The sequence below is a fragment of the Cibotium barometz genome, chromosome 32 (genome assembly GCF_041138505.1).
Source record: "Cibotium barometz isolate CiBa-2024 chromosome 32, ASM4113850v1, whole genome shotgun sequence".
Taxonomy (NCBI): domain Eukaryota; kingdom Viridiplantae; phylum Streptophyta; class Polypodiopsida; order Cyatheales; family Cibotiaceae; genus Cibotium; species Cibotium barometz.
The window spans coordinates 36,481,741-36,553,829 of NC_141077.1; the positions used below are offsets into that span (position 1 = coordinate 36,481,741).

The 72,089-nt window shown below is 40.6% G+C and overlaps 1 protein-coding gene across 3 annotated transcripts; it reads left to right on the top strand.

The window, feature by feature from the left end:
* Positions 1–18,228: 18,228 nt before the first annotated feature.
* On the top strand, positions 18,229–44,410 carry LOC147620144 (soluble starch synthase 1, chloroplastic/amyloplastic-like). 3 transcript variants are annotated; one of them, XR_015261748.1, is made up of 15 exons: positions 18,229–19,165; positions 19,900–20,255; positions 20,423–20,500; positions 20,757–20,881; positions 20,990–21,071; positions 21,165–21,338; positions 21,444–21,525; positions 21,616–21,707; positions 21,785–21,847; positions 21,932–22,021; positions 43,002–43,126; positions 43,260–43,453; positions 43,539–43,594; positions 43,845–43,884; positions 43,971–44,410. XR_015261748.1 is itself a non-coding variant. In XM_086772338.1 (15 exons), the coding sequence occupies exons 1-15, from the start codon at positions 18,814–18,816 to the stop codon at positions 44,124–44,126; spliced, it is 1,980 nt and encodes a 659-aa protein (XP_086628464.1). In that variant the 5' UTR covers positions 18,229–18,813; the 3' UTR covers positions 44,127–44,410. The 3 variants fall into 3 exon arrangements, 2 of the variants coding, with proteins under 2 accessions (XP_086628464.1, XP_086628465.1); XM_086772338.1 differs by having other exon boundaries at positions 43,345–43,453; XM_086772339.1 differs by lacking the exon at positions 18,229–19,165 and having other exon boundaries at positions 20,190–20,244; positions 43,345–43,453.
* Positions 44,411–72,089: the final 27,679 nt, after the last annotated feature.

Genomic DNA, 72,089 nt, shown 5'->3' on the forward strand with positions numbered 1-72,089 from the left:
TGTGGAAAGAATTTTTCGAGCCACTGCTTCAACTCCTTAGACTTTGAAGATGCATTTAGTGGTGCCACTCTTGCTCATGCCAGCTCTTCATGAAGACTCTTTATTTCTTTAGCAAGCTAATCTCTTTGACAAAAAACAAAACTTGCGGTGGGCTTATTCTTGCCTCTTCTACCTCTCTAGCTCCATATGTGCCCTTGTATGAGCCTCTTTGGCTTGTCCATACATACATGTTGGCTAGCTCACTTTGTAGGAGCTTCTTCACTTTCTTGTACTCTTTAAACTCTTGGGCTCTTTCCTCTCTCGGTCCTTCTTGGCCTTTCCTTCCATCGCTTGTGCTCTTTCAAATTCACTCTCTAGCCCCTTGCCTTTGACTTCATCTTCAGTAGTCCATTATTTGGCCTTGATCAACTTCTATTAGTGGATCTTCTCTTGGCATTTTAGTTGCTTTACTAGTATGTAAGTATGGACCTTGTCCCCTCATTGCTTGATCTAAGACCCTCCCCATTGTTTCTTCTAAGGTTTGGTCAGCAAAAGTCTTGACATGAGGGTGGGGTGACTTACTCGAGGCCTCACCTTGATGATGTCTTTGCAAATGGCTAATCTACGTGGCTCTCCATAGCGATGTGGGTTGATTCCACTAGTCAAGAAAGGCATGTGATTCCATTGGTTGGGTTTATGAAGTTCTAGTTGTGAGGTCTCGCTACTCTTTTTCTAGCTTTTTTGGGTTCCTTAAAACCGAGCCTAGTCCCATCCAATCTCCTTGGGTCTAGCCAACCACTTAGCTTTCAGAATCCGTCCATCCACAATCTCCTTGGGTCTAGCCAACTATTGACCCACTGGCCATAGCTTTGGGAATCCGATCAATACTCACCCACCCTTAATTGAAATTCCTTATCTTTCATGCACACAAGCACATCCCACACAAGGGATTATGAACACACACTCTTTTTGAAAACGGTCCTTAAATCCAAACATTCCTTAAATCCAAATAGTCCTTCATAAGAATCAAATTCACCATTCTTCTGAAACCAGCATCATGTCCTCGGAACATCCTTAAATCCAAATAGTCCTTCATAAGAATCAAATTCACCATTCTTCTGAAACCAGCATCATGTCCTCGGAACATCATCTAGGTCTACATCCGTATTCCAGTCCAGAATCATAGTTATATCCACTTCTTATGCACCTCTATAACCCTATATTATGGATGTTAGCTTCCTCAGGTGCCTCCAATGGCCTCCCTGAGAATAGCATCACCTAGGATCATCGGGTTCTCTAACCCTCTATCCAAGTGTTCTGGGAACAAACCCTTTTGAATGATTACCAAGGGATTACAACCTCATGAGCCACCATTAGGGGTGACACTCAATGATGACATGTCCCATGTGACTTCCAAGGGTCTTAGGACCCAGTAACGGTCCCCATGGCCAAACCACTCAGGTGCACACAGTGGCGATATAACCCTTTAGATGGTCCCCATGGCCAACACCACTTAGGTGCACACATTTGGCGACATAACCCTTGTTGCGACATACCTAGAAAGGGTTCTGACCTTGGTAGATAGTTCCTATGAGGATGCAATCATGGATGATGATTCCATTTCCTTGTGGAGGATCCTTCTTTATGGTCACTCTTAAAATTTCAATATAACAACAAAATTTCAAACATTAAGTAAAGCAATCTTTTCAAAATTGTATATAACAATTTTTACTTTTGCAAAAATCATTACGACTGAGAAACCCATACTTACTTTCATAGCCAGGTGCATTACTTCTTTTAGGACTTTCAAGTCTATCCTATGTTTTAATTATTAGAAATCCAGTTCTCTTTATGGAGGTGTTGGAGTGTAGCCCATGATCGGAGAGATCACCGATCCCAACCCAGTAACCAATCATGTATATAAGTTTGGCTAATGGACATTAATCCACGAACTTGGTCAACTTATTTGACTATCCTTTATGAATGTGGTTTGGATATTTTTTGTTCCAAAAAGATTTAGTTAATGAAACATTTCGTTACTAATGTGGTTTGGATATTTTTATTCCAAAAACATTTAGTTAATGAAAAATAGAAGCCAACCTAGATATCTCTTTCAGACGGGAGACTTTCTGGATGCTTGAAGAGTCTGCTCCAGTGTTGCTTCATAGCTTCAAGAATAACTCATAAATTAGATTAATCAAGTAAGATGATCCTTCATTTAATTCAAGCAAAAGCAACTCAAATCATACTAAAAAATACCCTTTTTAAGGAATCTCTGGGGATCAATTGTGAATAGTAGGCTTTTATACAAGCTTTACTTTGTGATAAAGCAGCATGGGCTTTCCTCCTTTATAGTCTTTAACAGGACCATATAATCCTTGCACTTTAGTACATAATAATATTGATTTAGCTAGTCCGTATAATGTTTTATTTTGTGATAAAGCAGCATGGGCTTTCCTCCTTTATAGTCTTTAATAACAGGACCATATAATCCTTGCACTTTAGTACATAATAATATTGATTTAGCTAGTCCGTATAATGTTTTATTTTGCATAAGTAGAGGGGAATTTGTTAAGGTTCTCTACGTAACCTTTCATTAATCGGCATGAATGCTTTCTAATCTAGAGGAACTTAGGAAGTGCCTTGGTCAATGTAAAGACTCGTCACCTGAGTGAACTATTGTAAGATAGTTTGTTATACACAAATGTTCTCCTATAAGTAAAGCTTTCACAATTATTGTATCCTTTTATCAGTGCCCCTTATATTATTTCTAATATAAGAAAGCCCTCATTCTATATGTAAGATGGATCACGAATTGAATCCATTGCACATGGTGCATTCAAGGCACAACCGGTTGTTAGCTAAGAAGTGCTATAATTCATCAGAATACTGAGCACCAAAGCAACTTGTAGAGTGACCTTGTCTTTTCATTATGAAACTTGTTACTCAAATGCGTTCCTTATAAAGCATGATTCTTTCTTAACTTTTCATTCTAATCCTTAAATGATTCTTAATCTGTTAGTGTTTGTCGATTCAAAATCACTAGACTTCCTTATGAAATAAGATTGATATGAGAAATGAAACCTTATTAGTCATGAACTCTACTTAATCATAAGCCTTAATCACTAAACAACCTAATCGTAAGCATATGAATGACTGAATTTAGCTTAAACATAACCATTAGTCATTATACTAGCCTAGCCATGATTTAAGTTTAGTAACATGGGGGTTTAGCTTAACCATTGGTTCCTAAACTAGCTATCAAACTTAAACTTCCTTACACATGGGATTAGTCTAACCATTTATCCTTAAACTATCTTATGCATAGGATTAAACTTCTCAACCTTAGATTACCTTAATCACAAATATGCTTTATCCATCATCTTCTTCTAAAAAGAGATTAACCTTCTAACCACTGATCCTTAAACCTTCTTAAGCATAGGATTAGACTTCTCAGCCTTAGATTACCTTAATCACAAATATGCTTTATCTAAATCATATCATCTTCTTCTAAAAAAAGATTAACCTTCTAACAAGATTAGTCAATGCTTAATCATAACATAGACCAACCTTAATCTAAACATAACATAGACTAAACTTAATGTAAACATGATTAGAAAAAGTCCTTAATCTTAGCATAAACCATCTTTCCTCTAAACTTGAGTCCAATTGATTATTGTATGTAACTAACATGTTGGCATTGTTGAGTAATAGGTGATGAGCACTATAATATGAAGTTGATTAAGACATCAAATGGGTGCAAGATTGTGCATAGCACATATTTATCTTTTGTCATTATGCAGAGTTACTTCCTTTATTTGGCCAAGTGTTGACATTTTACTATTATTTTCATCGCACATTTTATATAGTTGGGGCATGCATATGTTCGTCGCACATTAATATAGCTGGGGCATGCATATGTTCGTCACACATTTAATATAGTTGGGGCATGCATGTATTATTTTGGGTTCATATATGAGTGCAATAATTTACAGTTACAATCTTAGTTTTGCAAGACATGGTTATTTTTGTAAAAGACAAGCCCAAATTTATAAGGAAAGCTAATTATGGCTCCTTGGGCTATTTTAGAAGAATATCGAAAATACTCATGTGTGGAAAGTCGAGCCACTCACATCTCGGGGGGGATTGTACCCAATGCTATAGATTATGTTAATTATTTTCATGCTTTTATATCTAAGTTCAAGGATTGTTTCTAAGAGGAATTACATCAAGAACTACCACATTCTAGACCTTAATACCACAAGATTGAAATTCTCCCAGGTAATACACCACCTTGCAAAGCACCTTATAGAGCCAAATATACTAGAATAAAAAGAAATCCAATGTCAAATAGAAGAACTCTTAGAGAGGGGTTTGATTAGACCTAATAGCACACCTTATAGTGCTCCCATACTTTTGGTCAAGAAAAAGAATGGCATTTACCATATGTGTATAGAGTTTAGAGATCTAAATAAGAATAAGTACCCCATCCCTAGAGTTGATGACTTATTAGATAAATTGAGAGCAGCTAGGATATTTAGCAAAATTGACCTTAAGTATGTTTATCATCAAGTAAGAATGAATGAGGTGCATGTGCTTAGGACTCAGTCTAATTATAAGTTTTTGGTAATTCCCTTTGGACTTACCATTACTCCAGTGACTTTAGTCGTATGATGAACCACATATTCCTCAAACATCAAGACTTTGAGGTTGTATTCTTTTACGATATACTAGTCTTCATCAACAATTATGAAGATCATAAGAAACATCTGGTATTATCTCTTTTGAAAGAAAACCAACTTTATTTGAACCTTGAGAAGAGTAGCCACATTCTCAACCAAGGGCATTTAAGTGGATCCAAAGAAGATCAAGTCTATTGTCACTTGGCCTAGGCCTCGTGATATACATGATTTACGATCATTCTTAGGAGCATGCAATTATTATAGGAAATTTGTCAAGAATTTTGCATACATTGCACATTCGCTCATAGATCTCTTAAAGATGGCCAAACAATTTCATTGGACCGATAGACATAGTAAATCCTTTCAAGCTTTGGAAGAACTCTTACTTGCCCCTATGTTACGACTTCCTAACTTTACTAGATCATTCTTTGTGTGACTGATATCAGTGGCTATGGGATTGGGGTAGTCCTTATGCGGGATGGTTATCCCTTAGCTTATGAGAGCTATAAGTTGAAACCAAGAGAGTGCAAATATAGTACATATGATAAAGAGTTGACTACACGGTAGTACATGCTCTTAGGATTTGGAAACACTATCTTATTGGTTCCCAATTCCTAATCAACACTATATTAGACACTTACTCTCTCAACCCTTGATTTCAGGTAGACAAATCATTTCTTTTATTCAAAGTTTTTGGTTAATGATGCAATATCAACCTAGCAAGGTGTATCATGCACCCTTTTAGATAGATTGTTTTAGAAGATTAGCCTCCATATAGAGGGGTATCCTCTACATTACATGTTATGGCTAGAGAGTTTTATTAGCCTACAATGAAAAAGGATAGAGATAGATTTGATGTCGAGTGCATGACTTGCCAAAAGATTAAGAGCCACAAAGGCAAGACTCAAGGCCTATTGATGCCATTACCCATTCCCAATGAATCATGGGAGCATATATCAATGGACTTCATTATAGGCTTTCCTACTGCAAGTCATAATGACATGATTTAGACTATAGTGAACCACTTTAGTAAACAAGCCTATTTTATCCTATGCAAACAAGACATCGATATCTCAACAAAGCACACACTTGTTTATCAAGAAAATCTTTGTACATCATGGCTTATCTTATGTCATTGTGTTTGATCATGATTCTAATTTTTGCAATCGTTTTTTGAGTACTCTTTGACAAACGTAGGCACTAAATTGGGTTTCACGATCTCATTCCATCCAGAGTCTATTGAACAAACATAAGTTAATAATGGTACATTTCTAGGCTTACTTAGAGCCTATGTTTCATCCCAGCCTAGACTTTGGGATAAATACATTCACCCCCTTTAGTTGCTTACAATAATACACCTCAGTTAGTTAAAATAATACACTTTAGTCATGCACTGTTCAAGATTATTTATGGAAAGGCTTTACCCATTTCTACTTCTCATCTTTTACATAAAGTAGAGGTTGATAAATTTACATTTCATTTCAAGAACATATTAAGTATGGAAAGGCTTTACCCATTTCTACATGTCATCTTTCGCATAAAGTAGAGGTTGTTGATGAATTTACTTTTGATTTCAAGAGAGAGAGAGAGAGAGAGAGAGATTGCACCAATTGGTTTGTCTCATGTTAATTTTCTTCGTGCTTTTATGTTCTTTCATATGCTTTTGCTATGGATGATTTATTTGCATATATTAGTCACTTGTACTTTTAAAGGTAAGTGAGTGGTGGTGAGAGATTTCTCCTTGTGCTAAGATCTTGTCACAAGAAGGTCATATTTTTGGCTAAAAATTAATGTATCACATCTTGTAGTGCATATATATCACAAGTTTATTTATTTATTTTTAGGCATCTATTAAATGCAATATCCCCAAAGGTAAAGTACCCATTAGAGCACCCATGAGAACCCTCCCTAAGAACACCTTAACCTTTTGTAGCCTCTCAACCCTAGCAGCCTTCCATCTAGAAGACCACACTTAAATTAGCCATGTCAACCTCTAACTTCTATTAAAATAAGCTCCATTATCTCTCATTTTCAAAAGATTCAGGTACAAATTACTTATTTGAGGCTTAGTGAGAGGTGTCCCACCCTTCCATTTCTAATCTTTATACCAAATATCCATCTTCGTAGATTGAGAGGTGTCCCACCTTTGCTAGTCTTTATACAAGCATCCACCCTTACATTTCGAGTCTTTATACTAAATATCCACCTTCATAGTGAGAGGCTTAGTGAGAGGTGTCCCACCCTTCCATTTCTAGTCTTTATACCATATATCCACCTTCATATAGTGAGAGGTGTCCCACATTTGCCAATCTCTTACTAGGCATCCACTTTCATAGTGGTGTTTCCTTGACCCACATCTACTAAGCTTATCCTACTTCACAAGTCCCATATCAATCTTTGCCATATTTAAAATTATGTAATCCCTCCAACCCAGTAAAGGCCCATCCCATAAGTCCATAAAGTGAGCTATCAATTTTTTATTCAATCTCCTATGTCCCTTGGGGTCCTCAAGTGCCAATGGAGGCATGCCAAAGGATGGAAAAACATGATACCACCATATATGCAAGCTCAACTAATTACTAACAGTTCTTTGAGACCCATGCCATTGAGAATTAGTAGCAGCTCTTTGAGACCCATTCCATTAAGCTAAATGAAACACGCCCTTTCAAGATTTGAAAAGGAAGTTGCAAAACGGTGTCCCTTTGCATCTTAAGGGGGGCTAGAGAAAAAATCTAATCCACCCAAGACATGCCCCTCCACACTTCTTTGAACACACTTGAGCCTAATGAGGTATTTGTTTTAGCATCTGAGCCCAAGGATGGTCTCAAAGGACAAACTTGCCAAACTGGGAGGAGGCAACTCTAGATTTTTGGGTCTTGGGAGTACAAATCTGCTTCCATGTAAACAATAGAGAGAGTAACTTATGAATTTTATTCCTCCAAAACTCTAGATTTTTGGGTCTTGGGAGTACAAATCTGCTTCTATGTAAACAGAGAGAGTAACTTATGAATTTTATTCCTCCACAACAAGAAATCTTTCATTGGGGTAAGAATCTTGAGCCAATGACTCCTTTTAAAGTCAAGAAATGGGTAGAAGAAATGCACATAAGACAACAAGATGTAGTTGATTACTATGGCCTTATCATGAAAAGGTATAATAACATTGTTCCATGTCTTGAGCTTCACCTCCACCCTGCCCATCACCCAATTCACTAGCAGTCCCAACTCTCATTGGGCATTGAAAACACACCCCTTAACCACCTAACAACCCCACCTATAGATATCAAACTATCTTCTTCTTAGTAGGACTAATAGTTATGAACTTGTGCAAGTTGCATTTAGAACCAAAGGCATCAACAAAGACTGAATGATGGCTAATGTCCTACTCATATTTTCCTCCTCAACTTAAAGGAAGGGGATGGAGTCAGCAAAACATTGTATCAGCAACTCTTTGCCTTGTTCTAGTTTGAGGCCATTGATCTGCCCCCTCCTCAAAACAAGATCCAAATATGAGATAAAGGAGGTGAGTGATCACATCACAAAGTAGAAGGGCTAAAAGGCACCCCTACCTCTCACAGATCCTGTTAATGGATAATTTTCCCACCAACAAAACAACCCATTCAAAAGTAGATTGGAGCATAGCACAAACATGAGATTGGAGATATGGGTCCCAAATCCCATCTTGGATAATATCCTACTTAAGAAGGACCAATGTACCCTGTCTCTCATAAGCTTTCTCCGAATTAAGTTGAGGCATAACACATTTCAGCTTAGTATGAATGGCAAATTCTTTACCCATAAACCCACCATAAATATTATCTAGAATAGACTTGCCTTTAATAAACTCATGCTAGTTCCTAGAAACACAAGACTATAGTAGCAAGGGGGTCATTATAATAGCAATGCCTTTTGCCAATATCTTGTAAATGACAAAGGGCATGTTGATGTGTCTCTAATGAGAGAACCTCTTGCAAATAGACCTATTTAGGAACACGTTTAAAAATCCCCTCTTTGTTTTTCTTCTCCGATACTCCTCGTCTCTGTCACGTAGGCTGTAATGCCTGTGACCGCCGACAGAGCAGACCGGATGGCCATGTCCGGGGTTCAGTGGGAGAGGACGCCCATGCGGAGTCATGGGCTCTACAAGGGTAGAATATGTGTACCAACTATTGGTGACTTTCGGGCCCAATAGTTGGTACACATATTCTACCCTTGTAGAGTAAGTACCCGTCGTCAATGGAGTAATTAGCATATTTCTCTCCCCGACGAAGTTTATCACTCCCCTTTGAAGCCGTGGCAGTCAAAGGTGGTGAAGGGCCTACGTCAGAACTCTCCGGCTCCAAACTATACCCAGAAGACCGTACTATCCCTGCCACACCACTTATTTCCTCCATGGAGCTGTGTACAGCGGTCCGTAGAGACCAGATAGCAGAGGTATATGCTTGTTACCCTCTTTTGAATTCTGTTTTCGTAGATGAAACAATAAATGATGTTTGCATAGACAAACAAGAAAAACAAAATAACCTTGGACGAGACCCACTGTTTGAAAACCCTGTTTGGCATGCATGTGATTCAAACAAGAAAAAATCCAAGGTGAATGAGACATTAAAGAAAAAGTACGTAGATACTTTAATGAATTTATTAGAGGAATTTCAGGATGTTTTTCCTGATGATTTGCCAGATGGTTTACCACCATCTAGAGAAGTAGACCATGGCATCGAAGTTATGCCAGGATCAAAACCTATAAGCAAATCTGCTTATAGATTAAGCCACTCCGAGGCATAGGAGGTGGAAAAACAATTAATGGAATATTTGAACAAAGGCTTTATTCGGCCTAGTTCAAGTCCGTGGGCATCGCCTATTCTTCTGGTAAAGAAGAAAGACGGATCTATGCGGATGTGCATAGACTATAGGGCTCTTAATCAGATAACGATTAAGAACAAGTATCCAATGCCACGCATGGATGAGTTGTTTGATCAACTCTATGGATCGAGATACTTTACAAAAATAGACCTGAGATCTGAGTATCATCAGGTTAGAATTAAACAAGAAGATGTTGCGAAGACAGCATTTAGGACCCGTTTCGGGCATTTTGAGTTTTTGGTTATGCCATTTGGGCTAACCAATGCTCCAGCGACGTTTATGACGCTAATGGACAGCATTTTATGTCCATATCTGGGAAAATTCGTAGTAGATTTCCTAGATGATATTCTTGTGTACAGTAAGACACAGAAAGAACACATAGAGCATTTGCGTCTAGTGTTCGAGTTGTTGCGAAAGCATAAACTATTTGCGAAGAAGAGCAAATGTGAATTTTTTGAAACAGAAATTCACTACCTTGGCCATATTATATCCGCCGATGGTACGCGGATGGAGCCAGAAAAAGTAGAGGCTATTCTTAAATGGCCAGCGCCGCCGAAGAATCTCGAGGAACTGCAGATTTTTCTTGGCATGTCGGGGTTCTACCGACAGTATGTGAAGGACTACGCGAAGATCGCAGTCCCGTTGACTCACCAGTTACGGTCAAAAACAAAAAACATTAGTTGGGGGGAAGCCCAACACAAAAGCTTTGATAAGCTCAAGGTGACCGTAGCAGTTGCACCTGTTTTGACTATTGTGGATCCAAATGAGCCGTTTGTTTTGGAAACAGACACTAGTAATGAGGCCATTGGGGCCGTACTAATGCAAAGGGGATGCCCAATTGCATTTGAAAGTAAAAAGTTAGATCGTGCGCAGCGTAACTACTCGGCTTACGAGCGAGAGTTACTAGCGATAGTTCATGCACTGAAAAAGTGGAGACACTATTTATATGGTGCTACTTTTGAGGTCCGGACGGACCATGAAAGTCTGAAATGGCTTTCAAGTCAAAATGAACTGAAGGGTAGAAAAGCTCAGTGGGCGGAGATTCTACAGGAGTTTGACCCTCAGATACGTTACCAGAAAGGTAAGTATAACGTGGTGGCAGATGCACTTAGTCGCATGCCACAGATTAATGAACTTAGTTTCACAGTCTTCAAGATTGGAGTCCCTACGTGGTTTATGTGAGCACGATCCATCTTTTACAGAGGTCTAGCGCGCTGTACGCGTTCGCACTTCTTCACAGAGGTCTAGCGCGCTGTACGCGTTCGCACTTCTTCACAGACGCGACCACCTCCCTCGTTGGCACGTATTGCTAGTCCGGAGAGACTAGCCGAAGGTGCAACGAGAAGGGAAGCGAGAGTTAGTCCGGAGAGACTAGCCGTGTCTTCTGGGTGGAGCACGATCCATCTTTTACAGAGGTCTAGCGCGCTGTACGCGTTCGCACTTCTTCACAGACGCGACCACCTCCCTCGTTGGCACGTATTGCTAGTCCGGAGAGACTAGCCGAAGGTGCAACGAGAAGGGAAGCGAGAGTTAGTCCGGAGAGACTAGCCGTGTCTTCTGGGTATAGTTTGGAGCCGGAGAGTTCTGACGTAGACCCTTCATCACCTTTGACTGCCACGGCTTCAAAGGGGAGTGATAAACTTCATCAGGGGGAGAAATATGCTAATTACTCCATTGACGACGGGTACTTACTCTACAAGGGTAGAATATGTGTACCAACTATTGGTGACTTTCGGGTCCAAATTCTTAAAGAAAGTCATGATAGTCCAAGTGCGGGTCATCCTGGGATTCAGAAGACCTATGCACTAGTAAAAAGACATTTTTATTGGCCTAGTTTGTTTAAGGACGTCCAGACTTATGTGCTGAAATGCAGTAAGTGCCAGGTCAATAAACATGAACGTCTTAAGGTTGGAGGACTACTCCATCCGCTGGATATTCCTCAAGGGAAATGGGAAAGCATTTCCATGGATTTCATTACCGGTTTACCCAAGACGAGTCGAGGGAATGACTCGGTGTGGGTGGTAGTGGACAGGTTAACTAAAATGGCAAAGTTTATTGCCACACGAAGAAAACTGTAAAAACGCCAGAGTTGGCAAAACTCTTTATTGAACATCTCTACAAGCTATATGGCCTGCCCGCAGATATAGTGTCGGATAGAGATAGAAAGTTCAACAGTCATTTTTGGAGGGAAGTCTTCAAAAAGTTGGATACTACTCTGAGTATGAGTACGGCAGATCATCCGGAGTCTGATGGTCAAACTGAAAGAGTTAACCAAATTCTAGAGGATATGTTGCGTTCTTATGTTAGTAAGAAGCAATGTAATTGGGAAGAATACTTGCCCTTATTGGAGTTTGCCTATAACAGCTCCAAACACTCAGCAACTGGATTTACACCATTCATGTTAATGTATGGATTCCAGCCGAGATCTCCGATGGCTGTAGGCCTAGAAAAGGAGAAGATTCAATCTATCAAGGATTTTCTTGAAGATATGAATGATATGCTCAGAGCCGCACGTGAGAGCATCCGTAGCGCTCAGGATCGCGCTAAAACTTATGCGGATAAAGGACGTAGAAAGGTGACCTTTGCAGAAGGTGACTTTGTATTCCTCAAGGTTCCTGCGTAGTCAGAAACCATGAAAACGGGAAAGTGTGATAAACTTTCTCCGAGATATTGTGGTCCTTTTAAAATCCTTAAGAAGATTGGGGACGTAGCATATAAACTTGAGTTACCGGAGAGTTCTCAAGTCCATCCTGTCTTCCATGTCAGTAAACTGAAGAAATCAGTTCACGGGTTAGAGAACGCAGTTTCTCCAGAGATTTTGGTGGACTTGATAGAGCCACCAAAGATACCACATGAACCTGAAAAGATTCTACAGTATCGTGATAGACAAACCCGACATAAAGTGTACCAGGAGGTACTTGTTAAATGGACAGATAGGGATGAGGAGGTAGCCTGGGAACGCCGTAGTGCAATTTCCAAAAGGTTTCCCCAGTTTGTTTTCGAGGATGAAAACTCTTCTCAAGGGGGGGTAATGTCACGTAGGCTGTAATGCCTATGACCGACGGCAGACCGGATGGCCATGTCCGGGGTTCAGTGGGAGAGGACGCCCATGCGGAGTCATGGGCGGCCAAGCTAGTGTAGATGGCAGGCCACACACTATATAGCCTGGGGGATGAGGGGCAATCCTCATTCTTCCTCTATGGCTGGGTGGTGAGCCAGAGGCCGTCCCCTCTCGTGGTAACGCCCGTAGTGGCGTTACGGATATCTAACAATCTCTAAAACCTTCATTGACACGTTTAAAAATCCCCTCTTTGTTTTTCTTCTCCAATACTCCTTGTCTAAAACTTTCATTAACAATAAAAGCTACACTTAATGAAGAGGCGAATATTTAGAAAAACACTCAACAGTGTGCCCATTCCAACTAGGAGATTTTTCTTTACTCATATGTCTCAAGGATTATATATAGGAAGTTGTTTTTCAAGACAAGTCAAGAATAAGAGGTTCATTTCGGTGGGTTTCGAACTCAGCACACGCTTGGTAAACACTCTATGACTAGGCTAGCTCCCCCGCCCCTTCACAACTTTTAGGTTAGAGAGATAACAATGGGATGAACCTGAAAAAATAAAAATAAAGGAATGCAGATCCTTCAAGAGACCTTCAAAATTTTAAGCATGCCACTTGCATAGTTAATAGTGAAAAATGTGTTGCTTTTTTTAAGGTTTCGCAAACAAGAATTCCTTCTAGCTTAATACTACACATAACACAACTCAGTCCCCATGTTATTATGCAATTTGCGAATGTGCCATGAAAAGGAGAAATGAAGACAAGGTGAAGTCTTGGCTGATTTAATTCCATCACATGTTTTGTTGGTGAGAAAATAAAGGAGGTGAGTGATCACATCAAAATGTAGAGGGGCTAAAAGGCACCCCTACCTCACAGATCTGTTAATGGATAATTTTCCCACCAACAAAACAACTCGTTCAAAAGTAGACTAGAGAATGGAACAACATGATATTGGAAATATGGGTTCCAAATCCCATCTAAAAGGCTCCTCTACTTCTATTCTACCTTCTTCCGAGTTTGAGGCCATTAAGGCATGCCTACCTCTTTGCCTTCTTCTAATTTGTGGCCATTGATCTCTGTCCCCTCCTCAACAACAAGCTCCAGAGCTAAAATAAAGGAGATGAGTGATCACATCAAAAAGTAGAGGGGCTAAAAGGCACCCCTACCTCATAGATCTGCTAATAACAGATAATTTTACCACCAAGACCCCATTCAAAAGTAGACTAAGCATAGCACAAACATGAGATTAGAGATGTGGGTCCCAAATCCCATCTTGGACAATATCCTACTCAAGAAGGACCAATGTACCCTATTATAAGCTTTCTCCAAATCAAAGCTGAAAAGCAAGGCACATTTCAGCTTAGTATGAATGGCAAGTTTCTTACCCATAAACCTAACATAAATATTATTTAGAATAGACTTGTGTTTAATATACCCATGCTAGTTCCTTGTTATGGGTATAAAATTTATTATATCTTGATGCTCAATATTTTAGAAAGAATATGTGCTCGAGTAATACGTGTGCACGAACCAACCCCTGAGTTGAATGTACGAGCAAATTATTTAAAGGTTACAGAAGGTGTGGTAAATATGTGCACAAGGAGCACTTTAGTTTAATTAATTTATTTAAAGGTTACACAAGGTGTAAATGGTGAGTGTGCGTGTGTGTATTTGTGCTTATCAACGTTTAATATTAGGATTAATTATTGAGGTGTAGCAATTTGTTGGAATAACTATGTTGCACGTGGAGGTTACACAAGGTGTAAATGGTGAGTGTATGTGTATATTTGTGCCTATCAACATTTAATATTGGGATTAATTAACGTTTTTATCTATTTCAAATTTCATTTTTTGTAGAAAATAACTTATCAATTCAAAGTAAGCCTCTCCTACCTTGATATATCAATAATTAGTTTACATTTTATTTTATGATGTCAAGTAACGATTCAAGGTTGAGATACATCCAAATTTTAGTTTATGCTACTTAAGACTCTTTTGTGTAGAAAAGCATGTGCCCTTAATTCAAGGACAACCTTTTTGTTTTGAATACTATATTGGTTTCTTCTCGACAAAATTACTTTTGGTGGATTAAGTTAGCATGGCAATAAGTTTTGGTCGAGAGTAATATTCCGTCAAGTTTTCAAATTACACAATACACGTAACTTCTACTCTCTCCCTAATTTATTTTTCTTACTTTCTATTCGAACTTCAGGTATGGCTAATGAGTCTTTGATCCAACAACTCCTCTTGGCTCTTAGAACACCTTGGTGCCACACATTTATAATTTGGTGGAAAAGCTTATCGACAATGAGCCTCCTCCCAGAGATTTTCTTGAGACGGATGGGAACCTTCATGCTTTGGGTTCGTGGAGTTGTTTGGGACTCGGCAAAAAAAAGTGGTGGACTTTGACATCACTTCCTTGACTCGAAATGCCTGCCCATATGCCTTATCTAGACTTCAAATTTTGTTTTTCTTCAACATGGTAACTACGACTCCATATCCCAAAGACCAAAGAAGAATTTCTGATTGTAGCCATTACCCTTTGCATGAATACTTTTCCTCGCCAACTCTTCAGACTATATTAGTGTGGCGTATGGCATCCTTGGCCACAGACAACTTCTCAATTCATTTCCCTCGTTAGAAAATCATACTACTCTATAGCTCCATTTACTTTTATATGTTTTGTACTACTTCTATTTTCAAACCAATTAATTACTACAAGTTTAACTTACTAATTTGGAATCATAATTCGATATCAATTGAGGTCAACTTAATTTTAAAAGCAAGGTTCCACTCATTTAATATTATTTCGCTTTCACAACACATAACCTTGTTAAACATTATTCCTTTACCAATTACAAACATTTATTACAGTTTGATTTACACTTGAGGTACTTTTTTTAAATCTATCTAAAGCTAAGCTTCATTTTAAACATGTCTATTTCATTTGAGTATTTATCTATCAATCTTAACAAATATTCTTTTCAAACTACCATTTTATGATAATGTTAACATTGCTGATCATTCTTTATTACTCAATTTCATGATAATGTTAACATTGCTGATCATTCTTTATTACTCAATTACTCGACACAACTAGAATCCTTGTCAACAAGAGAGTCATGGGTCATCACGATATCAACCATCTTTGAAAAATTCATATCGAGTGACCAGGGGACTTTTCCATCTTTATCTTTATAATTGTTTATAAATATTTCTATGATATTTGTTTCCTTATTTTCCTTTATATATATATATATATATATAAGGAAACAAATATAAAATAAATATTGGGTTATTAGACTTTAGTAAATTCAAATTGAGAACAATTATGATATTTTAATGACTAATATGTATTCTCTTCACCCAAAAGGAAATACATATTGAATTGTTAACTATCACGATTCCAAACAATTGAGATTAAAGATATGAATAAACAATGATCTATACATAAATCCTTCGATTATCATCGAAGAATATTCACTGTTATTTCATATTGAAACTATATAGTATCTTATTACTTTCTTAGGAAAATCTAACACATTTCAAAGCTTAACAGTTATTGAACACATTTTCATTACTTCATTTCTTCTTTCGAAGTTTTGTTAAATAACAATAACCACGTATTATTACTTCAAATTTTCTTAGTTTTAAGGAAAGAGATTTTATGCAGTAGAGTAGATTTTCTTGAGGGAACTAGCCCTTCCATCTTGAACTTTACTTTACAAAAATTTTCACTATGAATTGGTATTTGTGGTATGGGACATGAGGACTAATCCTAGGTGAGAAGTGGTATGGGACACTAGAAATTACCACACGTATAATTTCTTGATGGAATATCTCTATGCTAATTGTTAGTAATTTTTATTGTTTGTGAATGATTGCTTGTCACATAACATATTTATATGCTAATGAGTATAGGTGATGAGTACCAGAGTACTGAATGAGGTGTCGTACTCATGCAAGGATCAACGATTGAGGTGTCGCATAGACCATACGGGGGTATTGATTGAGGTGTCATATGAGTTATTTAGATTCCATGATTATATGAGCCTCTAAGCCATTCCTGATTAGCCTTTAAGCTATGCATGATCATTAGATATCTAAAGTATTCCATGTCTATATAGCCTTTATTATTGGACCTTTGAGTATACTTTGTGGAACATTTTTTTAAATATACGACTGAGGACAATTGCTCCTCAAAACGGGAGGCTTGTTTTACAGAGTTTAAATTCTTTACGCAATTGAGGTCAGTTGCTCTTCAAATGGGAGTACTGTTATGAGTATGAAATTTATTATATTTTGATGCTCAATATTTTAGAATGAATATATGCTTGAGTAATACGTGTGCAAGAACCAACCCCTAAGTCAAATGTGCCAGCAAATTATTTAAAGGTTGCACAAGGTGCAAGTGGTAAATATATACACAAGGTGCAAGTGGTAAATATATACACAAGGAGCACTTTAGTTTGATTAATTTATTTAAAGGTTATACAAGGTGCAAATGGTGAGTGTTGTGTATTTATGCCTATTAACGTTTAATATTGAGATTAATTATTGAGGTGAATCAATTTATTGGAATATGTTTATGTTTGTGAGATAGGTGATGGAGTGGTGAGAGTATGTTACATATGGAGGATCCTATTTTGTGCCATCTCGTATTATTATTTCATACGGTTATTTTATGGTAGTGCGCCATGATTTTGATGTATATATTTTATCTGCCCCTTTTGTGTACATGTATGGACACTTAATTTGTATGTACATGTTAATAAAGTTTAAGGTGGAAGGCACATAGGTGTGAATAGGATAAGTGCCTTGCCAATTTTGTAAAAGGAATGCCCAATCTTGTACGTGCACTCTATTATTGGCTCAAGGGCTAAATTTTGGAATATGATTTAAATACCCATGCCGTGGAGAGAGCCTCACGCATTTGGGGAGAGAGAGAGAGAGAGAGAGAGAGAGAGAGAGAGAGAGAGAGATTGTGTGGTGAATAATTTTTCCGTTCATGTCTTTTTCCATTCAAGTGTTTATGTGCACCTTTTCTATGCTTTATTTCTTTATCCAATTTAATCAAGCAATTAAGAGTATATGGTTTAAGTTTGTACTTGGAGAAAGATTTCTTGTTTCATTCCTAGAAACACAAGGTTGTAGCAAGGGGGTCATCATAATAGCAATGCCTTTTGCCAAGATTTGTAAATGACAAAGGGCATCTCTAATGAGAGAAGCCACCGGTTTAGGAACACCGTCTTTGATTTTCTTCTCAGATACTCCTTGTCTTGTTGGTAGAGACACTAGGCTAGCTCCCCCACCCCTTCACAATGTTAGGTTAGAGAGATTACAATTGGATGAACCTTGAAAAGAGAAAAACAAAGAAACGAGGAATGGAGAGCCTTCAGAGACCTTCAAAATTTCATAACTCATGCAAGCATGCCACTTTGCAAAATTTGATAGTGAAAAAAGGAACAAACATTTCTTCTAGCTTAATAGATACTACACGTAACACGACCCCGATGACACATGTTACGATGCGATTTGCGACGTGCCATGAAAAGGAGCAACGAGGGTGTCGGCACGACACGTGTCACGATTAGCCAATCGTGTGCTTTGATTTTAATTTTAATTCTCAAAAAGAATTTACCACTTTTACGTTTTGTGGCCAGAGCGTTGCAAGTTGCAGGCCACAGGAATCAGCGATTCCCTTAGGATTCAGAGGTGCGTATTGCTTTATACTCTGTTGGGCAAGCAATCCACAAACAGGAGTATTTGGGTCCTCACATTTACTCTGGCTCTCATTAACATCGCCCACAACCCGCAGCATACCCATCCTCCACTCCAACACGAAGAAAAAAAAAGCCCCTTCCCCTCCGATCAAACTGCCCACAACTGCTAATCTATGTAATTTAGCTCCAAACATGGTTTGCTTAAGCTCTAATTGTTTCCCACTTTTGCTACTATAGCTCTAAACATCGCCCATTTCCGCTAACCTCTATCTCCTTTAGCTCTTCTGTTTACCCTAAATGGCCCTTAATCAGCAATGCCCATCAACTTCTGCTAGCTAAGTACTGGCCGCACATGATTTTTCTTCTCATCAAACCATCATGCCCCATCTTCATTGTACTAAGCTTGGCCTTGCCCTCCTGTGATGCGTCCTCATTGTCCTCCTGTGTGAGTAAGCTCTTCTTCATTGGGCATTTTTCCCTTCAATGTGAGTAACCCTTTTCTGAATGCTTATTGGACTGCATGCAATGCAAGCTCCCACCCGATTGATGAGTTCAACACATCCAGATTGCTTTTCCTTTCTTCAAAGCTCTTTCCCTTGCTGCAGTGATTCTTCCTGCACATTGCCCACATGGGTAGGCTTTAAAAAGCAGCTCAGAACACTCAAACAAGAGAAGCTTGGACCAAGCTCACTCCCTATACCATCATCTGCCAACCACCTAGGTCCCACAAGAAGTCGTGGCTCCCTCGCCGCAGTCATTTCATCGGAACTTGAAGCGGCAGAAGCAAGCTATGCAGTGGTGGAGCTACCCTATAAAGACAAGAATACCTCTAAAGAACAAGTCCTCTCCCAGCCAGGTACTTCACTCCGTCAAATTTTTGCCACTTTCATTTTCTGATGTTTGTAAGGAATGCTTGGCATGTTGGACATGCATTTTGCATGTGCTCGATGCTATTTACATTGCATGAAATTAGAACCTTTCTTCCAACTGTACATGACATTTGTAGAGTTCATGATTGGGATTTTGTCCATTTATGTTAGTGGGCCCATCCAAGCTGCCCCCACAGGGATGGATGGAAAATCTTACTGCATTCAGGGATTTTTTCTGCGGTCTAGATACCAGCACTGCATGGAAGGGGAACATTTTGTGTAATCAGACTAAAACTTTGTGGTATCATGCATGTATGTGCTATAAGCTGTGTCGAATTAGAAACTGGGGTTTTGTGAGCCAGACTGTCATGTTGACATTGCCATTAACTTTGAAAGCATTCTATACCTTTGACTGCATGATGTATTATCGAAGTATCCGATTGGTGCATCGTTTTGGTAAATGGGTGTCAGAGAATCCAGAATCTATACACCTGGGAGGCTGAACCAAACAGTATCCTGAACTTGGGTACTGCATGCAGTATGTGTTGGTGATCACCCAAGTTGTTGTACACATGGATTGATGTTGCTGACTTTTCAAAGTGTGAATAATGCAAGGTCCAGTTAAGATATCATAGTGCCTCGAGTGTCTTCTGTCTCTTACATGTGGTTAAATTGTGGTACAGGTTCTATTAACTAACCACTATAGCTTGCCTTGTAGCAGGGGAGATGGGTAGCCATGCTTTAGACCACAGCAGTCTTCAAAATACAGAGCTTGCCCGCACTGACTTGGAAGACAGCAATAAGCTCACAAAGAATCCTCTCAACATTGTATTTGTCTCTGCGGAAGTCGCCCCTTATTCAAAGACTGGAGGACTCGGTGACGTGTGTGGGTCTTTGCCCATTGCTCTTGCTTCTCGTGGTCATAGGGTGATGGTCATTGCTCCACGCTACATGAATGGGGTCGATGATGCCAAGTATAGTGCAGCTTTCGATGCACAATGCCGCATTAAGATTGGTTGCTTTGAGGCAGAGCATGAGATCGCTTACTTCCACGAGTTCCGTGCAGGTGTTGATTGGGTATCTCCATAAAAACTCTTTGATGTTTCCGAAGTGTGTGAAATGGAGAAATCAGCTCTTGCAGGCTTTGGTGATTTGGGTATAGAAACTGTATTTTCATATACCCTCATAATAAATAGTCTAGTTGTTTAGCATTGACTGCTCTCTTCAAACCATTCAATTGGCAGGTTTTTGTTGATCATCCATCTTACCACCGCCCTGGAACACCCTACGGTGACACTCGGGGTGCTTACGGTGACAACCAGGTAATTTATTCTTTTAAATTGTAATCCCTTATATATCCAAGCCATATTTTTTTGACATTTTGGGCAGTCCATATAGTCTAGTACAAATGCAATTACAAACTCCTGGAGCATATTTTTTGACATTTTGGGCAGTCCATATAGTCTAGTACAAATGCAATTATGAACTCCTGGAGGTAATTTCAACTGTTGTGTTCTTACACATTGAATAGTTAGCTTGCTATGAAATATATATTGAGAGAAGCAAAGGTGTTTGCAGTTCCGCTTCACGCTTTTGTGCCACGCTGCATGTGAGGCGCCCCTGGTTTTACCATTAGGAGGCTACACATATGGTCAAAAATGCGTGTTCATTGCGAACGATTGGCATGCTAGTCTTGTTCCTGTGTAAGCATTCTAACCCATATTTTTTGAGTGTGCATTGTAATTTCTGAATTAATGCTCAGGCAAAGATTTGCAGTGTTGGTGTTCTCAACTTTATCATGATGGCTTTAGGTTGTTGGCATCGAAATACCGACGTTTTGGAGTTTACAAAAACTCACGGTGTTTATTAGCCATTCACAATCTTGCTCATCAGGTATCATGTGGTGGGGTGAAATTGATGATTTTTGTGCATAACCTTGCTCAAGTGCTTCCTTGTCACCAACTTCTGGACAACTTGACGCTACAGGGTGTAGAGCCTGCTACAACTTATAGCAAGCTTGGAGTACCAGAAGATTGGTATGGTGCTCTTGAATGGGTGTTCCCGACATGGGCCAGGGCCCATGCTTTGGATAAGGGGGAGGCTGTAAACCATTTGAAAGGGGCTGTTGTCACGGCGGATCGGATAGTTACTGTTAGCCAGGTGGATCCATGAAGTTAATCTATTGCCACATTTCTACTCTCATCTTTTAGCTACACCTGCTTGTGTGTTGTCTTTCTAAGGCCCCCTTTTTGAATTGCCTTGCAGGGTTATGCATGGGAGATCACAACTGTGGAAGGAGGATGGGGTTTAGATGGCCTTCTTAGGTCACGGACGGCTGTAATCAACGGCAAGTGTTGGACTCGTTAACATCATTTTGCAACTGTTGTTTTAACTTGTCTTGAGTAGCATTGGTTAGTGCTCTTTGGTTGTTTGCCAGGCATCACTAATGGTGTGGATGTGGATGAATGGAATCCCTCCTTAGACAGAAATATTTCTTCTCAATACTCCTTGGAAGATCTTTCCGGAAAGGTATATCAGTCTTAATAGCACTAACCTCATGATAAGCAACAAGTGTAGGTACTTAACATGGTAGATTAACTATGCAGGCAGAGTGCAAAGCTGCCCTACAGAAGGAGCTTGGTCTTGCCGTGCGGCCAGAAGTTCCACTTGTAAGAGAAGTCCTTCATTTGTGTTTGATTGTGAATCTCCATTTGAGAGATGGCTTTGGGTGCTTTAATACAAGGTGTTTGCAGATTGGATTTATCGGGCGTTTAGACTATCAGAAAGGACCAGACATTGTACAGGCTGCTCTGCCGGAATTAATGCAAGGGGATGTACAGATGGTAACTACTGTGCATGCACTTTTTGTATTAACATTTCACATTGTTAATGTGACATGTCTAGTTTCCCAGCTCTTCTGGATATTTTTCTGGACCTATGAACCTTATGCTAGAGGAAATTACCCTGCTTAGCTATCGAAACTCTCTTTAAAGACATCAATTGAAAGAGCAGACATCTGACTCGGTGCACTTCTTGTAGTGGTTTGTCTATCTATGTCTTCAATTCCTTGTGTGAAACTCTACGCACTCCTAGGCTTCTTGTTGAACCTTTGCCCAGTAAGACTCCATGACTTGATCTTGACTCTCTTCGCGAATACCTAAACTTGCCCTTGGCTGGAAAAACACCTATACCTGTAGATGGATTTGGACAAGCACATGTACTTGTGTTAGTTGGCTCGGGCATCCAAGCACCCTATAACCAGATATATGAAACTAATATGCTCTCCCTCCTCTGTGCACATGTATGGCCACCCTGTGAAGCGCCGATGTCTCTGCTGCTGTGGGTTGTGTTTCTCAAATCCTGAACTGAGGTGTAATGAAGGTTGCAATTGGGTGTCCACTAAACTACCGTGAATACTAGTGTTTTCTGTCCACTGGAGCCCCTCCCTCTGATACGCTTCTTCTATCTTGATTCCGGCTGTGTTTTACTGCTCTACAAGTCGCCCTGTCTTCCTTGTTCCATCCACCCTTTGGCGATGCGCTTGGCCCCCTTGAAAGTCTTTGGCCTACTGCCACCTTTCACTACAAGAGCTATATGGTATAGAACTGAAAAAAAATGCAGCCTTGAAGTAAAAATGCAAACTTGAGGTGAAAATACTGATGATAATGGGGTTCTAGGCGATGAAACTCCATGCCTTGTTCAGATAATAAATTTTGTAGTCGTCCCTGTTCAAAGCCTGGCGCTCTGATACCAATGTAACATGGGTGCTTGCAGAAGTGTTTTATAATTAATTGATGTGATTAATCAGAGACTTGAACCCATGCAACAAATTACTTTTTCTTCATGCTCCATATACAGTAGAGAAGATGACCTGATCTACCTTGTATTACTTACATTGGTATTGCCAAAGCAGCTGCAAAGCTGAGCTTCTTTGGTATATTTACTATTTGCAAATGTGAACACGCTCCTCGGCTATGAAAAAAAAACCTAGAAAGATAGGGTTTGCTTGTTCTGATTCCACTTACTTGCTGTGCTTGATGCCTTTGTCAGTGTTTGATGACATGTGAACCTTCCCTTGCAAAAACCTTAGTGATGAGGTTTTTAAGAGAAAAGAAAGAAATAGAAAGAAAGATATGTTAGCCCTATGAGACCAAAGTGTTACAATAATGTCCATGGCATATCTTATCATGGAATGGAAAATAAAATAGAAACAAAACAAATCTATCTCATTGTGGTGATATAAAACTGTCCGTGGAATCTCATTATGGAATACGAGGAACATGGAACGTGAGAGGAGCATCAACCCTCAATAAATGGTATACCACTCTCCAAAATATCAAGCATGGGGCTAATGAGTATGGGCGAGAGGTCTCCCTCACCGCCGTCACGTAGAAAGGTAGCTCGGTGGTGGTGGAGCATATCCTGGATATGGAGCTGATGAGGGGATTGTGCTTAACATCCCGGGGGCTAGGGGCGTCGGGCATGTTGGAATGCGGAGGCCCAGTCTGAGGTGACTCCTCTGGGGCAAGGTGGGTCCACGGGATCCACTGTATGGGTGTCCTCCACCTCCCGAGTCTGGAAGAAGCTGGTGATGGTTGGTGTGAGGGAGGGGTCGGTGTGGCTGGGGCCGAAGCTCTCTCAAGAAAGTGTCCCTGTGTTTGTGGAACTCAAGCAAGAAGAGCCCTAGGCAACATTGGTCCAAGAAGTCAATAATCCTGGAGAGTGGACCAAATCCCTCACAAAACAGACAGTGAAACCTCTCGTGGAACTGGGTAGCAACATATGTAATGCTCCTCTGTCTCAACCTATGTGGCATAATCGGCAGATCCTCTCCTCCTTGGGTCTCCGTATGAGCTCCCCGGCTCTGAAGATGTGCTGAGCTCTACCTATTTCCCACTCTAAGGCGGTGGGATGAAACCCGTAGTTGGCCAATCACAATCCGCATGGCATGGGACATGTGAACATTTAGGTATCCCGGCTGGAGGATGAATCCATCCTCCGTGAGCATGAGGAAGTGATTTTTGTAGAAGTGAGGGAGCTCCAAAGGTGTGATCCATGTGTAGTGGGTGTAGAGGATAAGAAGATCTAACCGGATAACCCGATTGGCATCCTCGTGAGAGAGTTGGGGAAAAGGGATGCGGAGCCCATACACTGAGAACGAAGTGGAAACTGAGGCGTACCATTCTCCAAGGTGGCCCTTTAGTGCTAGCTGTTTGGAGGACTCTAGGGCAAACCTCTGGTACCTATAGGGATCATGAGTTCATCCACTACCATTGGGGCTGTAGCAAACTCTACCTGGATAATCTGGTGTGGGATTGATGGTTTGCAACGGATCATACGAGAGAACATCATGACGTGGGGCCTCCCAACTCGCTGCCAATCCTCATCGGATAAATATGGCCTCGAGAAGGTTGCTCCATACAACAAGGTTGGTATGGTGTCAAAAAGTCAACCCTTTGTCTTGGGCTCGTGGAAATGTGCCTGGAAGCACTACTGCTCAAGTAAGTTTAAGGTTGCATATTCCTGTGTCACTTTGGCATGTGTTGCGGGAAGCATGGTGAAGTGTGGGCCACTCAAAGGACACCAAGGTAGACATAGGATGAGACAGTCTCCACAGGATCCCCTTTGTATGTGAAGCTCAATCTAGATGTGAAGGGGCGGAGGTATTGAAGACCATTACCTTGGTTTTACCAAGGTTAACAAAGAGGTCCCGCTGAGCGCAGAAGTCCTGTAACGCATCCAACTATCTCTGAAGCCCCTCAGCTGAATTTGAAAGGAGGATGATGTCATCTACATAAAGTAGTAGGGGGATCAATATGCCTGCCAGTATAGGACCAGCCTAGCCTAATCCGTCAATGAAGCTTGATATCTCATCAATGTAGAGGCCAAAAAGAGCGGGCGATAGAGGGTAGCCATGTTTCACCCCAATAGTGTTGGAAATCTCGTGCGATGTACCTCCTAGGGCTCTCACTCATCCGGTGACAGACTCATAGAGGGTGATGATGCTTCCAATGGGACTCCTATCTCTTGTAGATGGTGTAGGAAGCAAGCTGGGGTACAATATCAAAAGCTTTGCGAGGGGGTGAATGGGAGAATTAAGAGTTCGGGTTTCATGTGGGAGACATACACAGAGAAGAAGGGGGGGAGAGAGAGAGAGAGAGAGAGTTGTAGGGATAAGTCAACTCATCAAGTGTGAGTGTGTGACTCCCCTATCACACATGTATATTTGCTCTAGTACACATAGTGCACTTAGTACATTAAAAGTACTAAGTGTACTATGTACTATAACTTATGGGCTTGTACACACTACAAGGGTGGGCATAATGCCTTTATCCCAACAACCTCCCACTTAAAGGCAAAGTGCCCTTAAATGAAGGAAAAGAAAAAATCAGCATGTACATAATAATATACAAGGCCGTATCAAGGCTGAAACTGGCCTCATCCAATGCCCATCAAGTGTCTGCAATGAGCAAATCGCTCTGGAGGCAAACTCTCTGTCAACAGATCAGCCGGGTTGTCATCTGTATGAATCTTGACAAGCTGAATTTGCTTGTTCTCTATCACCTCTCTGATGAAGTGATACTTCACATCCACATGATTCGTCTTTGCATGAAAGACAAGGTTCTTTGCCAACTTGATGGCACTCTGACTGTCACAATGCAACAATGGAATATCCCCTGTATAACCCAAATCAACCACTAACCGAGATAGCCATAATGCCTCCTTGCAAGCCTCTGTGGCTGCAATATACTCGGCCTCTGTAGTAGATAAGGCAGTGCACTTTTGCATCCTGGATATCCATGACACAGCACCTCTTGTGAATGTAAACACATAACCGGTAGTAGACTTCCGGTTATCTTCTGGATGACCGGCATAATCCGAATCCGTGTAACCATGCACTAATGCATCCTGTTTGCCAAAGCATATGCACATATCCTGTGTGCCCTTCAGGTATCTCATGACACCTTTCACTGCTTCCCAATGCTTCTTGCCAAGGTTGGCCATGTATCTAGAAACTACTCCCACTGCAAATGCAATGTCCGGCCTAGTAGCAACCATGGCATACATGAGACTGCCACAAGCTGAAGCATACGGAATCTTGGCCATACCAGCCCTGTCACTATCCGACTGTGGGCTGTCCATAGCACTGAGTTTCACATATGGAGGCAAAGGAGTACTAGTCTTCTTCCCCCCATCCATATTGAACCTCTGCAAAACTTTGCCAATGTATTCCTTCTGAGACAAATACAACACATGCTGATTTCTGTCCCGAAGTATCCGCATACCCAAAATGTGATTTGCATCACCCAAATCCTTCATATCAAAGGTTTGATACAGCCTCTTCTTCAAGGCATCCATCTCTTTACGAGATTTCCCGGCAATCAACATATCATCAACATACAAGATGAGGATCAATAGACTGCCATCCAAAGCTTTCTTGGTGTATAAGCAGTGATCTATGTCACTTCTCCTGAAATCCTGGGATTTCATGAATGTATCAAATTTATGATACCATTCCCTTGGTGCCTGTTTGAGCCCATAAAGACTCTTTTTCAGCTTGCATACAAGCTTCTCCTTTCCATTTACTGCATAACCCTCTGGCTGTTGCATATATATCTCCTCATGGAGATCACCGTGAAGAAAAGCAGTCTTCACATCCATCTGAATCAAATCTAGATCATCATGAGCAACCAAAGCTAATACAGCTCTAAGTGTGGTCATTTTGACCACTGGAGAGAAGATCTCATCAAAGTCCACACCATATTCCTGCTTGAAGCCCTTAGCCACTAACCTGGCTTTGTATCTTGGCTTTGCATCTGGTGCAACTTTGAGCCTGTAAACCCACTTGCATGGCAAAACCTTCTTGCCTATAGGCAAATGCACCAACTTCCATGTTCCATTTTTGTGCAGAGAATCCATCTCTGACTTCATAGCACGCTCCCAAAGAGCCTTGTTTGCCCTCTGTAAAGCCTCCTTACAACATGAGGGCTCCCCACAGTCAGTGAGCATCAAGTAGTCAACCCCTGGAACAAACCTGTCAGGGGCTCTGGAGGGTCTTGTGGACCTCCGTACCCAATGACCATCATTTGCAGGTTGCTGTCCAGCCTGCATATCACCTATTGGTGGCTCTTGTTCCATGCCATAAGGTTGAAAGATCATGCCCGGTATCTCCTCTAACTGTGGGATATCCATAGGGATATCTTCTGCCATCTCTGGCTGTCCATTTGCACCATTTTCAGCACCATTTAAGGGCTGGTTTTGTTGCTGTAATGGCTGATTTACAGCCCTTGGATGTTGTCCATGAAGTCCATCATCATCAAAGATGACTCTGCCAGGCTCCTGTTACCTTGCAGGCTCCTTATACATGCATGTTTCATCAAAAATGACATCATTGCTGCGTATAATCTTTCTATTCACTGGATCCCAAAGTCTATACCCCATTTCACCTCTGTCACCATATCCTAGGGATATGCATTTGTGAGACTTAGGATCAAGTTTGGTGTGCATTTCCCTGCGTATGTACATACGCAACGCAACGCAACCAAACACTCTCAAGTGCTTGTAGGACGGAGGCTTCCTTGTCCATACTTCCTCTGGCACTTTCCCACCAAGCCTCGTGTTAGGTGACCTGTTTATAAGATGAACGGCTGTCATAACAGCTTCAGCCCAAAAACCATGAGGTAATGCAGCATGTGACAACATAGAACCGACCTTCTCCTGAATGGTCCTGTTCATCCTCTCTGCTGTCCCGTTTTGTGGAGGATCATAAGGAGTAGAGAGCTCCCTCTTGATGCCTTTAGCATCACAAAAGTCCTGAAACTGTTTGGACATATACTCTCCATCATTGTCGGAACGCAAAGCCTTCAGTGTTTTGCCAGTTTGATTCTCAACAAGAGCAACAAACTTCTCAAACACTGAGAATGTATCACTCTTCAAACGAAGAGGATAAACCCACACCTTACGTGTGGCATCATCAATAAAGGACACAATATATTTTGCCCCTCCCAAAGAAAGCTGAGGCATCTCACATACATCTGTATGCACAAGCTCTAACTGAGCATCTTTGACACTCATGTGTCCCAACCGGCTATGCCACATAGAGATTTCCGGCAGCTCGGTTGCATTTACATTAGCATGGTGACAAACACCTGCATGCATAAAGTAAAGAGTGTCCACCTTAGAGCCTCTGGCAACAACCAGTGAGCCCTTACTAATCTTCCACTTTCCACGAGCAAATGTGGTAACATAATCAGCATCATCAAGCTGTCCAGTAGAAAGCAGGTTCTTCTTGATCTCAGGCACATGCCTGACATCATGGAGCATAAGCTGTGAGCCATCTGAAAACACAAGCCTCACATCACCTCTGCCAAGAATCTTGCATGCATGGTTGTCACCCAAATAAACTACTCCTCCATTGCCAGTAGTATACCTGACAAACAAGTCTCTGCAACCTGTGACATGAAAGGAGGCACCTGAATCAATGATCCATGAGTGCATACCATGACCATCTCCTGCAAGAAGTGAATGGGCATCAAGTGAAGACGTGAATAGGACCTCATCCTCACTGTCACCTGCATGTGACACATTGACTTCTTCAATCTTGACTCCACTTTTGCCCTTTGGCTTCATCTTTGTCTTTGTCTTTGCCTTTTCCCTTTTCTTTTTGATCATTCTTCCATTTGTAGCATTGCTTTTTGAAGTGTCCCTTCTTGCCACAATAATGGCATTCCAAGTCCTTTTTGGAGCGGGACTTGCTTCTTCCCCGTTCTTGGCTTTTACCCCTTTGCTGGGATCTCCCACGTGCATTCATTGCATTGGACTTTCCAACAGAATTGTTCTTCCTCTTCATCTCTCCTTGAAGAAGAGCTCCCTCAACATCTGCATATGACAGCATAGCGTTCGAATTGCTAGTTGCTGTCCTGAATGTGTCCCAACTCTCTGGCAAAGTGCATAAGAGAAAGGTGGCTTTGAACTCATCGTCCATTGCCAACTTTTGATTGATTACCTGGCTGACAACACCATTAAACTCATTTAGATGGGCTGTCATAGACGCCCCTTCCTTCATTTGAAGACCTATGAGTTTCTTCAACCAATACACTTTGCTTGAGGCACTTTGCTGGGCATACAAGTCCTGCAATCTTTGCCACATTCCCCAAGCTGTCTTCTCTTCACGAATGCTGAAAAGTAAAGAGTCTGACACAGACAACATGATGGTGGATCTTGCGAGCTCATCCATATCTTCCCATTCTTCAGCAGTAAGAGAAGCGGGCATTACATCCCTTTCTTTGATAGGCTTGTGTTGCTTCTTCTGGAGCAACACATTATAGCACTGGGTTTGCCAAATATCATAATTATGTGAGCCTTCAAGCTTCTTGATGTGAAGCAATGAAGAGCTCTCACGTGTGGTTGCCATAGCAATATGCAACCTTTGTCAATGCTTGACTCCCTGCAAGATGTGCAAACACTGCACCAAAAGCACACAAAGTGCTCACAGTTGTTCTCCCAAAGTTTATCTCCCACTGCGGAAGCACAAATGCAACTCTACTCCCACTGTATGTGATAAAATCACCAAAATCTGGTTGCTGCAGATTTAGGACAGCACCTTAAATGTGCTCTGTTCCCCTTCCAAAGTACTGTACAACAGTACCAAGTGCTCACCAATGATGTACCAAATCTGTACCGGCAAGTACAGCAGCTGAAATTGAGCCTTTTCCTCACTCAATTCAATGTACAGCCATGCCAAAACTTGTACAAAGTTGTACCAAATCTGTACCAGCAAGTACAACAGCATTAAATGCTCTCTTGGCTGTCCAAATGAGTGAAAATCAGACTTTTACAGTCTCCACCACTGCATACAACAGTCCCGAACAGAAATTGGGCAAAAGCCCTTTGACTGCAAGTGGATTTATGAGGATTCAAGGCATAAAAGTCTTGCTTGCTGCTTTGCCAAGCTCAACAAGCATAAAATCTTGAAAAGCCCCTTGATTCAAGATCAATTTCCGATCATACATGGTACATTAACGCACATGAAGGCATCCAGAGTCTTCACAATGCTTCCCCCTGGCCACATATACATCCAATAATAAAAGCCCCTTGATTTACAGGCACATTGAGTGTTTGACAGGCATCAACACAATGCCCAAAGCGTCAAATGCGAGTGCTTGCATGCAAATCAATCCAATTGGCACAAAAGCCCTTTGATTTGCACTGCAATTTCCTGCAATTTTGGCCCAAATGTGAGATTGCTCACATCATACAGCATGTATGAATGCCCAATGGCACAATTACATCAAAAGCCCCAAATTTTGACATCCAATTTCCTGCAAATTGACTCTGAATGTGACCAATGTCACCCAATTTTGCCAATTTTGCTCAAAAATTGAGCAATTTGGCACCTGTACCTGCTCAATTGATGATTGTACCTGCTCAATTGCAAATCCCAAAAAAAATTGAAGCAAATACCTTGTAATTTTTGATTTTTTGTTGCAGAAAAAGGGGGTGATGATGCTGATGCTGTTGTGTGTAGGTCTTGCAGGTTGCAGGTTAAGGCTTCTCCTAGCTGCTTTGCTGAAGTAATGACTAGTTGGTGAGGTGGCGGGAGCTCCTCAGGCGTGCTGCAAAAGAAGCTGCCGTGTATATACCCGCCCAACGCCTGCGAATGTTTTGCTTTAAGCTGCAAGTGGGCGTGAAAGCACCGGGGACGCCGACGACCTGCGCTTGGGCGAGCGCCGGGTGTTTGTTGCCGCCGCCTTCGCCTAGTGGTGGCGGGTTGTGCTCGCCCAGCCTACCACACTCACTCTGCGACCCACGCCTCAGCGCCTCCCAGTCGCTCGAGCTAGCCAGTCGTCTAACGCCTCAGTAGTCGGGCTGCGCAGTTTGTGCAGTGGACGGCGCTCACAGACTCTTCTCACGGCTGTTGACGCTGCGACTACTCCTCACGGCTGCGCGTGAAAAATCCACGTAAGCCTCAAGGCTGAGCGCCGCTAAACTCCTGCCCGACTCCTCCAGCTGTGCGCTAAACTCCTGCCACGTAGGGCCAACGCCTTGCTGCAACTCGTGGCCAACACTGCACACAGGCGACTTCCAGCGCTGCAGCTCTTCTACAGTCGACTTTCACTGTCTTGCAGCGCCCAACACGACAGCAAGCTCGAAGGTGCTCACAAGTCCATCCACAGTAGCTCTTCGATGTAGAAACCCTACCACTCTCTACCACAGGGATCTCCTGTAGCCAAAGCTCTGATACCAGTTGAATGGGAGAATTAAGAGTTAGGGTTTCATGTGGGAGACATACACAGAGAAGAAGGGAGAGAGAGAGAGAGAGAGAGAGAGTTGTGGGGATAAGTCAACTCATCAAGTGTGAGTGTGTGACTCCCCTATCACGCATGTATATTTGCTCGAGTACACATAGTACTCTTAGTACATTAAAAGTACTAAGTGTACTATGTACTATAACTTATGGGCTTGTACACACTACAAGGGTGGGCATAATGCCTTTACCCCAACAGGGGGGAATTTTCCTCAATCTCTAGTTTTTTTATTTTTGAGTCTAGGGTTCTCTGCCCGGGTTGTCCCCCAAAATCTAAATATATTTTGGGTCCTTTTGGATTTTGTGACGCCTTGTATCTATGTAAGGCTCCTCTCCATCTTTCCTTTTTGTCCCTGCTTGGGGGGGGGGGGGTGGTGGGTGTTTTGGTATGCCGATGTAGGCTGTCTTTGTTCCCTAGGCACGGTATGACTTAAGCCTCTGAGCCATGTTCGTGAGCCCATGAGCCAGTTGCAGGGTCCATGTCTGGTTTTTGCTAGTGTTGGTGTATGGGACTATTGAAGGTTATGCATGAAACTCCACCATCACTCCGAAGGAGGTTTATTGGGTATTTTGAAGTTAGTATGGAGTCTAGTTATGTGTCCTTAGTGGTGTGAACGCACTAGGTGTGAACACACTAAGTATGAACACCCTCTTATTTAGGGTCATAAGATAAGGCCTTGGTGACTAAAAGCATGTACTTGGGTTCTTCGTTCTTACAGTGAATATCATTCAAGTTGTGCAATCTCTCTCTCTCTCTAATCCTTGTACTTCATTACCATGGCTTGAGGTCCATCTCCTCTTTCCCTCAAGCCTCCCTCATCTCCTACTCACACACATCTTCAACATGAAGATCTTCCATCCTCCATAGCCTTGATTCCAACAATACTGACCAATACCTGATTGTACCTTGGAATTTCTGAATTACATCACTTTTGGACTTTTCTAGGAGTCTTGGGTCACGGCCCTCTTGGGGTCCGCATCACGAGACCTCATCTGGATCACCTAGTGGGGACTCTAGGAGGGGGTTGGATCAAAGGTCCTCAACTCCTCATCTTTCCTCACTAAGCGATTCAGTTGTACTTATTGGATTGCTATCCCACACATGGGGATTAGTGTCCAGGAGGTCTGTTAGAAGTCATCTCCTGTCTTTATCAGACACCAAGGCCTCTGTTGTGGGTGTGCCCGCCCTGTATAGGTGTTTATCATTTTTCCTCACTCCCCGTATTTTTTTTCCATTTTTCCCTATTTTTCCAGGGTGTGGGAGGCAGTGTAGGACCTGTCGGCTGTACCAGATGCTGGCCGACTGGTCACAGGCAGTCCCAGTTGCTCCGTGCTCTGCTGGCCGACTGCACACGAGTGATGGCCAACTTTGATATGCTGGCCGACTGCTGTATTTTCAGGTCGTGGGCATTTCAGGTCCAGTTGGCTGTCCATCTACTGGCCGACTGCTCTCATGGGGCCATATAAATAGGCCCCATTTCCCCCACATTGTATTCATTCAGTTTTCCTTGGGATCTTGTGTATAGAGAAGAGTTATACGCCTATCTCTCTCCTTCTCTTGTGCTGTCTATTTTCTGCACTCTACTTGCTCTTGTGGTCTCAAGTTTGGTTATCATTTCCGCTGCGTATTTTGACATGGTATCAGAGCCCTAGGCTCTTGATAGATCTTGGGAGTTTTCTGAGCAAGAGGGGGATAGTTACGTTGCTGATGGGTGGACTGTTTGGACTGTTCGGGAAGAGAAGTTGCAAGAGGAAGCCGGGCTAAAGTGCTGGACAGCCACTTGCAGGTTTAGAGTTTTTTTTTCCCACCCACCCACCCTTTTCGGTTACATCCCCGTGATGGCAGATTTGTTAGAGATGGGGCTGAGAAGCATGTGAAGATCCCGACTCTCCCCACGTTCCCAGTGGACTGTCAGTTGGACGAGAACAATTACGGCATCTGGAAGGTGATGATGGAGTCTGTGTTGGAGTCATATGACCTTGCTGATTTCATCGTTATCGGGGTTCCAAGGCGAGAAGCAGAGGAAGGGGAGTTACTGTCGATGAAGAAGGACCGAGAGGCACAGGCACAGATGTGGGATCGTGTCAACGCCAGGGTCCGGCCATTTATTTTCCTCAATTGCACACCACAAGTAATCAATCACGTAAAGCACATGACGCTGGCCAGAGGCATATGGCAGCACTTGGCTTCTCTTTATAACAGGGTATCACCATGAAGAGGATCTCCTTGGAAGTGCAGATGCGGGTTATGAACCCTGCAAAGTCATCGACGATGCGGGAGCACATTAACAAGCTGCAGGCTTTTCAGCAGGAAGTCCTCGAGGCTGGGAAGGAGATATCATCTAAAGACATGGCCATTACTTTGCTGTCCCACTTGCCTGCTCAGTATTCCGCTTTCTACTCCTCTTTGATTACGAGTGGCAGGCTCAGCACCATTACTTGGGAGGAGCTCGTGCCCATGGTCTTGGACCAGGAGGAACGTTTCACGAACCCTTCTCACAGCGGAGGTTCGGAGGCCTTAACTGGCCAACGGTCGAAAGGCCGGAATAACAACAAGGGCAAAGGGAAGGCTTCACCGGAGAAGTCTTCTGAGAAGTAGTCCGACACAGAACGAGAGAAGCTGAAGGTCGAACAACCCTGCAATGATTGTGGCGAGAAAGGCCACTATTGGAGGAAGTGTCCTAAGCAGACTGGGAAGAGTGCTGATTCTTCAGCCTCAGCTTCAAAGACTCCTGTATTTGTGCACTTAGAGATGATGGACTCCGATGCTTCATCGTCTTCGAGCGAGGGGGCAGTTGGCTTCACCGCGAAGGATACCCGAGAATGGATTCTTGATAGTGGTGCTTCCAGGCGGCACATGACTCTGTCCTGTGACTTCTTTTTGGATCTGGAAACGGCAGTCAGGTGTGGCATTTTTTTTAGCGACAACTCCACTATTCCGATACACAGTGAGGGCCGGATGGAGATTATTCCCGACGGCAAGGGGGGCAAGCATGCTTCCCGTGTTCTTTACGTCCCTGCTCTAGGTTTTCATCTTCTGTCAGTGCATGAAGTATGCAAGACTGGCTTTCGGGTGGAATTTGAGGAGCATTCAGTTGCTCTACGGGACTGTGAGACTGGCCAGGTTGTTTGGGAAGGCGGTGTGGAGAATGGTATCTACAAACTCTCTGTTCTCTCCTCGTTGACAGGTTCTCAGGTCGGAGATCTGTGGCACTTTCGTTTTGGCCACTTAAATGTGGACGCACTGCGGTGAGCTTTCCGAGACCAAATGGTGGTTGGCTTGCCAGATGTTGGCAGTAGGCAAGGACGTTGCAGTTCTTGCATACGTGGTAAGCAGCACAGGGAATCCTTTCCGAAGCAGGCTTCCAGGCGGGCTTCGAAACTATTGGAGTTGATTCACACTGACTTGTGTGGACCTCAGCAGACACCATCATTAGGAGGATCTCTCTATTTTATGCTGCTTGTTGATGACTGTACCAGATTCACGTGGGTCTACTTTCTTTCACAGAAGGACCAAGCTTTTGCATGGTTCAAGGATTGGCACGTGATGGTGGAGAAAGAGTCTGGATTGCAGGTAAAGACTCTTAGGGCTGACAAAGGGGGTGAATTCTCCTCGATTGTATTTCTTAGATTTTGTGCAGACCATAGCATCAAGAGGGAACTGGCCAATATCGGATCGCCTTTAGAGAATGGAGTTGTAGAACGCAAAAACAGGACTGTGGTGGAGATGGCGAGGACCATGCTGGAGCCTCAGGCTTATTTCGCTATCTTTGGTTCAGGCTAATCTATGGCTGCTTGGACTTTTGCGAAATCTAGAGAAATTCCGTCTTTAAATACCAGGAAGCCCAAGTATTCAACATGGTCGGCGGAGAGAAAGTGCATTTGCTCTTTTTTGCAAAGAGTTGGTGCTTCCTTAGAATCTCAAGAACTTTTCGGATGTGAGCTTCATGGTCAGCTGCATTCTTTGAGTAAATCAGAATATCATCAAAGAAAACAAGAACAAAATCATCCTTTCAGTAACTTAGAAGCTTTTACTAATTGCAGATCTGGGGATCCGGAAACTCCAGTGATCTTCCTCGTCCACTTTGGGGAGAGGCTGTGGCAATGGCTGTCCATACCCTCAATCGGTCTCCAACGACTTCAGTACCTAATATGACTCCGTTTGAGGCATACTTTGGCAGGAAACCTGATGTCTCGCACTTCCATGTTTTTGGGAGTGATGCGGATGTACATATTCCGAAGAAGCAGAGGGGGAAGCTTGACTCCAAGTCCCGCAAGCTTATATTCGTGGGGTATAATACTCTTTCCAAGGGATACAGATTGTATTATCCAGACAGGAATGAGATTGTTGTCAGCCGGGATGTGGTCTTTGATGAGCATGTTCCAGTATCCACTGTCGAGGAGCCGCCACTTCTTGGAGATCCAGAAGAGTCTGATGATGATTCCCAGACCATTGCTCCAGTTGATCACCCTCAGTCAACACAAGAGGTTGAACCCACAGCTGGAGTAGAGCCTCGGCAATAGCAGGAAGCTCCACGATTTGTTCGAGTACCTAGGTGGTTGTTGGACACCCATCGGGAGTCGGGTGTCACGGAGTTTCCCTCCGAGTGGACCACAGAGGACGGCCCTCGAAGATCACACAAAGTTCGAGACAAAAGCAATACAGCGGAGCTTCTTCAGGTAAACTATGCTCTGATGTCTCGTATTATGCGGGACAAGGAGCCCACTTCTGTCAAGGAAGCCCTCTCACAGGATACTTGGAGGAAAGCCATGCAGGTGGAACTTGATGCCATCGAGAAGAACAACACATGGGAGTTGGTACCGAGGCCGTCGAAACGGTCAGTCATTGGTGTCAAATGGGTCTTTAAGACCAAGTATGCGTCAGATGGGTCGGTGGACAAACACAAAGCCAGACTTGTGGCTAAAGGTTATGCTCAGCGGCCAGGCATCGACTACGAGGATACCTTTGCACCGACAGCACGGATGTCCACGATTCGGACCGTTCTTGCCCTTGCTTCTTCTCAGAGGTGGCCCGTGTATCAAATGGATGTAAAATTTGCGTTCCTTAATGGTGACCTGCAGGAGGAGGTGTATGTTAGAGCAGCCTCCAGGCTTTGTTGTTCCAGGATCAGAAGGGATGGTTTACAGGTTACGTAAGGCCTTGTATGGTCTTAAGCAGGCTCCTAGGGCTTGGAATCAGAAGATTGATTCCTTCTTTGTTCAGATTGGATTTCAGAGATCAGTTGCAGATCCTAACCTGTATCTCTTTTGGGAACGCGGCATGGTTATGATTATCATCCTGTATGTGGATGATCTCATTCTCACCGACGGTCATGTGGAGCATATTAGTGTGACGAAGGCTGCCTTGTCAAAGGAGTTTGAGATGACCGACTTAGGCTTACTCCACTTCTTTTTGGGATTGGAGATCTGGCAGACCCAGAGGGGGTTTTTGTCTCTCAGTGCAGCGGTATGTTCATGAGTTGCTTGAGGCCTTTGGGATGGAGAACTGCAAGCCTATTACTTCGCCGATGGACCCAAACACAAAGTTAACCGTTAATGATCCTTGTGAGCCAGTTGATGCCTCGCAATATTGGAAGTTAGTTGGTTCATTGATTGGTTGCTGAACACCAAATTGGACTTGAGCTTCTCCGTGGGGCTGTTGAGCTCTTTTATGCAGACGCCATTGAAGTCTCATTGGGACGCAGGATTGCGGATCTTGCGGTATCTGCAAAGTACGAAGGATCTAGGACTCTTTTACACAGGAGGGGATGGAGTCAGACTCCAAGGTTGGAGTGACTCAGATTGGGGAGGAGATCCAGACACGAGGAGAACTACTTGAGGTTACAGTTTTACCCTCGGCTCAAGAGCAGTAAGAGGCAGCCAACTATTGCCCTATCATCGACAGAGGCAGAGTACCGGGCTGCTTGTGGTGCTGCTTGCGAGGTTGTGTGGTTGCGGAGGCTGCTAGGCGAGATTGGGTTTCCACAGAAGGAGCCCACAGTCATCCAGTGCGATAACCAGAGTTGTATAGCTATTGCTCAGAACCCGGTCTTTCATGCCCGGACCAAGCACATAGAGATGCAGTATCACTTTGTACGTGAGAAGATCTTGGCTGGTGACATCTTGCTACTTTATTGTTCAACGGAGGACAATGCGACGGACCTCTTCACAAAGTCTCTACCTTATGCTACGCCCAGGCGGCACTCCAGCTCCCTTTGGTTGAATATCTCTTCCTTGTGTATAAAAGACCTCAACCGTTGAGATGCTGGGTCTCCCTACTTCAAACGAGGTGGATTCTTGAATACTAGCTCTCCATCCTCTCCTTCCTTGAGATCACCCTTGCGGATGAGATAGGAGAGTGCCAACTCCCTTGGCTTCTTACCCACTTCACAAGCCATGGACTCAAAGGTCATATCCACCATAGCACTAGCTTTCCTTGCTTCAATGACACTTTGTACATGGGGATCTTCATGTAGAAATTTCAGCTCTTGCTCCTTTGCCTGCAAAAGCTTCTTCATGTGCTCCAATTCAGCCCTCAAGGCATTGGGCTCATCCTCATGCATAGGCTCTTTTCCACGGGATGGCTGTCCCATGAATGCAGTGTCATAACCTCTCTCAAGAGGCTTGTGCCTTCCAAGCAATGCATCAGAATCACGTGAAGCACTTGATTGTCCTCTTGAATCTGGCACCTCCAAAGGATTGCCTTGGTTGTCCATTGAGTCAAGTGTCCGTGTATGCTTCCAATCTCAAAACACCGTGCCTCGTGTTGAGAAAGAGAGACAACTTGGCTCTGATACCAATGAAACCGCTCCCTACAGGAGGCCTACAAATCAGAAGACAAAATACACATTTTTAAAGCACTTAACTAATACCAACAATGGACATTATTAGCAACATTAAAACTAAAAATGACCAAATGGTGACAGAAATAGACCGGGTTACTCTAGATTGTTCTGCAATGGTGACTCCTTTGGCCCGAGGATAGGCTTTAGCAGCTTCAACTCCTTCGGCTTCAGTGGCTCAATCCTTGATGAAATCTTCAAACATTCGAGCTCTTCATCGGGCCTGTTCCTTCTTGGCCCAAGCTAGGAATTCTTCTTCTTGAAGATATTGTACGAACTTTTGAAAATCTCGATATTCTGTTGAAGTCATGGCCGCGGTCTCATGAGAGAGAGATTGGCGGCCTTGGTTCGCTTCTAGAGGTTCTACGGTGGCTTCGTAGTTGTTCCCTTCTTGAGGTCCTTGGTCTCCCTCGACTCTTGACATGGTTCTGTTACCCCAGAAAAGATTTCTTCAAGAGAAATCCTAATCTGATACCATTGTAAGCCCAACGGAGCGTGCAGTGATAGATTCAACCACGTGTACAAGAGATATAGATAGAGAGAGAGAAGGAGAAGAGAGATGGGAATAGGGATTTCACACAGTACACCACGTTGAGCGGGGAACAGGCCCCGCCCCCTTTTCAGGAATTTATTTCAGGAACAATCCACGGGCTTTTCCAAGCCAAGACTGATACAATTAATGAATACAATATCAAACAAGAGTATAGATGTTGAGGATAGGTTGAAGTCGGGGTTGAGGCACAAGATCTCTGATGCCGAGCTCACCACGAGGATGACCCACAAGAGTCTTACACCGAGCTAGTACCAATATCCAAAATGTGAATCAAATCTGATGCTTTCCAATACCCACAAGAACTTTGCACTCAAACTGGAAAAGGTTCAAAACTGGCAAACACCAAAGTGGTGGATGTTGGCACAGGACAGGAGGAGATGGCGCCACAATCTTCAATGTTCTTTTCAAGAAGGTGGGATAGATACAGTAGGGCAACGACTCTTCTAAAGGTGGTTGTAGTTGGCGGATAGTGCAGCCAGTGGCGCAGGTGGCGGCTACTACAGGTAGCGGCACTGTTGATGTAGCACTGGTGGCACTGGTTACGTAATGGCTGGTGCCAATTCTGGTGGCAATTGGAGGCAGTAGGCGTCTGGTGGTGCACATAGGCTGGGCAGAAGTGGTTGCAGGTGACGCATAGTGGAGCAGCGGCACAGCACAGGGAGGCACAATCGATGGACAGGGTGGTGCACAGCTAAGAGGGCAACGGAAAGTGGCGATCTCAGGCGGTAGGTAGCAAAGAAACAGCGGCTTCTGGTGGGGGGTGGTGCACAAATGATGGCCGCGCACGGCGGCGGAAAGTAGAATAGCTGCGGAGGCGGGCATTGCAAAGGCGGCTGCCGCCGGCGGAGATGGAGGAAGTGGGTGGTGTTAGAAGGTAGAGAGGGAAGATGATGATAGTGAGGATAATGATGCTCTTGCTCTTCCCAAGATAGCTCTCTCAAGTTCTGTTTTTTTATGAATCTCCTAGAGGATACAGACTTCTTATATACCTTAAGGGAGGTCTAGCTTTTTGTCTTGCCTTGCTTTTTTTTTTCTCTTTAAATATTAATAATAGCCAAAAAAAATAGCCAAAGTTCTTGATTTTTCTTTTTGTAGCTTCAAGGCCTTGCTTTTTGGCCTTGGAGTTGTTTTTTGGAAAAGCGGCTTTAAGTTCGATGTTCTCTTTCCAATGGTGCCCTTAGCTTTTTGGTCAACATAGTTTGACTTTTAGCTTTTTCTTGCTTTTTGACTAAGATTGGTGCTTTTTCCAGTGCCAGCTTTGGGAACCCTGTTTCCATGTGTCCATCAACCTGCCCACGTGTCCGGGCATGAGTTCTATTATGTGAAAAGAGCTTGGAGGGCCAAATAGTTACATAATAACTCTAGCTTTTAACTTACTCACATACCCTAGGTTAGGCCGTCATACATGAGTACTTTAGATTCATTAATTAAAATGCCCATAGTTATCTTTTGAGGAGTCATCACTTCCTACTCTAAACAAATTACACATGATTGTAAGTTAATGCCTAGATACCTCTATAAGTACTTGCCACAAAAAAATCTAAGATCACTACCATACTAGATTTACCTTCACTAGCATACTAGCAAAGTAGATAATGCCTAGATAGCTCTGTAAGTACTTCCCACAAAAAAATATAAGATCACTACCATACCAGATTTACCTTCACTAGCATACTAACAAACTAATACAATAGTCTTTTCGGTTAGAACAGCAGTGAATTCTTACAGCCCCTAACTAAACAAGATTAGAAGCATGGATTCGCTAAGATTACTATTAAACCTCTTGTTTTAAGCATAATAGAAACCCTACTTCCTAACACATACCCTAATTGAAAACCCAAACTGTGCTGGACCTTGTGATGCATGCTCTAATACCAGGATCACAGGGGTTCTTAACTTAATGGAGATTAACACACAATCACAGGTTAGCTTATGCAGAAGCATGAATGGAAACATGCAATCGACAACAAGACACATATTGCCCTAATCTACTGTATTTTCCAAAACATGAATGGATTTGTACAATGATTGCAGATCAAGAATACATCTGACTCATTAATGTTGATGATGCTCATGGTATGTCGGGTGAGGCCTTAGTCCTAGTCCTGGTGCCCACCTCTGTCTCTAAGCACACACAACTCAACATGACTGACACTTAGCTCGGGAACACACCCTCTGACGCAACTACACTGTAGAGACATGTCCATGTCACATTGGCAAAAAGTGTGCACGTGACAATGAAACTATTTGTCTTTCCTAAATAGTCATTATTGTGTTAAAGCAAAGTTTCATTGAGAGAGAAGAAAGAAAGAAAGAAAGAAAACTAGATTAACGTCAAACACTTATAGACTCATAAATTGATGCGCTTATAGATGCGCTCTGGACTTTTACAAAAAAAATCTAGAGAGCTGCCTGTGGCAGTCTAGAAATAGAAAAAAAGGGGAAGGATGCTCTTCTCCTCCGATTGGCCACTCTGGGAGGAGAAAGCTATCTCATACAATGGGGGGAGGGGGGAACAACCACACAAGTGGTCTATAGTGCCAAGTGGGCTCACCACCAATGTCAGCGAGAAAGGGACCGTGACGCCAAATCCTCAAGAAGGCCTCGTGGCGCTTCTGATGAATGATATCAAGCGAGATGCTCCGAATGTACTTCAATGGCGAGGTGAGGGTTCCCTTGATGGCCTTGCTCTCCAAATGTGCCACGCAACAATACTGCTGCAAATCTCCCATTTCTGGCTAGAACTGGAGTCCAATGATCAGTGGATGGGCTTGGGACTGACACTACAGAAATATGGAGATGAGAGACATGCAGGGCAAGTCCCCCACCCTCCTCCTCATATGCCATGGCAGCCTCAGCCCAAGCCACTATGCCCCAAGTAATTGGAAGGGGGCCAGTCCATAGTGAAAATGCGGAGAATTTGCTACCAAACCTGGTAAGCCTTGGGGCAATCCCAAAGGCATTGACGTTGGGATTTTGGAGATGGCCACACCTTGAACAGATTGTTGGCCTACCTCCTATGGCTAGCCAAGTGCTAGCCGCTAGGCTCCGATGTGCCAGCTGCCACAGAAAGAGAGTGAACTTTCATGGCCGAAAACTGTCCCACAGCCTCTTCCAAAAACTTGAGAGAAAGAGGAGGGAGGCCGTGAGACTGCCCCAGTGCCCTATTGCTGTTGGAGTGCCCTCGATCTCTGGCATCTGAATGCTGCGGCCCACCCATGCAGTGTAAGCAAAGAAGGGGCTTCTGGGAGCCTCCTCATTGTCATAGGGATCATGGGGAGTGCTGTCAGAGCCTCCGCAAGCTCCTCTGCAGGAAAGGGTGTCAATAGGAAAGACTGGAGAGTGGCCTCTCTCGTGTGCCGCCAGACCCGCTCACACGCGTCCAACACCTGTGAGGATAGGGGGCACCCGTGGCTTTATTAATAGCGCAACATAGAAACCCTTCACAACTAGGCTTCTTTATTCCCATTGCCAAATCGCCCATGGCACAAACCTCCATGCCAAAAGCCTTAACAACCTTATTAAAGAGGTTCTTAAAGCAATGTTTATGGCTGAACAATGTGCTTGTGCCTAGTGCTTGATTCAAGATATATTAAGCATTCAGCATAAATATTTGTTTCCATATCAAGTTCTCATGGCGAGACAAAGAGCGAGAAGTAACATGCATCTAAAAATTGTGAGAGGATTTGATAGCCCAAAGCTTGAAGAAGGGCATGGCAAGTTGCCTGTCAAAAAGTTGTGTGAAGACCTTTCTGAGCTCCTCTGACCTTGGCTAATTTTGTAGTCTTTAGCTTGAGTTGCATTGGAGTGAGTTCCTCATCAATCCAAATCTTTGTACCTTTTAAGGTTGATTCGATTGTTTTAGGACCCCAATATATATATTGTTTTGTAAGCATAAGTTATTAATGCATGGAAACTGAGGCAAATACTAGCTCTTAGTTAATCATTGGCATTGATGCATGTAGTTGCTCACCTAAGTAGCCCATATCCATATCCATAGACCATGCATCAGGTAAACCGCCCACATGGATGTAATGGGCTTTTGATTGACTGCCTTAATTCTTTTTGCTCTTTCAAATAAGAGAGAGGTTCTCATATTTTTGGCTCTATCTTATTTGCAGGTTATGCTAGGTTCTGGCGAATCATCGGTTGAATCATGGATGCAATGGGCTGAGTTAACCTATAAAGACAAATTTCGTGGATGGGTAGGCTTTAGTGTTCCTGTTGCACATCGCATTACAGCAGGGTAAGTCATCCTTCTGCATGCCTTCTTTGTGTTCCTTGGAATGGATGATTTTGGAGCTCCAAAGCATATTTTCTTGATTCGATGCCTGGCCTAATTAGTGTGTTCTTATATGGATATTTTGTTTTCTTCACAGAGTATAATACCTCAAACACACCAATATCTAGTGTTCGGGAATGGCTACTTGAGGAAATTAACTTGATTTTTTTCAAATCCAACAGGTGTGATATACTGTTGATGCCCTCTAGATTTGAGCCATGCGGTCTTAATCAGTTGTATGCGATGAGATATGGCACGGTGCCAGTTGTTCACTGCACTGGTGGACTACGGGTATGTTAACTTTCAAAGAGATTCAGGAAACTTATGACCACCAATCTTGTACCATTTAACATCAATTTAATTGCTGTTCAACCAGGATACTGTTCAAAACTTCAATTCATTCGCACACAGTGGACAAGGAGCCGGGACCGGGTATACCACATCTTTTTTTGAGAGAGAATTTTATCTTTACATCATTTTGAAGCTCTGTACCCATTTAAACAGTATGTCCATAGACCACCCTTTGAGCAAAAAGAGACCCATGTTCCCTTGTGTGATTGTTTTGAAGCATTTTGTAATGGCGTTCAAAATGATATTCACAAAACCCCTTGCCTGTGAACCTTGCTCTCAAAATGCTTTCCATGCATAAATTCGAGTCACTGAGACATGGTGTTGTGTGCAGTTGGACCTTTTCGCCCTTGACAAAGGAGGCCATGCTAGAGGTAAGGGAGATATGTTGATTCATCGGCGTAACAGATGCTAAGTACACAGTTTTTGTGCTTGTGGTTAACTGGACAACATTTTGCAGGCTTTATGGACAGCCATACAAACATACATGGAGAACAAATCGTTGTGGGAGGGTCTGATGCAGAGAGGCATGTTACAAGATTTTACATGGGACCGCGCAGCCTTGCAATATGAGCAAATATTTGAGTGGGCATTGATGGACCCACCCTATGCATAGGCACTCTATGGAAGCTATCTTTGTGCCATCACTTCTGGGCAAGTTGGTGGAACAAATCTATGTTTTTCTTGTAAAAGCCTCTTGTGAGAGTTTTCAGTTGTTGTCATGGAGATGAGGCAAAGCCCCCATTGGTGCTGTAAGCTTTCCCTTCATATGTGGACCAGACGAGTGTAGTATGGTTGAAGATAGAAGCTTATCACTAGTGAAGTAAAAGTCATAGCCTATAGCCTTGTATTTGCTTGAAGAGCACTTAATAAATGTTGTTATAGGTGACAGTTGAATTATGTTGTATCTGGCAAGCAAGCAAAGTAGGGGGTTTCTGTCGGAATGCACAGTGGAAAAATAAGACAAGTGCTATAGAGAACAAAACGCAGAAGTGTAGAGAGAGAGAGAAGCTGTATAAACTCTGCTATATACACAAGATCCGGTACAAAAATAGGTGTGGGGGCAAGGGTGGTACCCTACAGTGCTGGTCGGCCAGATCAAAAACAGCCGACAGCCCGTAGAACATGTCCACGACTGTGTAAAACACAGTCGGCTAGCATACACGCAGTCGGCCAGCAGAGGACATCAGTCGGCCAGTCCAGAGAGTCAGCCAGCAATAGAGAGAGTCGGCCAGCACAAGACAGCCTCCCTAGACCCAGAAAAAAATAGGGAAAACATGGAAAAATGAGAAAAGCTCTTGGGCGGGCACACCCACAACAAAGGCCCTCACTGAGCAACATGTACAGATGATTGCTAACACCCCCTCTCAGCTCCTGGATGTGGAACCAACCCCAGTGAGCTAGAGTGCCGCCGGAGCATCGCCTGAGGTAGAGACTTCGTGAAGAGGTCTGCCTCATTGTCCTCCGTCGAACAAAACTCTAGCAAGATGTCATCAGCAAAAAACTTCTCACGAACAAAGCGATGCACCACAAGCAGCCCGTTACTCTGCCTCTGTAGACGACAAGGCAATAGTTAGCTTCCTCTTGCTGCTTCATGAAATAGCTTCTGAGCCACGGGTAAATCCATGGCTTGATGTAGCTCTCCTCCTGTCTGGATCTCCTTCCCAATCTGAGTCACTCCAACCGAGGAGTCTGACTCCATCTATCGTTCCCCCTCTAGTGTCACAAAAGAGTCCAAGATCCTTTTTACCCTGTAGATACCGCAAGATCCATAATCCTGTGTCCCAACGAGTCTTCAAAGGCGTGCGCATGAATGGGCTCAACAGCCCCACTGGGAAGCTCAAGTCCAATCTGGTGTTCAACAACCAAATCAATGAACCAAATTGCTTCCGATACAAGGAGACATCAACTTGCTCACAAGGATCATCAACTGTAACTTTGGTATGGTAAGTCCTTGGAACCTATAAACCACCCCCTCTAAACTTGGAACCTCAAAGCTACTCAACAGACACCCCCTCCCGGAGGTCACTATCTGCCACTTGCATGGCTTTCTTACAAGTCCCTTGGGAAAGAGCTTCCTCAACTATAGTAGGCTCTTTGTCCTGAATGATATGAGACATCAAAGCATAGTTCACATGAAAAGGTTCCTCTGATTGACGAACGCAAAAACCGGTATGTTCTTGTTGACTGTTACCAGCGTCTGCCAAGCCATCCACCATTTGGTCCTGGAAAGCCCGCCACCACAGTGTATCCACATTCAAGTGGTCATGACCAAACTGCCACAAATCACCTAACAGAGAACCTATAAGAGAGTGTTGAGAGTTTGTAGATCCCATTCTCCACTCTGCCTTCCCATACAATCTGGCTTGTTAGTTTGTGTCGTAGAACAACAAAATGCTTATCAAACTCCACCCGTACGCCAGTATTGCCAACCTCATGCACTAACAACAGATGAAAACCAAGGAATGGGACATAAGAAATCTGGGAGGAATGCTTCCCCCCTTTGCCATCGGGAACGATCTCTAACCTACCCTCACCATGAATAGGGATAGTAGACTTGTCACCAATCGGGATGTGACTTGCGTGCCTTCTAAGATCTTGTAATAACTCTTGGGAAGGAGTCATGTGCTTGGAAGAACCACTGTCGAGAATCTAGTCCCGAGTGTTCCTAGCGGTGAGTCTAGCCACCTCCCTGCACGAAGAAGATGAAGTATTTGTGTCCATAATCTCCAAGTACACAAAAGCTGGAGTCTTCACGGTTACTACTGAGGAATCTGCACCCTTCTTGGTGCTCCGCTTAGGATATTTCCTCCAATAATGGCCTTTCTCGCCACGATTGTTATAGGTCCTCTTTGTCTTCAAGGCGTCACGATCCAAGTCGGACTCCTGCTTAGAAGACTTCTCCTGTGAAGATTTCCCTGTGCCCTTACTGCGGCTTTTCAACCGCCGCTGGCCAGTCAAGGCCTCAAAACCTCCGCCCTATGGAGGGTTTGTAAAAAGCTCTTCTTGGTCAAAGACCAGACACAAGCTCCTCCCATGTGATAGTGCTGAGCCTCCCAGTGGTGATCGAAGAGGAGTAAAAAGTTGAATACTAAGAGGTCAGATGAGACAGCAAAATGATGGCCATATCCTTTGAAGATATCTTCTTCCCAGCGTGAAGAACTCCTGCTGAAGAGCTTGCAACTTGTTGATGTGCTTCCACATCGTCGAAGACTTTGTAGAATTCATCACCCGCATTTGCACTTCCAAGGAAATCTGCTTCATGGGTGATACCCTGTCATACAATGAAGCCAAATGTTGCCAAATCCCTCTGGCCCACTCATATGTTTGATATTATTAATCACATGTGGTGTGCAATTAAGGAAGATGAAAGAACGCACACGGGCATTGACACGATCCCACAACTATGCTTGAGCCTCCTGTTCTTTTCGAGTAGGGGGTAAAAGCTCCCCATCCTCCAACTTTGGCCGTGGAATACCAACCACATTGAAATCAGCCAAGTCATAATGCTCCAAGATAGACTCCATCATTACCTTCCAGATGCCGTAGTTGGTCCCGTCCAATTGTCGATCCACCGGGAATGTGGGGAGAGTAGGGATCTTCATGTGCTTCTCAGCCATCTCAAGCAAATCTGCCCTCTCAAGGGTTCACAAGGTCTTGTGAGGGGAGGGTTGGTGGGAAAAAATGAAGAAGAGGCTACAAGTAATATGCAAAGTGGCTGTCCAACGGTGATGGCCGCCTTCTACCCTATCTCCAAGTCCTGAACAGCCCAAGAAATCTCCAACCAGCACCACAAACCCTCAAGCTCCCATTGTCTCCAAGCTTCAAGCCACCTGGGGCTCTGACACCATGTCGGAATGCACATCGGAAAAATAAGACAAGTGCTGTAGAGAATGAAACGCAAAAGTATATAGAGAGAGAAGCTGTATAAACTTTGCTATATACACAAGATGTAGTACAAAAATAGGTGTGGGGGCAAGGGTGGCATTTATATACCACCCTATAGTGCTGGCTGACCAGATCAAAAATAGCCGAGAGCTTGTAGAACATGTGCACGATTGTGTTTTACACAATCGGCATAACCTTAAGAACCTCCAAGAATATTTGCTTGAAGTAATACTTTCTTAGCACCTTTATTCCATAGCTAGCACCAAGTTGGCATCACATACTATAAACTAGTACAACCAGATATCGGGAACCATGGACCTAAGCCTAGTTATCCATGAGCTAAAAGTGGTAAAAACCAAAACAACTTAAGCACAATTGAAAGCTTCATGAATCACCAACTTTCAAACTTCAAAACCACTTTCCAACACTAACAATAGAGAGATGCACCAAATAAATGAAAGGGGTGCCAAGACATTGTTCCATTCACCTTTATACCTTGCCCACTCTCAAGCAACAATCAACCATGTTTTTTACGTAGCTGGTAATCTCATCCATGTAGGTAAACATAACAACTTTCATATGTCTAAATATAAAATCCATTGTTCAAGTTGAGCTTACCTTGCCTTTTCCTAAACAAGCATCATTGGGAGCTTTTCTTTAGAGCCGCAAGAGGCAACTTCCCAATTGTGGGTGTGCTAGCCTGTGATCTGCATCCTCAATCCGTTGTCACATCGATGAGTGTGGGTGTGGAGGAAGAGCTTTCTTTGCCTAGATGGGGGCAAGAAGAAGATTCCTACAAAATGGTTCAATCTCATAAGAGGTGGATTGAAGGGAAGCTCATGAGAGAGAGAAGTCTATAATCAAACCTATCCACGCAAGCATCCATTTTTATCATGGTCGACAATTTAGGGGGGAGATCAAAGGTACAATATTGATAACTTTTTGCATGAGAATCAAGATCTATTTCCTTGGAGCAATCCCTACCAAACATTCTATATAGAACATGAGGTTCATTCTAATGGAATCCTTGCTACTGCACAGAGCTCAAAACAATAATCACCATCAACTTCTTCTTGTCATCGTTAGCACTATTTTGATCCCCTCACCAAGCACGACACTTGCGAAAATGCACATGGTTTGTACATTTGTCATGAAGAAAATGGGTTGTTGCACAACTCTCCATTTTCCTAGGGGGAATGTACTCCCCATGCACATTTCCTCTCTTATCATACAAGTGATTTTCAAGAAAATCATGAGAGAATTCAAAGCTCTTTTTTTCACCAAGGAACAATCTAATAGTCTGCACAAGGGGAAGAAATGAGAATGCAAGGGTGAATGCGGGAAACTATGCAAGCTAGGATTCTTATAAGAACAACCCTCTCTTATGGGGAAATCTAGATCACTCCTATCGCATCCCCCATGTTATCACACCATTGCAAGAGGGGGTAATGAGAAAAGGATGAGAGAGCTATGGAGAAGCTTAACGTCTACTCCAATGCCTTGTATTGCTCACAAGATTGGGGAAAAGAAGGAGAAGCTAACTGAGAGAGAGAGAGAGAGAGAGAGAGAGAGAGAGAGAGAGTAACATTGCCTAGCAAAAGCAACGCGTACATCGAGCGAGAGCGAGCAAGCAACACGCACAATCCTCCAATTCATGCATTGATAAGAGAGAGAGGCAAATATGACATCTATCACCACAATAGAATAAAAGAACTCAATTGTTGTAACGGGATTGTTCCTTTCTCATTATTTCACATTTTCTTATATAAACAATGTCCGATCATCCATAGAAATATATTAGCCAATATTACACATAAGCTTGTAAGCTTGTAAGATAGTATTTTGTCTAAGCTTGTAATTCAATATTATACATAAGGTTGTAAGCTTGGACACATTCCAAAATGTTCTACAATGAAAGCACTTAGTGCAAATTGAAAAGATAAGAGATAAAAGTGATTTCCTACATACAAAGATCATGTTAATGGATATGGTCAACATATCTTTCTCCCTAATCTAGATTTTTCTCTTGAAATTGACAAGGCTAGACTCGTATCCCATAATTGGCCAACAGGTGAGTAAGCTACTCCAATAAATGGTGAATAAAGAGTTAGTAGGTATGAGAGGAAGATCTTATGATACCTAAAACCGCATCTTAAACATATCTTCAAAATCAATGATTGGGTGGGCCAAAGATTTTATAGGATCATGGTGCATGGAGATTAAAATTGAAAGATCCCTGTCCCCTCCGCGCAACGAAATCTGGGGTGCTAGCAGTGGAAGTAGCACTTCTTGCGCAGGATAGAGCCTCTCACTCGGGGCCTCGTCCCATGGATATCCGGACAAGAGACTAATCCCTCGGTTCTTCCAAAATCGAACCCGAAAATACTTCTCTTGCCCAGCAGACATAGGCGATTCCTCCAGGATATTTTATTCTAACGTAGTCAAGGTCATCACTAACCAAACTGATCCGACCGAACCCGTAAGCCTCATGGTCAGATCAAGGAAGAGACTTGCACTTGGATCATAGAGTCCAACGCATTTTTCCTCATCAAGAGGCACAACCGTTGATTCTTTTTCATAGAACAAGGGCTATCCGAGATTTACTTCAACTATCGTAACTTAACAGAATTGAGTCTCATTTTAGGGATCCATCAGTCCATCCAATCCCATGGGTTAGCCAACCGCCCAACCACTGTAGTGATATAATCCATTTAGGAATTTGGTTATGTTTTGCCTCGGGTACCAGGGAAAAGAGTTCCCAGGTCCCCTAGCCGATACTTCAAGCAAACTTCAAGATAGTCACACCACTTACACACCCAATATAAAATTACCTATTTCACAGATTTAGCTCTCTTTAAAACAATCTTTTAATGAAACCATAGTATCACTGATCATAATCCTCCAAAATATCTAGCTTGAATTCTAATTTCCAATCATTCCTTCATCGGTGTACTTATGGCATCATTGTCAACCACAACGCTCACAACCTATTCACTCAGGGGCCTTTTCAATAGTTCCTAGCTCATAGTACTCAGAAATATAATCACATAAAAAAAATCCAGATGGACTCTCCATTGAAGATCAGTAAGATCAACCAACAGATCCATATAAAAGAGCCATGGACTCATCCATTGAGGATCAGCAAGGCCAATCAACCAGATCCATACCCGAGTTCAGAAAACAACTCTAACTCCTTATTCCATTTTCTTCCCCGACGCACCCGTGAGTATCTTCGGGGGGGCGACCCAGAGCTCGAGCACCGTATGGTCAGCACCCTCTAGGCTCCTTCATCTTCGCAGGTCACCTAGTGCTTCACTCATAGGCCGCTTTCTTGGTCTCTCATCCACAGTACCGGAAGCTCACCATTTAAATCGAACTGAGGCTGGTCAAGACCTCGGCCGACCTTGCTACTATGCGAGATGTCCTCCGTTGACTCTCCGTTAGCTCTTACAACTTTATCACTTAGGTCTCCATGACCTCATTCACAAGATGGTCAAAATGCTTCCCCAACATTCTTGACATAAAACAGTCATTTAAAAACATGTCATAAACATCTCATCACATCCATTTACATCTATTCAGATCCTCATCACAACACGTCACATCGATCCTCATCACATCTCATCCATTCACATCTACCCATATCCACATCACATCACATCTCATCCATTCACATCTACCTAGATCCACATCACATCACATCACATCTATCCACATCTCATCTCATCCATTCACATCTATCCAGGTCTACATCTCATCACATTCATCCATCCATTCACATTACATCACATCCATTTATATAAATTCAGATCCACATCTCCTCCATTCAATCTCATCACATCACATTCACATCCATTTAAATCTCATCATATCATATTCACATCACATCACATCCATCCACATCTACCCAGATCCACATCACATCCATTCACATCACATCACATCTATTCCCGTCTTATTATATCATTCACATCTCACTGCATCTCACCACATCCATTCATATATCATCACATCATATTCACATCCGTTCACATCTCATCGCATCCATTCACATCTCATCACATCCACTCACATCTCATCACATCCATTTACATCTCATCACTCCCATTCACATCCATCACATTCATTGCATCCACATCACATCACATACATTCCATCCACATCTATCCATATCACATCACATTTATTCCATCCACATTACATCATATTCATTTCATCTATATCACATCACATTCATTCCATCCACATCACATCACATACATTCCATCCACATCCATCCACATCACATCACATACATTCCATCCACATCTATCCATATCACATCACATTCATTTTATCCATATCACATCACATTCATTCCATCCACATCACATCACATTCATTCCATCCACATCACATTCATCCGCATCCATCCATTCATTCACATTCACATCTATCCACATCCATCCATTCATTCATTCACATACACAATTATCACTTCGCAACTCATTCTCATCCGTTTACATCACATCACACCCATTCACATATCCTTACATCTCATTCACATCTTATCACTTTCACATCGACATCTATTTACATCACATCACATCTCATCACATCCAGTCACATCTCCTCACATCACATTCACATCTTATCACATCTTATTCACATCTCCTCTTATCACATTCACATCTCATCTAATCACATCGCATCCATTTACATCCCATCACATTCATTTACATTCATTCAGGTCCACATCACATCTTATCACGTCCACTTTTAGTACTGTTTTCTACTTTCGATACCGATAAAACTTTTCTAAGTTTCTGCCAATTGCTTGGCCTAGTTAAAGGTACTTTTTCTCGATCCCATTGAATCTACATATCAGAGTGTTGTTGAAGGTTTTAAGAAAACACCCTCAGAAGAACAAATTTAATTAACTACAAAAAGGTGTAATGTTTTAAAGTGATTTCAATGAAATGAAGTCACAAGCTTCAAAAGTCATGCTGATAGAAATCCCCCTTTAGGTGAAGTTTTTTTCTTGGTAGATGTTTGATCTCTAAAAATCACAATATAAGAAATCACGATTGAAGAAAGCCACTTAATGACCTACAATTTCTATGGGGTTGGCTTTTGGGAGGATTTTCCAAGACATCCATCTCTAAAAGGCCACTCTTGGATCCCTTATAATACTGCACTACACCATTTGCTTGGTTTGTAAATACATGTGTGGTGTTTTTTAGATGAGTTTAAAGCCTCAAAAAATGTAGTATATAATAGCACACTTTCACAAAGCCAACCTTTCAACTCTCTTAATTACTACCTTTCAACCCTCTCAAAAAAATAATAAACCTTATCAGAATTGAATAGTAAAAACTCAGAAAGAGCATTTACATATTGTATTTTCATTCCTTAAGCTTCATTAATGAGAACTAAATCTAAACTTCCGTTTACTCATTGGATCCTCGATCCTCCTAGGAATTCCGGATTTCCTTTTTCTGAATAAGAATTATCCAAGTTTTCTCGATGGATGTTTTCACATTCTTTCTCAAATTTCTCAAGTAAGATATATTCAATATTCTTCTTTTTGAATAAAAGACTCATGGGATTTCAAAAAATCAATTCTACCCATATTTTTCAATAAAATAATAATAGTCAAAATTTCACTTTTGATAAATACTCATAATTTGAGTTTACGCCAAAAATTTCTCTTTTATCATTTAATTACTTAGATCTCAAATATCATGAAAATTTCTCTTTTTGCATAAAAATAAATTTATCCAAAATTTCTCTTTTACCATTTAATTACTTGGATCTCAAATATTATAAAAATTTCTCTTTTTGTATAAAAATAAATTTACCAAAAATTACTCTTTTCTCATAATCAATTAATTATGCATAATTACAAAAAAGTTATTTCTCATGAATATGATGAAAATCATTGTTTTTGTATAGGATGTCCAATCCTAGAATATGGTAGAAAGTCGTCTTTTAGCATTATGCATAAAAATAAGATATGTATTATTTTCTGAAAATTTTACCATAGCTTCGCTGCTATTAATGATAATTCTCAAAAAAAAATCTAAAAGAATAAAAGCTTGTAATGAAATTATGATAGTAGTTTCTCTTTTATGCTTAAAATCAAATTATGAATTTAAATCATAATCCATAAAATTAAACATAACTATGATTATCAACATCTCTCTTTTTTCAAATTGTTAAGATAATCCATTTCTCATTTAGAATGAATTTAAGTAGTTTTCAACTACTCATAAACAATCTAAAAGAATTTATCATTATTTTAATAGCACAAAATTATGAAAATATCATTTTCTTACTCTTTAGCTCATCAAGCCTAGAGTTTAGCTTTGAATTAAGAGACTATCATTGAGAAGCATCCTTTTCCAAGAGATTTAGCCATAAAGATGACTATTCTTTTAGAGAGAGAGATTTACTTAAAGAAAGCACAATCATTTAGAAATATTCTCAAGCTTGAGAGGGGTTGAGAAGAAGAAAGTTATTGAGAAAATTAGAAAAAAACCATAAAAAGTCGATTTTACCTCCAAGTTTGGCTTGATTCTCTAATTGCAATGAATCCCCCAACCAATCAATTGGTCCACTAAGAGGAGAAGAGCAACTCCAAGAGTTGTTATAGAGAGAGAGAGCTCCAAGCTCCCAAGAGAAAAATTTAAGGAATAATAGAAAATATAATTATTTTAATATAATACAAGCATGGTATAGCTCCAATATCCAATTACAAATGACTGAGGGTCTATTTATAGGTGAGGGAGGCCACTAACCAAGTCCAATTGGGTTCTAGAATTTTTTAGGTTCAGTTTGACTCAAGTTGGTGGACAAGATTTGGACCAGTTTGGCTTCCTTTTTTATTTGGTTTGATCCAAGAGAGAGGAGAGATAAAAATATCATTTTTTTTGAATTAAAAACCCTTCCACACATGTGAAAAAGGCTCCTACCTCAAGAGTCCCCCTTTCCTTATACCAAGGTGTCAAAAATGCATCATTATTCTAAAATATCTCATTTTTTAGTAATATCTCTTAATTTTTAACTAATAAATCTTGTACTCAGTCAACTCTTCATCTTATGTGAGCATTTACTCATTTTTGGGTATTTTCTTTTATTCTTTTGGATTTATCTCATCCCAACGATTGGATTAATCCAATTGGCCCATTGGAACCTTAATTGGACCATAATCTAATTTTTTTTGAAAATGTAGACTCTTAGGCTAAGGTCCCTTATACCATTTTTAATTAATTCCTAATGCACATTGGAAAGTTCATTTTAAACTTCTGTTTCAGGGGAATCCATTTTAGACACTAGGAGGATTTTTATATCCAAAGATATCTCAATTTTAGATTGTCTCTCTAGATATTTTCTCTCTCTAGGCCAAAACAGGGTAGAACAAGATCCTTTTTCTATTTCAGAGAGGGAAATAATTAGAAGAACAAAAGGGGAGGTTCTTATACCTTTACTCCTCAAAAGCTGGAGAGAGGAATCTTTACAAAAATATTCTACAAATTTTATAATAGAAGAAATAAACCATAAACACCATAACATAACTCAAGAGCATGAAAATCAAATAACACAAGATTGGGTGCAATCTCCCCCCCTGACATGTGTGGCTCCACTCTCACATGCAGTATTTAAATATATTATTATAAATTTAGGCCTTGGAGCCATAAATAGCATAGCTTTTCAAAATTGTGCTTTTTACAAAATTGACCCTTAGTCTAATGCTTTTAAAGTATCTCATCAAAAATAAATCTTATCCAACATATGTACAATGGGTTAAACCATATAAAATCAAATATTTAGCACACGTGATCGGCTAGATAATCTCATGCAATGTCTACCTTGGTTGTTTCAAACTCATGATCTATACTCAAAATAGTCCACAATGTTAGATCACAATTACTTTGGAATCACTCACAAAAATAAATCTAATAAATGGAAATCATTCACTACACTGCTTCACACATGAACCATGCATCACATAATTAATAGGATTCACTCCCATGATAAAATATTCTGAAAAATCTCACTTCCGTGATAGTCCTCCCATTTGAGAAGACAACCGTCCTTGGTTGTAACTATTAGCACATGAGTGATCAAACACATTAATCATTCCCACATTGGATTCGGGTCACCTTCATCAAAAATTAATTCAAAAGAGTTAATCGGATTCACTCACAATCAAGCCCACACATGCGTCACACGTCACAGGTGGTTGGATTCACTCACAACAACCAAATAGTTCTTTAATCACACTAGGGTCACCCAAGATATTCTTTTCATTTGTTGGGTCACCCAATAATAAATTAATTACCATAACATAGTTGATCGAATTCACTCACAATCAAACCCACACATGCATCACACATGTCACAGTTGGTTGGATTCACTCACAACCAAATAATTCTTTAATCACACTTGGGTCATGCAAGATATTCTTTTCACTTATTGGGTCACCCAATAATAAATTAATTATCGTAACATTCCTCTTACTTGGGTTGCAACTGGCCTCAGTTGCATATTTAATTAGCAAGTGAAGAGAGTCAAGATATAATATCCATCACCACTGATAGAATCCCTCTCAACACTTGATTGTGATAAGTTATTTGTCACAGATACGTATCACTTAGGTTATCCGTCAATGGACATCAAAAGAGTATCCTTCACATACACCAATACGAGTATCTTTTACAGACACTAATACGAGTATCTCTCATAGACACTAACATGAGTATCTTTCACAGACACCGACATGAGTATCTTTCACAGACACCAATGCGAGTATATCTCATAGACACTAACATGAGTATCTTTCACAAACACAGACACAAGTATCCAGACACTTGGTTAATCTTATTTGAAATAGAAAAGAGAATAATGTGAAGAAAGTGTCTTAATTGAGGTGTTAGTTTAGAGGTTGAATGTGAAATAAAAATAAGTTATATATATTCTTCGGTGATCAGTCAAAAAACATATCTGCATCATTGTTAGTTCACTCAAGTCTTGATAGCGAATGTTCTAATATGTATTTTCTTCCGCATGTGTAGAAAGTACATATCAATCATTGAACTATCTTGACCAATATATTTGAATTTAACTATGGTTTTTCGCCTCTTGCTTGGCAAGAAAGTCACCTAAGGACTCTAAATTCTTTTTTTTTGATAAAACAATGCATGAGTATGATTTTTAGGCTTACCTCTCTAGTGGTAGAAATCATGATTGGGAGTACCCTCTTGTTTAGGTTTGTTGCCCTTTGTCTTTGTCTTCAACCATGCTCAAGATCGCAACTTGATTCTTTCTCTTTTTTGGGCACTCATAAGCATAATGTCCTTCTTTGTCACACCTGTAGCATGTAATCACACGAGGTTTTCGATCTCCATTGTTGGTCTTCTTTTCAGTTTCAATTTTCTTCCCATTCACTTATGAACCATTGTGCTTCTTTGCTTTATCTTTGTGCTAAAACTTCTCAAAATGTGTAGATCGAGAAGACTGAGGAATATGAGAATCTGTCACTGTAGTGTCCCTTGGAAATCCATTTTTCTTCTCATAGTTTGTTGCCAGAGAGATGGCATTGCTAAGAGAACGAGGATGAAACATGTCCACTTGTGCTCTAATAATTGGCTTCAGACCTGCTATGAACTTCCTCCTTTTCTCTTTTTCACACACTTTCTCTATAGCTTGAAGTTGCAATAAAGTTTGCCAAAATCTGTCAACATACACTAATATGTTCTCCTTTTCAAGATGAAAAATATCTCATTGCTATCTGGCTTCGGAGGTATGAAATCCTTCTTGATCAGCTTCTGGAATTCTTTCCATGACTTTGGCTTGCATTTGCCCTATCTAATAACATTCCACCAAAGAGCTACACTGTCTATTAAATTATTAGTAGCACATTTAACCTTATCCTTCTCAAAAAAAAAATTCTCTAGAAAAATAATCATCAAGCTGGCTCAACCATGCGAGTATGATGTGTGCATCCTTTTTGCTATCATAATCCTGAAAAGTAAAAGCCTTTCTGTTGATTTTTTCTCCCTTTCGAGACTTTTGAGCTTTGAGAGTAGCTCGCACAGTTCTTTGGATAGGGTCCTCCTCAGAATCCAAAGAATCACATTTGAAATATGCACGTCTGCTTCTTTGCGAGTAAATTTTTGCTCAAGATCTTCTCTTTGAGTGTCAAGTTAAGCTCAAAGTGCATTTAATTGATCCTGGGTAGTTGGTGGTGATCCACCGCAACTTTAATTTACCCGAATGTGGACCCATCCTAGAATTAAACAATAAAACCGGATCATTAACATAAAAAAATCAAAATTTTATATTGATTGATCCATAGCTTTTCCTCTACCCTGCTGGATAACATCAGATGTCTAGACACTTTGCAATCGATTTTCTTCTAGAGCCAATAATTGTCGATGTGCTTCGGATTCATTAGAAGATAATCTGGCAGACACCACCACTCTTAAGTTGGGTACCACAAATTCCATTGGCACTACCACACCTCCAGTCCATATACCATGGAAATGACGTTTGTCTGGTTGCTGACTTGTAACCTATCCGGAATGCCCAGAGTGCAGAATACAACTTTTGATCCCAACCTATCTAATTTTCATTGACCACTTTCTTCAAAATTCAAAATAAGATTTTATGGAAGCTTTAGCTTGACCATTAGCATATGGATAATATACTATAGACTTTTTATGAATAATCATGTGGTGCTGAGTTAATCTTTTAATGACTCCATTCAAAAAAGTCCTGCTTGATCTGACTAACTCAATTGGGCATCTGAATCTGGTCATAATCATCTCATTTTTTTTTGCACAAAATTGGCTTTATTATCTTTTAATGGTTTGGCTTCCACCCATTTGGTACAATAATTTGTGGCTACTAGAATATGTTTGTTGCCAGTTCTCTGAGCTCGCGGGTTTAAAAGGTGTGACAAAATCCAATTCCCATTTCTGAAAAGGTTCCATTGGGAGCACTGGATTGTGGGGCATCCGGTCTATTCCACTTGGCTAACCCAATTGCTGGCAAACATCACATTCTCAAGCAAACTTCCATGTATCTTTAATAAAACTGTTGGCCACCATAATCCATCTTGAAATATTTTGCGGCCGGTTACTTCTCCAAAAAAATGACCCGCCACTTACACCTTGGTGTGCCTCCATCAATACTGCTTGTTGATGTACGTGGACACACCAACGGATAATTTGATCAATGCCCATTTTATATAATTGACCCGCAATTACCAAAAAGGTTTTACACATTGGAGAGCTAACCGCTCAAAGATCTCTACTCATACAATCTGGAAATTTTCCTCTATTTATAAAAACATAAGCATTTCGTCACATGCCAATGTGGAACTGTAGCAATCTAGAACAAATCTGCATCCAAATCTGATACACATTCTAGAGACTCTCTAGTGTCTACCCAAGACAGCCAGGACCCTTGAAAGGAGAAGGGGAGAACCTGGGCGAGGCTGTGGAGAAATGGGTGGAAGCCATGGAAGAATATTTTGACGTCACAAGCTACAATGAGCGGAGCAAAATGGCTCTTGCCCGGTTGAAAATAGTGGAAACAGCCAGGGTAGCATGGAGGAACCACTGTGACACCAATCGTCTGGACAGAAATACTCAGTCCTGGAATGACCTAAAAACCTATCTTAAAAAGAGATTTTGTCCCCTTGGATTTTTGGAAATCAAAATGAACGAATTCTTAGAGCTAAAGCAGGAGAGCAAAACCATCGAGGAATATCACCAGGCCTTTGCTCTTCTACTCAAATATTCACCACCTCTAGATGAAGAACAACTCATGGCCAGGTTCATTCGGGGAATGAACGAACCCTTGGACATACTGGTCAAAAATGCCAAGCCAGTGTCCATGGCTGAAGCAGTAAGAATGGCAAAGGATTTTGCCAAAGCCTTTGTAGTAAAGGTCCCGCCGAAGCCTGCACCCTCTAACTTTAAAAGATTCCAAACCCAAGGAAGTACTTCAAACTTTCCACCCCCGAAGAGGCAGCAAGGCCCGAGTCAGAATCAGGATGATGCAGGAAGATTCCGAAGTGAAGGAAGACCCTTCCCCAGAATTTTTTTCCTTAGGAGCCCCATCTCTTTCAAAAAAATCAGAGGGATGAGCTCAGAAGTGAAAACCGATGTTTTGGATGCCAAGGTTTTGGTCACCAGCTGAAAGACTGCCCGACTCCTGCCATGTTAAGGGGACAGGGAAGTCAAGGACCCCGAGTTCAGAGACCAACCCCTTCATACCAGCCTAATCAGGCCATCTTGCCCAAGTCAGGGAAACCCCAAAAGAACTCCAACTCAGCCATCTGCCTCTGTCCAGAGTAACCTCAGAACTCCTTCCCAGAACTGGGACAACCAAAGAGAGAGTTTCGCCTCAGACTGCAGCAGCCATAGCAGTCACAATTTCAGATGTAGTAGAAGAAGAAAAAGGCCAGATCTATGCTGCAATTGAAAACCAAAGGCCTAACCGTCAGTTCTCAATCATCCATACTCCAGTAGAGTATAAGGGTAAGCCTTTTAAGCTTTTGATTGATTCAGGCAGTTCTCATTCATTCATTTCCCCTGGATGCTTGCATAAGCTAGTCTTAGAACAAAAATCAGGGAAACCTATGCAAGTTGAATTAGCCAATGAGAAGATTCTTTTCACTCACCATGAGACAAATCTTATCCAGTTCAATCAGATGGTAATGTGACCGAGTGTCAGTTGAAAGTCTTACCTCTGGGAGTTTTCGACGGAATCCTTGGAATGGATTGGCTCCACAAAAATCAAGCTGACATACACTGTCACAATGGAACCATTTCCTTCCATGACCTTCACGGGAACAAAGTTCAAGGAACTAGAGTTTCCGGATCCCCAGGCTTCAGTTAGTAAAAGCTTCTAGGTTGCTGAAAGGACTTAGAAAGAAGCAGTAAATTTATGTTGTCAAAATGAGCCTAGTAGACTCAAAGCTTAAGGCTAAAGAACTAGAATGGTTAAGTGAATTTGATGATCTATTTCCAGCAGAGCTAACTGAAATGCCTTCCTGAAGCCATCGAACTCAAGGAACAGCTTAGACAGGTGTTAGAACAAGGGTTTGTAAGACCCAGTGTTTCACCTTGGGTTGCGCCAGTTCTCTTTCAGAAAAAGAAAGATGGAACGCTTAGACTCTGTGTGGACTACAAAGGTCTAAATCAGCTGACAATTAAGAATAAGTATCCTATCCCAAGAATTGATGAGCTTCTAGACAGGCTAAGTGGAGCCCAGATCTTCACAAAGATAGATCTCAAATCCGGGTATTACCAGATCAGGATCAATGATCAAGATATACCGAAAACAGCCATCAATACTCGCTATGGGCATTATGAATTTACTGTCATGCCATTCGGATTCACTAATGCCCCAGCTACATTCAATCGCTTAATGCCCCAGCTACATTCAATTGCTTAATGCAAGACATTCTCAAAGAATACTTGGATGATTTTGTTCTTGTTTTCTTTGATGATATTCTGATTTACTCAAAGATTACAGCTGACCATGAAGCTCATGTAAGAAAAGTTCTTGAGATTCTAAGGAAGCACCAACTCTTTGCCAAAAGGTGCAAATGCACTTTCTCTACCGACCACGTTGAATACTTGGGCTTTCTGGTATCCAAAGATGGAATTTCTCCAGATTCCGCAAAAGTCCAAGCAGTCATAGATTGGCCTGAACCAAAGATAGTGAAAGAAATCAGAGGATTCTTGGGATTGAGTGGTTGGTATAGAATTTTTATACCAAAGTATGCTCTCATAGCTTCCCCCCCCGACTAATCTTCTCAAGAAGAATATACCGTTTCAATGGTCTGCCAGGTGCCAGAGTGCTTTTGATAAGCTGAAGACCGCTTTGGTAACCAGTCCCATTCTAAAACTGCCAGATTTCTCTCTACCCTTTCAGGTAGTAACTAATGCAAGTGGTTTTGCCCTGGGAGGTGCACTCATGCAGGAAGGTCATGCAGTGGCCTATGAATCCTGAAAGCTCAGAACGCATGAGAGGAATTATGCTATTCACGACCTAGAATTACTTTCAGTAGTCTATGCCTTAAAGTTGTGGAGACATTACCTACTGGGAAAAAGATTCACTTTGATGACAGACCATCAGAGTTTAAAGTGGATCTTCACTCAGAAGGACCTCAACATGCGCCAAAGAAGGTGGATGTAGACCCTGCAGGAATTTGATTTTGAAATCAAGTACCGCCCAGGCAAAGAAAATGTGGTAGCAGATGCCCTCAAGTAGAAAAGCCTCCTTGCTTGTAATTACTGTAGTATCAAATCCTTTGATTATTGAAGCAAGAGAGAAGATCATGCAGGATAGATTCTTTGGCCCTATTGCTACCCTACTTATGCAGGAAAGCAAAACTCCACAGGAGTTGAACAGAGTTCAAGGGTATAGCCTGGATGATGGCATTGTATTATAATTGCAGGCTATGCATTCCCAATGATGAGGGAACCAAGGATCAAATTCTGAATGAAGCCCATGACAGCCTTATAACAGGACATCCAGGTTTCATCAAAACCTACATGTCTGTAAAGAAAAGCTTCTTTTGGCCTGGTCTGAAAAAGGATGTACTGAATCATGTACGTTAATGTTTGACATGCCAAAAAGTCAAAGCTGAAAGAGTAAAAATGCTTGGGAAGTTACATCCATTGGACATCTCCCTGATGAAGTGGGAATGTATCAGTATGGACTTTATTATTGGATTACCTTCAGTGCAATCAGGTTACAACTCCATTTTTGTGGTAGTTGATAGACTAACCAAAGTTGCCCATCATCCCAGTAAAAGAAACCTACACTGTAGTGGATGTGGCCAGAGTGTTCCTCAAAGAAATCTTCAGATTGCATGGCCTACCCAGGAGAATAGTAAGTGATCGAGATCCCAAGTTTACTTCAACATTTTGGACTGCATTTTTCGAAGCCGTGGTGGGAACTTTCTTGGATCTCAACACAGCTTATCACCCTAAGACCGATGGTCAAACTGAAAGGGTAAACAAAGTAATCGAAGATATACTTCGGTCATTCTGTGGTGGCAGGGAACCCAAGAAGTGGCTAAGCTATCTGCACCTAGTCGAGTTCGCCTACAATGCTTCTTATCACCGAAGTATCGGGATGAGCCCTTTTAAAGCTCTGTATGGACAAGATTGCTTAACTCCGTTAACTTGGTCCGACCTATTGATTAGGGTTGAGATGTCCAGACAGATGCTTGACAACATGGAACAGCAGATGCAATCAATTCGTAAAGATATTAAAGCTGCCCAGGATCGACAGAAGCAGTATGCAAATAAGAAAAGGATAGACAGAAAGTTTGAAGAAGCAGACATGGTCTTCATTAGAGTACGACCCAAAAGAAGTTCTCTATCTCTTGGGAAGTACAAGAAATTATCCCCCAGATATTGTGGGCCATATCTGATTACAAAGAAAGTAGGTGACAGCCTACGAACTTCTTCTGCCTCCTCATCTCAAAGTTCATAATGTATTTCATGTAAGCCTTCTCAAGAAATATGTGCCAAGCCCAAATCATGTGCTTGATGAATGAAATCCTAACCTCTTCAACCCAAGGGCAGATGAAACTCCAACCTAAAGAAATTCTTGATGTTCGAGAAAAGATTCTCAGGAACAGAATTCTTAGAGAATTATTGGTAAAATGGAAGTTCTATCCTTTTGAAGATGCCACCTGGAAGAATGAAGCCGATCTATTGCGGGATTACCCCCAGTTTGCGAGATGAGGGCATCTCGCATTTTTCAAGTGGGAGAGAATGTAAGATTCCTCCCCAGCCTCTCAAGATGTCCAGCATCTTTCCCTGTAATCAAATCCCTCTTAAGAAATATAAAAGATCTTGTTTCTACTAGTTTTGGCCTAGAGAGAGAAAATCTTCTAGAGAGTGGTAATTCAATTTTTAAATATTTTTGGATAGAAAAATATCTCATCTTATTAAAATAAGTTCCCTTGAAACAAAAGTTCAAAAAGATTTTCAGAAGGTGCATTAGAAATTAAGTATAATCTGTTCAAGAGGCATTATCCCAAGGGTCCAGATTTTTGAAAATTTTTAAATTAAGGTTCCTATGGACCAATAAGATTCATCCAAATGTAGGGAGGAGATAAATAGAAGAATAAAAGGAAAATCCTCCAAAAATGAGTAAATACTCACATAAGATGAAGAGTTGACTAAGGACAAGGTTAATAGTTAAAAAAGAGAGATATTTAGATGAAATGATGCATTTTTGACACCTCAGTATGGGGGAATTCCCCTCATGAAGGAGGTGCCTATTTCACATGTGTGGGAGAGTTTTAAACTCCCAAAAATAATGAGATATTTTTATCTCTCCTCTCTCCTGTTTTAACTAGATCCAAAAAGTGGACTAAACTAACCCAAAAATGGTCAAAAATTGACCAAACTGATCTGGAAAATTCTAGAATCAGTTGGCTTGGTTAGAAGCTCACTTTTTCCTATAAATAGAAGCCTTCCCTTTTGAAGCTTAATAGTGTTTTTGCACTGTTACCCTACTTCTCCCAAGAGTCAAAAAACTATGAATTTACTCATAATTCATTAGTTTTTTGACCTTCCATCTTTTAAAGATTGGTGGCCACTCTTGTTTCAACAAGAGTAGAACCCTCAAACCATCAAGCCAAAGGAAAGCTCTCAAATTCCTTCGTAAGTTGGAGATTCTTCTCTTTTCTATTTATTTTATGGTTTTTTATGATTTTTGTCTTCTCTAAATTGAATGTGATGTTATGCCTCATTGAAAAAAGGCATTCCCCTCTCTTTTTTAGTAAATGCAACCATTCTTATCCTAGATGAATGATTAATGGATAAAATCAAGTTTTTCATAATGTTTCTCTTTGATAAAGTAGAAAATGTTTACATTAGAATGATTTAAATACTCTTGGTGAACTTCTAATTAATTGTAAAGAGTTAAAAATTGAAAAATGGTCAGCCATACAAAGGAGGTTATGGCAAAATTTTTCTAAAATTGTGAAAAATAAGTTTTACTTTTTATTCAAAAAGAGTAATTTTCATCGTATATGTATTCTTAAAGTGTTACTTTTCATCCTAGGTATAGAAAAATGCTTACTAAAAATATTTTATTAAAAAAATATTACTTTCTTTAGAATTAAACTCTATGTATAGAAGGAAGCATATTGAAATTTTTATTTTGATTACAAAAGTGTTATTTTCATCATAAATGATTTTTATGCATAAATGGATGTATAAAAGAAATTCTTTTATATTAAAAGAGTGATTTTTATCATAAATGATTTGCATGCATAAAAGATATATTTTTTATATTAAAAGTGTGATTTTCATCATAAATGATTTTTATGCATCAATGGATGCATAAAAGAAATTCTTTTATATTACAAGAGTCATTTTCATCATAAATGATTTGTATGCATAAACATATTTATGCATAAAAGATATTTATATATTAAAAGTGTGATTTTCATCATAAATGATTTTTATGCATAAATGGATGCATAAAAGAGATTCTTTTATATTAAAAGAGTGATTTTCATCATAAATTATTTGCATGCATAAACATATACATAAAAGATATTTTTTTATATTAAAAGTGTGATTTTCATCATAAATGGATGTATAAAAGAAATTCTTTTATATTAAAAGAGTGATTTTCATCATAAATGATTTGTATGCATAAACATATTCATAAAAGATATTTTTTAATATTAAAAGTGTGATTTTTATCATAAATGATTTTTATGCATAAATGGATGCATAAAAGAAATTTTTTTATATTAAACGAGTGATTTTCATCATAAATGATTTGTATGCATAAACATATGCATAAAAGATATATTTTTTATATTAAAAGTGTGATTCTCATCATAAATGATTTTTATGCATAAAAGATATTTTTTATATTAAAAATGTGATTTTCATCATAAATGATTTTTATGCATAAATGGGTGCATAAAAGATATTTTTTTTATTAAAAGAGTGATTTTCATCATAAATGATTTGTATGCATAAACATATGCATAAAAGAAATTCTTTCATGTTAAAAGAGTGACTTTCATCATAAATGATTTTTATGATGATAAAAGTGTGACTTTCATCAGAATTGGATTTTATGCATAATTAGATGCATATAGAATCTTTATAATTAAATAAGAACACCATATTAGTGAATTTGGGAATTTTCCAATTTCCATTTTTGAATACTTAAAAAAGGGAGACATGGATAACATGTTTGTAAGTTTCTCAAAGCCCTATCATATGACCTATTCGTTGGAAAGCGCTTGAAAAATGGAATCTAAAGAGCTATAAAGTGCTCATTTTGGATTAGTGGTGTTCAAGTTATGGTTAATCCAAACTTTTGACCACGTGTCCCAAACTTGTGGGAAATTCCCATATTCCCCAATATGGTGTTTAAGGCTTCTCTTTAAAACCTCTGTTAATTTTTGTAAAATTGGAAAAATGAATAAGTAGATAATATGTGAGAGGAAATTCTACCGTTTCATATTCACTAAGATGGGAATGAGAAAATTCAAATAAACTATCGAAGTCAGAGATCGAGATAAATGATTATTTTATTCCTCCTAGGAATTCATGTTTAGTTTAGAAATCTGTAAGCAAATATTCAATGAACGAAATTTAGAAAAAGAGAAATTGAAATATTACATTTCAAGAAAGATACCTTTCCAGACCCAAAACTCTGATTCAGACTATTGACCAAGACCTAATTCCTTTGTCAGTTTCAATCAATGACGATATGCCCAGTTCAAGAAAAATGCACTCAAAACACCCACCGAATCCGAAACTAAGTTAAGACTTTTGATTTTGATCTGAGGATTTAATAGAATTTGAGGAATTCTGTCTGGAATTCAGACCTGGATCTAGAAGTATTGGGATACGGATTTAAGATTTATTCATGGTATTCAAACAAAATCTAAACTGAAAACTTGCATAGAAACGTGGTTGATAGTGGTGAGGCTAGAGAGACCACCAGTGAAGATCTGCAGTTGAGTGGGCTCTTGTAGGATTGTTTGTTGTAGGATAGAGTTCTTGCATATATTTCCAAGTTTACAGAAAAGAGTCAAGAGCAATGTAGGAGAACTATTGGGGTTAGAGCTGAGGGCCAGAGGATTAGCTAGGATGTGAGTTCCCTAGATTCTTTGTGCAGCACCACCATTAGAGACTTGATCCAAACCTATTCTTCTTCGATTATTGCTGTTTCTTGTCAGGTGAGTGCTATTTTGGTATGTGAGTGTTAACGAGATGAACCTCAGAATGTGAACTGTTTATGTAGACTGCTTGGTTTGGTGTGTTGGGGTAGAAGGAAAATGCTTGTGGGTCAGAGCTAACAGTTTGGAGTCAATGATCGGGAGTCAAATGGGTAAGGGATCTAAGTGTGGTTTTTGTGGCAATTGTGAGTCAGTTGTTATCAGAGCCAAGGTTTAATTGTGGTGGATCCTGGTTAGGCTTAAGTGTTTTTAGGATTTGGAGGTATCAGAGGACACTGGAGGAAGAATTTTGGGTATGCTGAAGCAATTTACTCTATTTTCGTCAACCAGGGGTCTGGGCCAGCGGGTCTCGGCCAGTCAAGTAAGGTTGTTAGAAGTTGAGTTTAAATGATGTAAGAGGAAGGTTGGAGAGTCTGGAGGACATTTTCTTGACTGTGGCTTCTTGACTGTGGCAAAGGGGAGGATTTTTGTGTGAAATTTCATTTTGTTCTGGAGGATCAGTTGGAGCTATTTAGGTCAGCTGCTTGTGTGAAATTTCATTTTGTTCTGGAGGATCAGTTGGAGCTATTTAGGTCAGCTGCTACTGATGATTAGAGGAGGGTTGGTTGTGCTGTGAGAAGTGAAGGTCAGGGTCATAGGAGCCCTAGGCTGACGTTGGCGGATGGTATTAAGAATCAGGTGGGTCTGACAAGGTATCCAACTGGGTCTAAAGGTCAAAAGGGAGTTAGCTGAGGGGTGCAGACAAGTGCAATGACCATAGGCCAAATGCTTCCTCCCAGCATTCTGGCGTAAGACAATCCTTTAGAAAAAAAAAATAGAGTTTCTATGCAAGTAAGAATTTTTCGTTGAGTTTGATCCCATAAGACCCTTTTTCTCAGTATCGAGACTTTATTAATGAAAATCACAATTCTAGTATCTTGGTAACCCAACCACCATCAATTACAATGAATTTCTGACTTATTTGTTGATGATTTCGGTCCAAGGAAAACTTCTCTAAATCATCGGTAATCCATTCTTCGTACTGAAGAAATGGGAATGATCACAAGGTTTTGCTTAATTTCTGTTTCGAGAGATGGGCAAGCATCTTACTGGCCCATTCTCACGTGGTCATGGTCTAACCATAAATTACTCAGATTTAATCCTAGCTTTGATTCCTAAAGGATTTTTCTTCTATTTATCTGAGAAATTAACGATGATTTTCAAACGTAAGGAAAAATCCAAAATTATGAAAATTTATTCTTTCTTGGTCACAATAGAATTATAAATAGTTCTATTCGTGAATAATGGAATTTTATAAAGATAACTCTCCTTCCAATAATCCATTTGTGAATATGCATACATCATTTTATTAATTTATTCATATAGAAATATCTTAAAATATTATTTTCTCCATTTTGATCCTCAACATTAATATACCATAATTTTCTACATGAAATTATGGTGAAACCTTCTCTTTTAACATCGAAATTAATTTATGCATTTTCTAATTAAAGTACGATGAAAATTCCTCTTTAAATAAATAAAATACCCATATTTAAAATATGCCAAAAATTCCTCTTTTAATATTTAAAATATTTGTATCTAGAATATCGTGGGAATTCCTCTTTTTGTATCTAAATTTTTATGCATGTAAAAATAAATATAACAAAAATTTCTCTTTTCATTATTTTAACAATTATGCATAAATACTATAAAAGTATTTTCTATAAATATGACAAAAATCATTCTTCTAGCATAAAAATATCTATGCCTAGAATATGATGGGAATTCCTCTTTTTGTATTATTAAATTTATGCATAAAATTTAGATTTATCTTTTTTCTGAAAAATTTTACCATAGCTTTGCTGCAACTTCTGAGAATGTTCAATTTTCTAACTTTAAATGAATATTCATAATTGAAATATGATAAGAACTCCTCTTTTAAACTAAAATTTATTTATGCATACATAACTTATAATCATAATTATAATCATAATTATAATCATAATTATAAGCATAATTATAATTAAATCTCTTGATTATTCTTAAATATCCATTCCTTATTTCCAAAAATGTTAGCATAACCCTCTTTCAACTTAAAATAAATTAATATGATTTTTCTTAATCATAAACAAGCTTAAAGAAATTATTCATCATTTTTAACTAGATTAAAATCATAAAAATACCTAATCTTTTTCTCTAGCTTGTCAAGCCTAGAGTTTTGTTTAAGATAATGAGTTTATCATTAAGAATCATCCTTCTAACAAGGATCTAACCATAAAGATGACTAATCTTTCCAAAAAGAGAGATTTACTATAATAAAAATACTATAATTAAGCATAAAGATTAGTATTAAACCATTTAAACATTATAAATCATTAGAAAGCTTGATTTCAAGAAAAAAACATTTAATTGAAAGCTTCCCAAGCATTAGAGGGGTTGGGAAGGAGATAATCATTGAGAAGGATAGAAAAACCATTGGATTAAGGCTTACCTTTGATTTTGGCTTGATTCTTTAAAGAAAGAAGTGAATCCCACAAAGCAAGCTTTGGCCACCAAGTTGATTCTTTAAAGAAAGAAGTGAAGCCCACAAAGCAAGCTTTGGCCACCAAGTTGGGGAGGATAATCTGCAAGAAAGGATGGAGAATTGTGAGCTCCAAAGCTCCCAAGAGTAGTGGCAAAATAGAGGGATAATAGAATTACACTAAAATGAAGATGATACTGGCATGTAATTACTCAAAGATGAAAATACAAAGGAATGAGGGTCTATTTATAGGTGAGGGAGGCCACTAACCAAGTCCAATTGGGATCTAGAGGCTTCCAGCTTCAATTTGATCCATTTTGGACAAGTTTTGGACCAGTTTGGCTCACTTTTTGATCCAGTTTGCAGGAGGAGAGAGGAGAGACAGGGCAACCACCCAAGCCATGGAAAAATAGGAAAAAATGGGGAAAAAATATGCAGAGTGGGGAAAAATGAGAAAACACCTAATAAGGGCGGGCACACCCACAATAGAGGCCCTGGTGTATATGTATAGACAGGAGATGACTCCTAACAAATATACCCCAAAAAACCCACGTGCAATGAAGAGAACCCAAATATTTGTTGGAACATATATCATCTCTAGATGGTCTACATGTACCCTAGCATTCTTGTATTGGTCATTTCTCTGAGGTCTGCATTAGCATTACTAGCAGACATCATTTAGGACTTTCCTAGCATTTTATGAGTCTTTTATTCAATTAATTTCTAATGCACATTGGAAAATTCTTTTTGAACTTCTATTTCAAGGAAATTCATCTTAGATATTAGGAGAATTTTGTATCCAAAAATACCTCAATTTTGTATTACCTCTCTCTAGAATATTTTTTCTCTCCTAGGCCAAAAACAAGGGAAAATAATGTTTTCTTGCATTCTGAAATAGGAGATGATTACAGGGGACTAAGATGAGAGCTTATACATCTTTTAGGGCTGAGGAGGAACCTTACACCAATAAACCCACAACACTATAACTTTTTCTTTCTAAATAAGATAATTATCTTGAGATGATATGATAGCTCACACTACTCGGTCAACTATGTGTATTCAATTTCCTTAAAATGTTTAGTACTTTATAAGTATCTCATAGTTACTCATAGTCTTTTTAATGGAAATTTAGTGTGATTAATAAAAGAGCTTAATGTTTAGTATTTTATGAGTGTATTCAAATCTCCTTAAAATGTTTGGTACTTTGTAAGCTATCAAATGAGCTCAAGACTCACGGACGAAAAAGTACTAAATATTTAGTAATTTATCAGTATTTAATAATTCCTTGTAGCCAGAAATTTAGTGTGATTATATTAAAAAGCCTTAAATATTAAGATTTTTGTGGAGTTAATATAATATCTCAAGTCTAAGCACATCTAGATAGTCATCAAATTATCTATCTAAACATGTTAGTAAATGGATAAAATCAATTTTTCATCATTTCTTAGAATATCACATGTGAATTTGTAAGTGCAGAAGGCATAAGGATAAACTTATAATGCCTAAACCAAGTTCTAAACTTGGTATTAGAGATGTTATTCTCATGTATAGGAATTTCATGATAACATGTTCTCAAATCAAACTTAACAAATTATTTACCTTGCAAAGTTGATAAAATGACCATCTACTATCATATGTAAGGAATAAGATTATGGGCCTATTGTTTTGTATACAAAGTAGCAATGGACACCACTCCTTTCAATCCTGCATTTGGAGACCATAATGCCCATGGATGGAATAAGATGGCCTATTGTTTTATATACAAAGTAGCAATAGACACCACTCTAATCTTACATTTGGAGATAGTAATGCCCAAGGAATAAGGTTATGGGCCTATTGTTTTGTATATTTTGTATACAAAGTAGCAATAGACACCACTCCTTTCAATCTTACATTTGCATATAGTAATTCCCATGGAATATCTTGTTCCAAAAGCCCATGAATTTTAATAAAAGAGGTATTAAGAAGGAATGGTCCAATTTAGCATCACCTATTAGAACTTGAAAAGATTGAGGAAATGAAACTTACTAAAATCTTCACATGGCCATTTTGAGAACAATTAGTACTTCTTTGGACCTTTAGTACACCGCCTATCATGTTGAGATAGATGGCCAAACTGAAAGGGTCAATCAAGTAATTGAGGAGATTCTTTGATTGTATTGTGGCTACAAACCTTGTAGATGGGGATGAACTATATGCATCTAGTTGAGTTTGCCTATAGTTATTCCTTTCATTGAGGGAAAACCATTCTCTAAGCGAGTTTTTCCAAGCAAAGGGAAAAATCGAGCAAAAACTGCCAAATAACCTCCAAAAATAAGGAAATAGTGACACCTTCTAAACATACACATGCAAGAAATGGTTTCCTCGTACTCTATTAAAACTCAGCCAGAGTAAATCTAAGTTTAGGTTTTGTAGTGCCAATCCAACTTGAAGCTAATTTTTTATATTCTAAGGGTACAAGCATGCCTCTAATATTGAGCTCACCATAAGAAACTTCAACACGACCTAATAAAAGAATTCTTGAAGCCACAGGCAAGAAAATCTTCTCAACACAAAATTCGAAGCTCACAACAAAAAGTTCCACCATATATCAAGGTGCTATATTTCAGCCCATCAGAAAGAGACACCAAAAAAATCCGCCCCTCATGCAAGCACATTGCATCTTCTACCACCACCTCATGCAGGCACATTGCATCTTCTACCACCACCTCATGCAAGCACATTGCATCTTCTACCACCACATGCAGGCACATTGCATCTTCTACCACCGAGAGGACTTGAAACAACTCCACCTTAGTGAGTGTTACTTGAACTCATGAGCCACTAAATCCAAGCCTAGAATCCACAACTACACAAAGTATAAGTGCTTGCATTGCATGTATGCCAAGTTCTTGCTCTCTCATTTTTGAAACCCTTCACATATGCATTGCAAAAAGTGTGCTATTGACATA

What these genes read in the sequence shown, in the direction of transcription:
- LOC147620144 (XM_086772338.1), top strand. Translation starts at nt 18,814, where the DNA reads ATGCTTATTGGACTGCATGCAATGCAAGCTCCCACCCGATTGATGAGT. An exon ending in TGCAAGGGGATGTACAGATG is followed by an intron (nt 22,022 to 43,001) that starts GTAACTACTGTG and finishes TCTTATTTGCAG; the next exon opens with GTTATGCTAGGTTCTGGCGA. An exon ending in GCACATCGCATTACAGCAGG is followed by an intron (nt 43,127 to 43,344) that starts GTAAGTCATCCT and finishes CAAATCCAACAG; the next exon opens with GTGTGATATACTGTTGATGC.